This window comes from Rutilus rutilus, assembly GCF_951802725.1.
Source record: "Rutilus rutilus genome assembly, chromosome: 13".
In the NCBI taxonomy this organism is placed as follows: Eukaryota; Metazoa; Chordata; class Actinopteri; order Cypriniformes; family Leuciscidae; genus Rutilus; species Rutilus rutilus.
In genome coordinates, this window is record NC_140218.1 from 37,667,132 (window position 1) to 37,739,220 (window position 72,089).

At 41.5% G+C, this 72,089-nt stretch overlaps 3 protein-coding genes across 7 annotated transcripts in view; 1 reads left to right on the forward strand and 2 right to left on the reverse strand.

Annotated features, from left to right (window-relative positions):
* Window positions 1-22,348: 22,348 nt before the first annotated feature.
* Window positions 22,349-30,292, reverse strand: vgll4a (vestigial-like family member 4a). 4 transcript variants are annotated; one of them, XM_084429168.1, is made up of 5 exons: window positions 29,968-30,292; window positions 28,934-29,057; window positions 28,614-28,812; window positions 25,018-25,129; window positions 22,349-24,790 (listed from the first exon to the last, which is right to left on the reverse strand). In XM_084429168.1, exons 1-5 carry the CDS (start codon window positions 30,041-30,043, stop codon window positions 24,597-24,599), a joined length of 705 nt encoding a protein of 234 aa, XP_084285294.1. In that variant the 5' UTR covers window positions 30,044-30,292; the 3' UTR covers window positions 22,349-24,596. The 4 variants fall into 4 exon arrangements, with proteins under 4 accessions (XP_084285294.1, XP_084285293.1, XP_084285292.1 ...); XM_084429167.1 differs by having other exon boundaries at window positions 22,349-24,793; window positions 29,968-30,282; XM_084429166.1 differs by having other exon boundaries at window positions 24,994-25,129; window positions 29,968-30,282.
* A 4,057-nt stretch (window positions 30,293-34,349) lies between these two features.
* Window positions 34,350-57,323, forward strand: syn2a (synapsin IIa). Its single transcript, XM_084429159.1, has 11 exons — window positions 34,350-34,787; window positions 40,175-40,232; window positions 40,308-40,399; window positions 53,798-53,954; window positions 54,038-54,127; window positions 54,241-54,303; window positions 54,388-54,530; window positions 54,626-54,700; window positions 54,794-54,896; window positions 55,052-55,189; window positions 56,304-57,323. Exons 1-11 carry the CDS (start codon window positions 34,477-34,479, stop codon window positions 56,436-56,438), a joined length of 1,365 nt encoding a protein of 454 aa, XP_084285285.1. The 5' UTR covers window positions 34,350-34,476; the 3' UTR covers window positions 56,439-57,323.
* A 6,693-nt stretch (window positions 57,324-64,016) lies between these two features.
* raf1a (Raf-1 proto-oncogene, serine/threonine kinase a) overlaps window positions 64,017-72,089 on the reverse strand; it is a 41,659-nt gene continuing 33,586 nt past the window's right edge. For both annotated transcript variants that reach the window (XM_084429158.1, XM_084429157.1), the window contains 4 exons: window positions 70,864-70,982; window positions 70,636-70,767; window positions 68,965-69,099; window positions 64,017-64,628 (listed from right to left, as the gene is read on the reverse strand). In XM_084429158.1, coding sequence (XP_084285284.1) covers window positions 64,506-64,628; window positions 68,965-69,099; window positions 70,636-70,767; window positions 70,864-70,982 — 509 coding nt within the window. In that variant the 3' untranslated portion in view covers window positions 64,017-64,505. The remainder of the gene's footprint in view (window positions 64,629-68,964; window positions 69,100-70,635; window positions 70,768-70,863; window positions 70,983-72,089) is intronic.

Here is a 72,089-nt window from a genome sequence, read left to right on the forward strand (position 1 = left end):
ATCTCACTCACAAATCATTAGGAAGATAAGTTTTGTCACGCTAGTCACTGGATTGTGTAAGTTGTCAAGTACATACATACAAACGTAGATACATACAGTTTTGCAAACATCAGCACATGTGGATCCACAAAAAAACACTCACAACATTCATAGACTTTGAAAGATACATGCATCCTCACGCACCAAACACACACACACACACACACCACATATAAGGAGGAAGTTTAGGACAGGTCATCACTGGAGGCACAGTGAATCAGAGCTGTGATGTAGTGAGATGCATTCTCTTCTTGTCTGTCAGTGTGGTTTACATCTTCGCTCACTGATGGGGGATAACAGTGCTCGGACCACCCATCCTCCATCCCTGCTGACGTCGGCCCTCAACTGAGTCAGTCTCTCCTCATGGATGAAAGCTACACACATATGGAAATAAAATATTCTACAGCTATTAATTTGTATTGGTTTTGCTCTTATTGTTAATTATGATTTGAAATTATGTTTCTGCCTTAAATTAATACATTGTTTAAATGAATACATTATTAGCTAACTGTGTGATTTGAATATGTACATTTCTGAAATACATAACTTATACAGTTACCTCTGATAACAGATCACTCTAAATTGTAATGTAGACATGCATTTTCTGTAAAGCTGCTTTGAAACAATATGTATTGTGAAAAGCGCTTTACAAATAAATGTGAATTGAATTTAATTGAAACCTATTTTGTGTCTATACGACAATTCACCATGACGTCACAACAGTAATAGACGTTCTTCGGGGTGGCAAAAGTCGAAGTGTTCCTATGGCAACGCTAGTAAATTGCTTGGAAGGGAGGCCCACTGTCGACAGTGAAAATGTAATAAAAAAAAAAATTAATTAAATATAATGCATTTTTTTAATCATAATAACAACTGTGTTTAATGATATAAGTAAAAAATATAAAAAATATATGTAATATAGTAGGCCTACACATAATTAGCAAAATACTCTCTATAGCTCTTTTTTCTAGCCAAAATAACGTGCTATATAGCCTATCATAGTCATTAAATGGCTTTCCTGAGCTAAATGTTATGTGACAATTGTTCTCCAGCTGTTATATCGACCTCTTTGCGCGGTTGAAAAACACTGATTGGTCGATATTATGTATGAGGAATATACATTTCGGTAAGTTGCGTGAGAAAATGGATGTGTGGCGTGAGAGCGTGTGAAAAGTGACAATTGCAAATATTATTATTTGTCCAAAAGAGTCTAAATTTAAGACTAAATGACAAAGTTTCATTTTGGACATTCAGCTTGCCCTTTAAAGGGTTATGAAATTCTAAAGTACGTTTTCTGAAACTTTAACAAAGGTATTTATGTTGCACAAAATTAATGGTTTGGCACTATTTATGTCTTCTGGGTTTAAAATCTTTATTGTGCCAACATCAGATGTGACATTTTCTCACATAATATCCTACATGAATGACTCATCTGTGTCTCATAATTAATTATTCATGAGACTGTGTGTCCTTAGAGACAAGACACCTCTCTTAATTATTCAGGACTGCACGTGTTGCTTTATGACAGACGCTTCAAATTGTGAGATCATCACATACAGTAGCTGGAAAACAATTTCATGGATCGATATCTCTTTGTAAAAATTTGTGCATGAAATTATCTTCTGTAGACACAGAAGAAAAGAAACATGAGTGTATTTTCTTTGGGACTCCTTGATACAGCCGAACGGCTTATATAAATGCAGCAAAATAAGTTATTAAACAAAACTCACAAAAGTTATTAAATATGCTAATGTGCGTTCATACATATTTCCAATGCAGAGTATAAATCCAAATGCCTCTGCATTTATTTATGCATTAAACTACAGCTGTCACAGGAAAGTGTGTGTATTTGTGTAACGTACAATGAGGTAAAAAAAACATGCCTATAATATATTTGTTAATTTTTGATGCATGCAATGGTGAATTACAGTGTGCATTGGGAAACGCAGTTGCTTTTACACACTAGCACTAGTCACACTAGCAATGTGACTATCAAAAGACATTTTGGTATCAAGCATAACACACAGGTGTTTAACAGTAGAGGACGATGCAATGGTACAATCATCAAACAACCAATTATATTCTAGCATCTTTTGATCAGATGCATTCTTGAGGAAATATAAAGCTGGGTGTTGTAAGTAAGTAAAATTTATTTTTATAGCACATCTCGCACTGACCAAAGTGCTGTACATAGTGCAATTGCCACAGAATAATAAAATATAATAAAATAAAATAAAATGAAATAAATACACTTACAGATCAGTGACTATAAGCTAAGACGACATCAAGAGACAAACAGTTAATTACAGACATAACAGGGTAAGACAATTAAAACACAGGGAAGGTCAATTTAAATAGGTGAGTTTTGAGCCTGGTTTTGAATATTGTAATTGAAGAGGCATTTCTATGTCAGGTAGCAGTTGGTTCCACAGCTGAGGGCCAGCAATAGAAAAGGCTCTGTCACCTTTTTTCTTAAGCCGGGACCGTGGGACATGGAGGAGACCTTGGCTGGAAGATCTGAGGGACCTGGGGGCTAAATGGAGATGGATGATACCAGCTTTGTAGCTGGGGACCAGGGCGTGAAGAGCTTTAAAAACCATCAGCAGCATTCTAAATTGTATCCTGGACTGGAAGCCAGTGCAAGGAGGCTAGAACAGGTCTTTTTTGTGTTCTTGAGCAGCCTAGCCGCTGCATTTTGGACTATCTGAAGCCGTGCCATCAGTGTTAGAGGAAGACCAAAGTGGATAGAGTTACAATAGTCTTAGGCGGGAGGTTATGAAGGCATGGATGACTTTTTCCAGATCATTCTATGAGAAAACAGACTTGAGTTTGGAAATGATTCTTAATTGATAAAAAAACTAGTCTTTACAACAGATGATATTTGTTTGTCCAGGTTAAGATGGGAGTCTAAAATAACACCCAGGTTACGTGCATGGGATTTAACATAAGGGGAAAGGGGGCCGAGGTTGGCAGGGATGGAATTTTTTTATTTTGAAGGGCCAAAGACAATAACTTCAGTTTTGTTATCATTTAACTGAAGGAAATTGTTAGCCATCCAGATTTTAATTTCTTTCAAACAGTCTAAAAGAGGCTGCATGGAGTTGCCGGATTTAAGTGGGATGTACAGTTCATTTTCAGATGATGTTACCTAGGGGGAGCATGTAAAGGCAGAAAAGTACTGGACCCAGAATGGATCCCTGGGGGACGCCATAAGACACAGCGGCAGGGGCCTATGGATATTGAAAAAGATATTTGGTGGTGGTAGGAGTGAAACCAGTTAAGATCTGTACCCATTGTTCGAAATGCTCTAGTAATATACCATGGTCTACAGTGTCAAATGCAGCACTAAGATCCAACAGGACCAGAATGGCATTTTCACCTGAGTTAAGAATGAGCAGCAGGTCATTTGTCACCTGTAACAGGGCTGTCTCAGTGCTGGGACGGGCTTTGAACCCAGATTGAAATGGCTCTAGGATCTCTGTTGAGTTGAGGTATGGAAGCAGCTGCGTCAAAACCACCTTCTCCAATATTTTAGAGATAAATGGCAGTTTAGAGATAGGCCGGAAATTATTAGGACATTTTGGATCCAGATTGTGTTTCTTTAGCATAGGCTGTACAACCGCATGCTTGAAACATGTAGGAACGGTGCCGGTGGCAAGGGAAGAATAAATTGAATGGAGGGACCAATAGCGTCAAAAGCATCTTTGATAATCTGTGAAGGGATAGGATCATGTGTCCCATAGGTCAGTGTAGGACACTGCTTGGAATTGGTCAAAAGTAGCTGTAGCAATGGGGAAATGTGGTGCTGTGTCAGATACAACGGGAGTGAACTGTGTTCTGATGTGGTCAATTTTCTCAGTGAAAAACTTCAAGAACTCTTCACAGCTATTGGTGGATGCCTTGACCTCTGAAGAGACTTGGGGGTTAACAATTGAGTTTATGGTATTAAATAAAATTCTAGGGCGATGGGAATGTTTGCTTATAATGTCAGAGAAATACTTAGCCCTGGCTTTTTTAGCGGCAGCTTGGAGATTGGCCAGGGAATTTCTGAATATTTCTAGAGAGACTAGGAGGTGATCATTTTTCCACTTACGCTCAGCTCTTCCACAAACCTGCCTGAGATGGCGGGTGGAACCATCAAGCCACTGTTGAGATTTAAAATTAGGGCGTCTGAGTTTAAAGGAACACTCCACCGTTTTTTGAAATAGGGCTTATTCACCTTCTTTCCTACATTTAGATAGGTGGGCAAATGCATTTTTGTCTCAGTGCATGGATTGGTTTAGTTTGACAGGGTCGGCGCGAGCTTAGCTTAGCATAATTAATGGAGTCCTTTGTTGCCAGCTAGCATGTCCTGAGTCAAAGTGAAAAAAAACCAAAAACACCTAATTACCTCTTGTGGCCTGCGTATTCAAATAGTACAAGTACAAATAGCGAGGCAGATTAACACTAGGCGATTTCCTAGGCAGATATTGATTTAGGACTATATTAGGGGGAAGCACAGGCGAAGCACAGGCGAAGCACTGCTACTTGGGCGCAGAGATATCACGCAACACATGAAATCCCACGACTTCCGTCAACATACCGGCGTGAATAGTAGCTGGCTATTTTTCCTACAGTACATGAATGGCGATGAACATGGCTGATTTTGTGAGAGACGAAGAGGGTGACTTCTCAGACAGTCAAGATCCAGAACCATATACCTCTATGAACCAGAGTTTTCAGAAGATGAGCTGCGTGCTTTGGAAATAGAACGACAGGAGGAGGAGGAGGTTGCGATCGCTCAACAGCCTGAGGACGTGAGGATGAGAGTCAACACGAACTGGTGGTGTGAATGTGGGGGAATATGCCAATCTATGCCGACTGAAATAGAGTGTCTGTGCTGTGGCGAGTGGGACAAGTTACTGCCATCGATGACCAGGCTCAACGCGTCAGATCAAGATGAGCGTGCCCGCAGTTGAGTCACAGCTGGATTTCACGGTGTTGATCCATCCTGCAGTACTCTATTTTTTTTCCGGTGTGATAAAGTGAACTGGAAAAAACGCCCCACGACGAATGGACCAAATGGACAACTGTCCACAGAGTAAGTGATTATTTTAAACATGACGCATGTATAGATCGACCCATATTATACCTGTATTCACAAGTTGTGGGATTTCATGTGTTGCGTGATATCTCTGCGCCCAAGCAGCAGTGATTCGCCTGTGCTTCCCCCTAATATAGTCCCAAGTCAATATCTGCCTAAGAAATCGCCTAGTGTTAATCTGCATCGCTATTTGTACTCGTTGTGAATACGCAGGCCACAAGAAGTAATTAGGTGGGTTTTTTTTTTTTTTTTTTTATCACTTTTACTCAGGACATGCTAGCTGGCAACAAAGGATTCCATTCATTAAGCTAAGCTAAGCTCGCGCCGACCCTGTCAAACTAAAACAATGCATGCACTGAGACAAAAATGCATTTGCCCACCTATCTAAATGTAGGAAAGAAGGTGAATAAGCCCTATTTCAAAAAACGGTGGAGTGTTCCTTTAAGAGAGGCCACAGTTTCAAGGATAGCTGAGCAAGATGTGTTGAAGGAGGATATTAGCTCATCAGGGCTCAAGAGGTGATCATGGGCAGTGACAGAGGCAGTGATATCACTTCCCAAGTAACATTTAGATAACTTATTTGCAGTAAGGGTTAATATGGGTTAATATGACGAGAGTAGTGGCTAGAAGTTCTGGCTGTACAGTGAGTTAAATAGTTTAACATTGAACACAGCAGGCACATGGTCAGAGAAAAATGCATCCTCAATGCTTAAGTTATTAATGGAAAACCCATTAGATAAAATCAGATCAAGGGTGTGCCCATGCACATGGGTCGCCTGATTTATGTGAATATTAAAATCACCCAAAATCAACAAACGGTCATAGGATGTTGCACAATGAAACAGAAAGTCTGAGAATTCTTTTATGAAATGTTTATCTGGTTTGGGAGACCTGTAAACAAGTGCGCACATCACTGGTGTGGTAGCAGATTCTACTTTTATGCAGTGTACTTCAAAGGAAGAAAGCTCCCAGCAGAAAGTGTTTGTACCTTAAGCCGATTTTTAAAGATCAAAGCCACTCCGCCTCCTCTTCCCAAACTCCTCGGAATGCTTATGAATGAACAGTTTGTGGGGCAAAGTTTGCCAAAAACAGATGACTCACCACCACCAGAGCCAATCCATGTCTCCGTTAAAAACAACATGTCCAGATCTCACTGGGTAAAAAAGTCGTATAAAATGAAGGTCTTGCTTGACACGGACCTGCAGTTCAGTAGCGCCACCTTACCCGCAAGGTAATCCAAAGGCTGTGGAAGTTGAGAGCGTTGCAATGGGCGAATGTTCCGGAAGTTCACCCCGCCGCTTCGACGCGCAGTCTTGGTGGAGCTGCAGGGCAATCAGGCGTCGTTGACCGAGCTGGAAAAATGGAGAGATGACAGGAGTAATTCAGGTCCCATGATCGACGAGCCAGGTAGAGGCCTCTGCTTCCTGCAAAGTCGATAGAGGGCCGGCGAGGTGATGGTTGCACACGGGAGACACAAATCCCCTGATCTGCACTCGAACACCGCCGCGATTTCCTCGCTTCCTGAGCCGCTTCTTGCGGTGGAAAATGCAGCAGGAGAGCTGGCGAACGCAGTTGATGAACATCGGGTGGCATCTGGAGTGAGGGCCAAGGCGCTCAGTGGATTGTAGCTCTAAAGAGTTTTGGATATGTAGCAGTATAGAGCGATCATAAGTCCTTAGGGCATCGGCATAGTGCCAGAGCGACAACAGGAGGAACACAGACAAACACGACAACATGCGGACAGGTAGGAGCTGACGGCAAGCCGACCAAAACACTGGCGCCATCTTGACTTCCTTCCTTCCTGAAAAGTTGTCAGCATAGCCATGAAAATTGATTCCATGTTTCCTGATAATGTCCCCGAGGGGAAGCATACACAATGAAATAAGCAGACTCTGGCACTCCGTACCTAACTTGTGCTTGATCTGATATCTCTTCATTTATATAAACATATAGCAATCGGGTAGATATGATCTAAACCATGCTAATGTCAATATGACACTCAAGCCTTTCCAACAGAATGTCTTGGTCTATGGCATCAAAGACGGCGCCAAGGTCTTACAATACTAGATGGGAGATGCAGCCATGGTCAGATGATGTGAGCAGGTCGTTTGTAACTCTGACATGCACAATCACCTCGATTCACCCCAAATTAAGACTTTTGTTTAAATATGCTTCTCGCATATTTCTATTCTGTAAGAAAGAGATTTAGGTAATCTCAAAGAGTCCTCTCTAGAGTTCCTAAAAAGATACTAACATCTGAAACTATGTTCCCTATTTTCCCAAATACTTAAAGTCTTTAAGAGTTCTCAGTGTGAATTCTCAATATGAAACATTTCTCAGCAAATTCACCCAAAACCAAATGAATACAAGCTGTGCTATTCCCATTATTTTTATTATTATTATTATTTTTGTATTTCTACCAAAAAAAAAACAAGACAGTTAAGACAGTTAAATAGCAAGCACTTATCAATAAGATGTTACTTTCCTTTATAAAAATAGGATCAATATTTTTATATTTAAAAAAGGACTTATTTTTGATAAAGATTAAAATTTCTAAAAGGGCTTAAAAACAGGGAAAATTAATCGATTCACTCCGAACAGAATCATTATTTTAACGTTTCCGTTCTGCGCTTCTTCTGTAACATTACAGTGCTGAAAACGGTTTGATTACAAACGATACCGGTCAATAACGTTACTTGCGTTATTAACTGGTTAATTTCAAATAAGCTTTTCTGTTTAGAACGATTAAACTTGATTTCGTTTTTGTTTATGTTCCTGTTCAAATTTAGTTATTTACCTTTTTTTTTTTTCGTTCCTTGAACCAGTTCGGATCCCTGATTTCTAATAATTATTATTATTTTACTTTAATGTGTAGATTTCAAGTAATTCACAGTATTTAAGTTTTAGTGCAGTTGCAGGAATAACTTTTGATATCAGTTGAAATGAGTTATCTTATGCTTAAAAAGTTGACGTGTTCTGCCCTAATGGTCATTTATTAATTGTGCATTGCCTATACAGAAAGTCAATACTATTGCGGTTTCCTTTAACAGATCTGGCACTTATGCAGTGAATGAATGAAGCAGAAATGTCTTCTTTTTTTTTTCTTTTTTTTGTCCTGCATGCTTTTCAAAACTCTGCTGGGTTAATATAGCTGAAGGGGGCATCCACTGCCTCGACATGTCATTATTTCAACCCCCACATCCTTTAACTGGAAGGAAGCTCAGACAGCATCTCATACTAGCTTGCTCTGTTTAGCACTCATAGTTATCTCATTTAGTTAAGAGATAAAACCCTGTATCAGGAGAGAGGCTGTGACTCCTCAAACACTGAAGGTAAAAACATAATAGTTATAATAGTGAAAAATAAATGACAAACTCTTTGTCATCATTAATTAAGTATAATGTAATTTCATTACCTTACTGCACAACACTATATTAGATGACTCACACTTTGTCAAACTAGTTTGAGCACAAATTAAAGAAACAGTCAATTGTACTACACAAAAATCTTCCAAAATACATCTATATACTGAGTTTATCTTGTAGATCTGCATGCTTTCAGAGCACAGCTGGGTGTTTTTCGTGTATTGAGGTAAATGAATGCAGAAGAAGCTGACGAGAGCAGCGTGTTCCTGCCGTACAGCGAGTCTTTGATGAGTGAATGGGAGAGTTATGTAACATCTTTAGCACACATGCCTGAGTGTGTGACTGCCAGAAGACGATGCAAAGAGATGTGAGAGGAGAAACATTGCTGCTCAGATTGGCATTGGGTCACTTTCCTTATTAGAACTGTTCAGTAGAGCAGCACTAACTAGCCTGCTGAAAGAGAGCGTCTCTTAAAGCAGGGTCAGCATTTATCTACTGTTAAATGATCAGCTGTTATTCTGACATTAAACATCATGTACGTATTAATTAATGAATTCGTTGGTTTGAAAAAAAAAAAACTGAATTATTAGCAATAATATCAGAGAGACATGCTGCCATCTTTGCTCATGGGCACTGTGTTGATCACCTGAGCCATGTAACTTTTAACTCCAGAGCTACAGGAAAATGGCATCCTGACAATGGTGAACCCAGTGAAGATGCCTTGCTTTGTGCCCAGCTGGCTGATGATGCTAACCCTATTGTGACTATAGGCATAAATAAATCTCAATCAATACAGCTTGCATTTATCACATGACTAATGGAACCACAAGGTTGTGCACAGTTCCACTTGCACAAATCCTGTCAAATGCAGAAGAATCAGTGAAAAGGCAATACAATGCTTTTAAGAGCTTTTATTTGATTATATATATTGAAAAATATGTGACAATTTACTTACTATGTTACACTAAAGTGTATTCATGTGAGTTACTTTCTCTCAATTGAGTTGTGTTTTTGCTAAACATAGTATTTGAGTTGATTTTAAGGGGAAAGTTGTGTTGGTCTAATTGGTGTTATTGGTCTAATAGTCTAATTGGTCAAAAACAGTTCAAAATACTCAACATTCTGATGCAAATTACCTCCTCAATTACTGCCATTAACCAAGGCAATATTTAAAATGTAAAATGTTGTACAAATTTTACAGGGGAAACTGATTGCCTTAAATTTCTCAAGCATGATTTACTCAAAGTTGTAAGTTGTTAATACAAAGATATACAAAAGAGCGTTAGGACAACGATAGACCATTTCGCTTGAAGTTACCATTATGGTGATTAGTGTTTGCTTTAGTTGGGCTCTTGACGCTTGACTTTCTAACATTTGTTTACTCTGGCTGCTGTAACTGTGGGTTTAGGCACATTTGGCACATTTGCTGTGGCAAAGAAAGCCAAGGACATTTCTGGGGTTGATCTAATGGTTATTTAGCGATGATGACATCATCATGTACAGTCTAATTCACAGATCTCATCCCAAGTGTTATCACTGATCACCTTTAATCATTTAGCAGGAACTTTTTTTATCTATTTATGGATTATCTTTCATCATATATGTACTCTCTTTCTCTTTCACTATGTACTAATGCTTTTATGGAAATACTCATTAGCAGCTGTCTGTTTCGAACTTATGCTGTCATTCTCTATATCCTAGGTTTTTTTTCTACAATAATTATTCTCTACTTACTCCACTTTCAAACTTCCAACCACTGATGAAATAACCTTTATTATTTGAAAAGGATTGATGCAGCTCAGCTGCATGGTCATGTCTCGGAAAATAATCACTATGAACAATTTTTGCCTGGTTTCCATCCATATCATACTGAGACCGCCTTTAAGATTTCCAGTGATTTATAAATATTATTAAAGCAGCTGATTCTGGACTTTTATTTATACCTTTCTCGATCTAAGAGCAGCATTTGATACTGCCTCACAAAATATTTTCTTAGATAGTTATCTTGTCAGCACTCAGTTTAAGCCATTCCAAAAAAAGCTCTTCCAAGTTACTGCTGATGTCCCACAAGGCTCTGTCTTGGGCCCTCTTTTATTTATCATTTATCTTATACCTCCACTCCCCTTTCCAACTATAGTTCCCATTTATTCATACACGTTAGACGTTACGTCGATACTGACGTATTGGGGTCTCGCCTGGGAGCCCAGTCACCTCCAAGTGGTAACAAACCAATGAACATTAACCAGTGAGATTTGCATGCCGAGTCACACCTACCCGGACATAGGGGTATATAGGACCGACATTACTCACTTCATTCATGTTTTGCTGAGGAGCCGAGCGGTTGTCAATCGTCTTTTTCAAGATGTCTTTTCTTCCATGTGTTTCTGGATGTGGTCATTTCCTGACCTTATCTGACAGCCATGATCCACTATGATTGCTTGGGAAAACAGCATGCTGAGAGAGCGTTTGTGGATGGTGGATGCCCTCACTGCGAGGGCATGTCCATGTTGGCATTGGGGTCGCGACTCTCCTTCTTCACGGAGGCATGAGTCCCCTCTACTGCTACCCAGCCCCCCGCCGCTTCTCTCAGTAGTGCCGCGAGTCTTGTTAGGACTCTGGGAGAACTGAGGGTTACAGTGGGAGCTTCTTCATTGGGTCCGCCCCCACAGACCTCCCACTTCTCTAGCATGCCATGTGCTGTCGAGTTGCCGAATGTTGGTGTGTCCCCTCACGTGAGGCACCTCGTATCTCATTCGGTGCTCCGGATGAGGATCGGATGTTGATCACTGCATCGGGGATTGGGCTTTTGTCCCCTGGAGAGGATGAGGAAGCCGAGCTACCAAGGGTCATGTGGACGTTCCACAGGTGGAGCATGCAATTGCGGTGCACAAGTTACCTCCCTTTGGGCAGGGTTTGGTCTCCGTAGCGTTCCCCTCCTTTGGGAATGGGCACGCTTACCCAGCGTTTTGGTCATGGCTAAAAACAATGGGAATTGAGTTCTGAAGCATTCTTCCCTGGGGAGGAACAGCAGCTTCGACCGCCCCTAGATTAAATGTTGTCCTTCCATCCCGCCTAGTAGGAGGACTTCCCCTCAGGCTTATATGGGGCGCTGGGTTGGTTACGGCATTGTGGGAGCAGTAACTTGGCACGCGGCAGCTTGCCAGCATCTGCAGCTCCAACACTCGTAACACAGTTCAATGGCTTTGGCGTTTTCCAAAGGGACCCCAATACGTCAGTATCGACGTGAAGTTGAACATGACTGACTGAATGGGAATGTTTAGGTTACTAATGTAAGCCCCGTTCCCTGAAGAAGGGAACAGAGACATTACATCCCCCTGCCACAGTGTCACATGCCTGTCCTGTCTTGTGTAGCACATGTGGTGTTTGTGTTCCTGTCTCTGTTTCGATCCCACCCTCCTTGTTATCTCATTATTGGTTTTATTTGCCCCACCTGTTGTTCCCTCATTACCTGCCTGATTTGTCCCTTTTATAAGTTAATTAATATAGTTGAATATTAAATTAAATGTCCCCAACTAAGCAAGCCAAAAGCCACTGGCAACAAAGGTGAAAAAAGGCGACAAAGGCGAAAAGGCGACAATGGCAAGAAACCAAAACTCCATCAGGAGACAGAATGGAGAAAAAAAAACCTTGGGAGAAACCAGGCTCAGTCGGGGGCCAGTTCTTCTCTGGCCAACAAACAAACAGTGTATGATTATGATTCAAGGCAGCATTATAAGTCAGAAGTCAGATTGGATTGGAACAATCATAATATTATCCAGTTCCATCTGGTTGAAGATCGGAGTCACGCCGGTATGGAGAAGAGTTTGTTGAGGATCAGTGCCGATGGCTGTCGTGTCGATGAGGCCTTCATAGGGGAGAGTCTAGTTGACACAATCTCTGCTGACACTTCAGGGATGCGTTGTGGTTGTGTATAGGCGCAGGTCCACCATCTGATCTGGATACGGCCCGGATCCAGCTGATTACAGTAAACCTCGGAATAAGCAGAAAGACTAACATTAGCGTAGATGCCATTCTTCTTATGATGTAACGATTACATCGGGTGTTATAGGAAGTGATTCCCGGTTCCGGCTGACCTAATTTATGCAGCCTAATAATCATTTAACTCAAATCATTTAACTTTTCTATGTGAATGCCAGGTTAAAGAGATGCATTTTTAGTCTAGATTTAAACTGACCGAGTGTGTCTGCTTCCCGGACAATGGAAAACTGTTCCAGAGCTTAGGTGCTAAAAAGGAAAAGGATCTACCGCCAGCAGTCGATTTTGATATTCTAGTTATTATCAACTGGCCAGCATTTTTAGATCGCAATAGACGTGAAGGACTATAATGCGTTAAGAGCTCGCTCAAGTACTGCGGAGCTTTACCATTTAGTGCTTTGTAAGTAATCAACAATATTTTAAAATGTATACAATGTTTAATAGGGAGCCAATGCAGTGTTGACAGAACCGGGCTAATATGGTCATACTTCCTGGTTCTAGTAAGAACTCGAGCTGCTGCGTTTTGGACCAGCTGTAATTTGTTTATTAAGCATGCAGGGCAACCACCCATAATAGCATTACAATAATCTAGCCTAAACTAACTGTCCTGCATTTTTCATTGAAAGCATATGTCGTAATTTAGATATATTTTTAAGATGGAAGAATGCAGTTTTACAGATACTAGACACTTGACTTTCAAATGAAAGATTGGTATCAAAGAGCACACCCAGGTTCCTAACCGACGATGAAGACTTGACAGAGCAGCCATCAATTGTTAGACAGTTTTCTAGGGTAGTACGTGCGGAGGTTTTTGGTCCAATCATTAGAAACTCTGTTTTTTTCAGAAATAAATTGTAGGAAATTACTAGTCTAAATTTTTATATCAGCTATGCATTCCGTTAATTTCTTGAATTGGTAGGTTTTGTCAGGGCGCGAAGAAATATAGAGCTGAGTCTCATCAGTATAACAGTGAAAACTAATCCCATGCTTCCTAATGATATCTTCCAATGGTAGCATGTACAGAGTGAAAAGCAATGGTCCTAGTACTGAGCCTTGTGGTACGCCATACTGAACTTGTGATCGATGAGACATCTCTTCATTTACTGCTACAAACTGATAACGGTCAGATAAGTATGATTTAAACCATGCTAATGCAATTCTACTAATGCCAACATAATTTTCTAGTCTATTTAAAGAATGTTGTGGTCAATGGTGTCAAATGCAGCACTAAGATCGAGTAACACTAATAGAGAGATACAACCACGATCGGATGATAAGAGCAAATCATTTGTAACTCTAATGAGAGCAGTATCAGTACTATGGTACGGTCTAAATCCTGACTGGAAATCCTCGCAGATATCATTTCTTTCTAAAAAGGAACATAGTTGTGAGGATACCGCCTTTTCTAGTATCTTTGACAGAAAAGGTAGATTCGAGATCGGCCTGTAATTGACTAATTCTGTAGGATCAAGTGGCGTTTTTTTAACAAGCGGTTTAATCATAGCCAGCTTAAAAGTTGTTGGTATGTATCCTAGAGACAAAGATGAATTAATGATATTAGGAAGAGGATCTGTGACCTCTGGGAGCATCTCTTTCAGTAGCTTAGTCGGAATAGGGTCTAGCATAGTCAACATTGTCGATTTAGATGATTTGACGAGTTTAGAAAATTCTTTCTCTCCTATAGCAATTAATTAATCAATGATGATTGCGATACTGTAGTAGACGGTTGCATAGTTATAATTTCCTCCCTGATATTATCAATCTTATAAGTGAAGAAGATCATAATGTCATTACTGCTGTGCTGCTTGGAAACTTCTGGGCTTGAAGCTTTATTTTTCGTTAGTTTAGCCACTGTTTCAAATAAATACCTAGGGTTTTGTTTTTCTTCTAATAGGGTTGAAAAATAAGCAGATCTAGCAGTTTTTAAGGCCTCTCTGTATGCAATCGAGCTCTCTTTCCATGAAATGCAAAAATACCTCTATGCAGTATACACGAGATGTCATCGCTCTGCTGCAGAATTTCAACGACATCAACATTTGATTACACATTAGACAATATTAGATCTAAAGTATGATTATGAAAATGAGTAGGTCCTGACACCTGTTGTCTAACTCCAATGGAGAGAATGTCTCTAAATGCCAATCCCAGTGCGTCTTATTCGTTATCTACATTTATTATAACAATTATGACTTCATCTGCAGCCAGTACTAACTCTGATAGAAAATCAGCAAATTCTTTGATAAAGTCTGTATGTTGTGGCCTGTATACAGTAGCCAGCACAAATCTCAAACGTGATTTATCATTTACACTATAGTGTTACATTAAGCACCAACACTTCAAAATAATTATATTTGAAACTAGACAAGGCTCATGTTTATAACCATAATCTTGGGGGGCTGGACTTATTTAAAGTAACGTAATCGTTTGGTTTTAGCCAGGTTTCTGTCAAACACAGCACATCTAGGTTATTATCTGTAATCATATCATTAACAATAAGTGCTTTTGGAGTAAGGGATCGAATATTCAGCAACCAGAGCTTTATCATTTGTTTATCTGTATTATATCTATTTTTTATTTGTTGAACATCAATTACATTTTTACCCTTAGATGGGTTTGGGAGGTTTTTTTTTTGTATTTCCTAGTTCGGGGAACAGACACAGTCTCTATATGATGATAGCTAGGTGAAAGAGGCTCTATGATTGGATTTATCTGACCTCTGTGACGTGAGACAGCTCTTGTCTCAGCTCCTCAGCAAAATATGAATGAAGTGTGTAATGCCTGTCCTATTTAGGTGTGACTCGGCATGCAAATCTCACTGGCCAATGTTCATTGGTTCGTTACCACTTGGAGCTGATTGGGCTCCCAGGCGAGACCCCAATACGTCAGTATCGACGTAACAAGTTAAATTAGTAACCTAGACATTGTTAATAGTAGTGAAATAGAAATCCTTCTTGCAGGTTCCAAAACCAATTTGGTAATGTCTAATTGCTTCTCTGTGACTATTGACAATTCTCCAGTTTCTCTTCCGAAACAGGTGAAGAGTGTCATCTTTGATAGCACTTTATCATTTGAAGCAGACATTAATAATGTTAAGGCCATTTCACACCAAGAACGATAACTAGATAACTATAACAATAATTATATTTGCGTCCACACCAACGATAGCGGTCTTTTTATTCTAAGCACAACATCAAAAGAAAAATGTGCGCTTTTGGGAACACGATATCCTTAAAAGACGAGAGGAGTTGGGAGAATCCGTCACTCTGATTAGAGAGTTGTCATCTTTTGAAGACAAATTTTATTCATACTTTCGAATGAATCAATATCAGTTTGTTGCATTTACACGTCTTTTACCAGCAGAGGTCCTCAGCATGCTATGTATTGAGCGCATCGAAACAGTGAATCTAGCTAGTCTAGTGTAATCGATCAAATCTAACAGTGCATTTAGCTGATGAAGTCATTATAGTGGAATAAAAATAACGTCTAGTCAACACCTTTATATATACAACACCCTTTTCACTGCAACTTCAAACGAAGCAATACAAAGTTGTCGAAACTAGCGCTGGATACCTGAGGTAATTTTGTTACACTATTTGCTAATTATCTCATCGTTAACTTCTCACCATTTATTCCAAGGGTACGACCGATTGCTTTCCATATCCATTTTTTAACGTGTCCTTGAATAGGGGTTTTTTGACTTGTCAAACAGTGGTGAATTTTTCTGGACCTCGGCGATTAACTTCTCCACAATGTCGTCTTAGACATTTTAAATGCACAAGCCCTTTAATTCGAGTGGATTCTGATTGGCTGTCAGTGTTTTATTGTTAAAATGTGTTAAAACTCAGCTGCATTATATCCTGAACTCCTTCAACTGAACACATCTCCACTCTTCTTTCACATCTGCATTCTGGCTAAATACCGATTTGATTTTAAGATTTTGCTATTAAGGACTCAATAATATCGCTCCTTCATATTTATCTGATCACCTCCACAAATACATATTTGTGCGCTTAGCTCTTCTTCAGCACTCACTCTTGTTCTGCTTCATCTATTCTGCGTGTCTTCCATGGGATCTCAAGCTTTTATGCAACTCCCCATTTCTGGAAGTCGCTTCCACAGGACATTCGAAATAGTGATAGTTTTCCGTCTTTAGTCTTATAAATATAATTGTTTAAAAGCCCTTCTGAAAAGGTGGGTTTTATGTTCCCAGCTGTATGTTGTACTGTATTATGTGTTTTATTATGTTTGTAAGGAGTCCTTGAGTGTCATGCCTATAAATAAAATATATAATTATTTATTATAAATATGAGGGGTTTTTTTTAATGAATTTCAAAAAATGACATTTACTCACCCTTGTGTTGTATGCACACACATACACACACACACACACACACACACAGAAGAAAGGCAGGCTGGGTCACTCAAGGACATTCTCAGAGTCGTCCCTAAACCCCTCCTCCTGCACTGCATTGCTCTGCGCTGCTGAGGGTCGTTGTCCTGTGGAAGATGAGCCTTCAGGCCAGTCTGAGGTCCTGAGCACTTCATTAAGAATATCTCTTTATTTAGCCGTTCAGCTTTTTATTCTTTTTGTAGCCTCTCCCAGATCTATTCTGCCCCTGTCTCTCAGCTCTGTTTGCACTTCTGTTCAACTTATGGTTTAGTTTCTACTCTGATTGGACATGATTTGGAAAGGCACATACCTGTCCATATAAGGTCTATTAGATGAAAATGCACATAAATTGAATTTCATCCAGATTTGCCTTTTCTTTTTGCTGTGTCATTATAGGGTATGACTTGTAGAATGATGTGAAAAACAAAATAATTGAATGCATTTTACCACAAGGCTACAACATAAAATGTGAAAAACTGAAGTAAATCATTTCTGAATGCATTGTGAATAAATGCATATCAAATTGAAAGGGAGAATTATGAATCAATATATAGTCCAAACCAATCCAATCGCTGCATCTATAGATCAATGACTGCACAATATTGTAGTGTGAGCCCGCAGCGTGTGTGAGGATGAGCGATAGGCAGAGACGCCTGCTGAAACCAAGCCTGACGCTGAGACGGCCTGACAGGTTCTGTTTGTGTGCTTGCTCAGACTGTGATCTGGACTGACCGTGTTGTCTCGTAGAGGTCATGCCATTGCCAGCAGTGCCGCTGACACAATGAATGAAGCTCCGGTTCCTCATCAGGTCAGTCTTCTGCGAGAACCTCTCGACGCTTCCCTGCACACACCAATGCATAAGGTTTGTGAACCTTTAGTCTTCAGCGATGGTGGCCAGCGCTAGATGTGGAGATGATGTGTTCAGTAATAGGGCATGCAGTGCTGTCAGCCGTAGGAGTCGGATCTTGCCAGCATGACTCAAGTTTTCCTGCAGGCCACAATCCCACATTTGTGCATGTACTGCACTTCCTTATAGGATCTATTTTAGATGTGCTTTCCCTTAGGATGCGGACACATCCTCTTCAGAACGCTGGATAATGCTGAAATAATCTACAAGCAATTATGCAAATCCAGTGGCGGTCTCACCCTAGAAACGATGAGGAGATGGTAAAGCTGTACATTCACAACCATACATGATGCATCATTCTTTTACAGAAATCAGTGTGCTCTCCTCTCATCACACACAGGAATAAAGTGGGGTTTTTTTTCATTGTTTTGCCACCCTGTATGTGCTCATTTTCTGCATTCTCTCTCTCTCTCTACATGACCTGAATATTAAATGTATTGTCTTGATATTACACCGTATAAAGGCATGGGCCTGAATTTCCACTTGAAGCGTGTCTCTCCATGCCCTTGACAGATATGTGCCAAAGCCTGTCCTCTGCACGCCTGTAAAGAATCCTGAGGAAGTGAGAAACCAGCTCGTCTGCTGGGAAATCAGCTCTGATCAGTCCTGATGCTGGAGAGCCTGAGCTCATTTGCTCCTTTGAGTTTTGGGGAAGAAAACAAAGTGGTGGATGGGAAGGTTAGATTATTATTATTTTTATATATATATATTCAAAAATATATTAATATTGCAATGTTTTAATTTTTAGAATATTTAATAGTAACGGTGACAACACTTTTCTTATATAGCTAAGAATTGTGATAATGAATGAGAATACATCTGTTTAATGTTGCAGACTCAATGCTAGGTCTACACTGCCCTCTGCTGGCTCATTCAGACACTAGACTGAATTGCGTAATCTAGTGAAATCTCATTTCTTGTTTGTCCTGTAACCCCTGTATGGCTAGATGGCGCCTTTCTGTCATTTTGACAAATACAAAATCATCTAGTCAACTGTGCCTCCTTACAATATATAATATTACTGTTTTTTTCCTTCTTGCAACTGTATTGTTTTCGTTTGTTCGAAAAGGGTTTACTTGCTTCTTAGTTACTGAAACCAGATCACCCAGATAATATATATTTGAAAGCTAAACATTAAATGTATCAGAAAGTATAAAATAAGCCATACTTGAAAACATCAATGCATTAGGCTACTTACTTCTACTCGCCTGTCAACAATGCTTTGCTGATCATGATGGTCTTCTAGTCGAGTCACTCACACACTCACACTGTGTGGATTTTGCTCTCGGCCTGGTTAGTTTTGTTGTGACCTAAATTATGAAATGTTCCTAAGATCGCTTCTAGCTCTTTCTTTCTGTTCTCAGTTTGTGGTCTTGCAACCTTTTTCTCCGCCTCTTCAGTCCCAGGAGGATGAGAATTGTTTCCACAAAAAAAGCAGAAAAAACATAACATTAATAACATGAAATGTATCTTGAGCAGCAAATCAGCACATTAAAATGATTTCTGAAGGATCATGAGACATCAACAGATTAAAGACTAAAAAAAAATCTGCTTTTCCATCACAGGATAAATTACATTTTAAAATAAAGTCAAATAGAAAACAGTTCTTTAAAATATTACTGTTTTTACTGTAATTGTAATAATGCCATGCCGCACCCATGTTTGCTCAGCACTACCAGGTACAGACGAGACGAGAGACAGTTTTACATAATCTTCCATTTAAAAACAAAATGACAGTGAATAATTGATCTGCACATTGACCTGAACATGAACATCCAGATTAAATAATAGCTAGAGTAATAAAACAGCTCAATATAGTTGCAGCTAAGAATTAATTCACTGAACTCATTAAATCTGTATCATCACAAATCCAGTATAAAAGTTTAAAGGTCTCATATGTCATAAATGTGCTTATTCCACATATCTCACCCGTTTAACGAAGCACAGCTGGCACATAAGAAGCTTCATTCATAATTTATTCATAATCATTCTAATCAGTGATGCCCTTGAATGTAAACTTGACTAAATTTAAAATGTTATTACAATACAAAATGCAATTATTATATGAATGATATCTCCATGAGAGGCCAATGAAACAGAGGTCATTATCCTGTAAGAGGGTTTTGATGGGATTGACTGAAAATGTTCAAGACAAATGATTGTTTGCTTTGAGTTGATTTTATTCATATATAATACATATACAAATATTTTTTTAAGAAAAAAGAAAGTTACAAACTTATAAATCAATCTCACATTCACAGTTATTTTACTAATTTTTTGGCAAAGCCATTCTGTCATTTCAAAATCAGTTATATATTCCATATTAATGTAGATCTACCCATGTCAAACAGGCAATTTATGAGACTTTGTTCAATCCAACACTAAAGAACCAGTTTAGCAAAGTAGGATGGCTCAACATGTTTACACTTATTACATCTGTTTTATATAACATTTAAATGAACAACTGACGGTTACATTACAAGGAAAAAAAGATGAGCATACACAACAGTTAATGACAGACTATTTGCTATGAGAAACTATATATTTATTCATCACACACAGTGTAATGATCGTCATATTTTACATTATTTGTATTCTTTTTTATACATTAAAAAAAAAATGTTCACAAAAGGAAAAAAGAAAGATATCCTGCATGGACACCACACACACACACACTCTCTCACACACATTCTCTCTCTCACACACACACACACACACACCTTTTTTTGAAAATAGCTCTGGTTACTAAAAGTCAACAAATAATAATAGAAAAAGTCAAAATTAAAATGCTCAAACAGAAGAAGGAAATAGTCCACTATTGTGTTTCCAAAAGAGCAGGATTAGAGAGTTTACAGTAACTCTCACAGCAGCTGGATTAATAACCCAGTACTATCAGCAGCTGGATTAATAACCCAGTACTCTCAGCAGCTGGATTAATAACTCACAGCAGCTGGATTAATAACTCAGTACTCTCAGCAGCTGGATTAATAACCCAGTACTATCAGCAGCTGGATTAATAACCCAGTACTCTCAGCAGCTGGATTAATAACCCAGTACTCACAGCAGCTGGATTAATAACCCAGTACTATCAGCAGCTGGATTAATAACCCATTACTCTCAGCAGCTGGATTAATAACCCAGTACTCACAGCAGCTGGATTAATAACCCAGTACTCACAGCAGCTGGATTAATAACCCAGTACTCTCAGCAGCTGGATTAATAACTCACAGCAGCTGGATTAATAACCCAGTACTCACAGCAGCTGGATTAATAACCCAGTACTCACAGCAGCTGGATTAATAACCCAGTACTCTCAGCAGCTGGATTAATAACCCAGTACTCTCAGCAGCTGGATTAATAACCCAGTACTCACAGCAGCTGGATTAATAACCCAGTACTCACAGCAGCTGGATTAATAACCCAGTGCTCTCAGCAGCTGGATTAATAACCCAGTACTCTCAGCAGCTGGATTAATAACCCAGTACTCTCAGCAGCTGGATTAATAACCCAGTACTCACAGCAGCTGGATTAATAACCCAGTACTATCAGCAGCTGGATTAATAACCCAGTACTCTCAGCAGCTGGATTAATAACCCAGTACTCTCAGCAGCTGAATTAATAACCCAGTACTCACAGCAGCTGGATTAATAACCCAGTACTCTCAGCAGCTGAATTAATAACCCAGTACTCACAGCAGCTGGATTAATAACCCAGTGCTCTCAGCAGCTGGATTAATAAACCAGTACTCACAGCAGCTGGATTAATAACCCAGTACTCACAGCAGCTGGATTAATGACCCAGTACTCTCAGCAGCTGGATAATAACCCAGTACTCACAGCAGTGTTGACTAGAGTTTATGTCATTTAATGCCAGCATGATAAAACATAACGTATACAGTATACACTTTTAATTCAAATATAAAATAAAAAAACACTTTGCTAGTTTAATTTAGTTGATCATTGCAGGAATGTGTCATGGGAGTGAAACTCGATCAAGCCAGCCGCAGACACACTCCTGACACTTTAAAAATACAGAAAACACTGTCCCAGCAGTTGCTTAGTGAAGAGTGTAAAGAAAATGCAAAAGCCATCCGATACCAACTATTTGAGTTTTAAAGTCATGCATTAAAGAAAGGTGAGAGCCAGAAAAAACATGCTCATTGCCATTTGATTGGAACCATTTAGATTTTTTTTTTACATTATTTTATGACAATTGATCAGATCTTAATCCAACTGTAAGCATTTATCGTGGTAGCATTTGTTGTAATTTTTGAGAATTTTGGGAGAATTTCATGAAAATAATGTTCCACTTCTGGTCTTGGGTTCATTTTGTTAATGCAAAACAAATAAAATAAAATAAAAATCTTTTTTTTTTATTGATTTTGGAGTTTCCAAACTAGTTAAAATTAGTTAAAAGCCCTTGAACGTTTGTTCAATAGACCACAAATTCAGCTCAACAACTCAGATATTGAAATACCTCAACAAATGACGCTTCCTGAAAACCCAAAGACACTCTAATGTTAATAAAATTAGAATTAAGCGTTTCTTTGGTTGGCCATCATCTTCAAAGTTTACATTTATAGTAGAGGTGTAGTCAAGACCAGACCATCCAAGACCCAGACCAAGACTAGACCCTTCAAGACCAGATCCAGAACAGAGATCTATCCTCGAGACCAAGACTAGACCCTTCAAGATCAGATCCAGAACAAGACCTATCCTCGAGACCAAGACTAGACCCTTCAAGACCAGACCCTTCAAGACCAGATCCAGAACAAGACCTATCCTTGAGACCCAGACCAAGACTAGACCCTTCAAGACCAGATCCAGAACAGAGACCTATCCTCGAGACCCAGACCAAGACTAGACCCTACAAGACCAGATCCAGAACAAGACCTATCCTCGAGACCCAGACCAAGACTAGACCCTTCAAGACCAGATCCAGAACAAGACCTATCCTCGAGACCCAGACCAAGACTAGACCCTTCAAGACCAGATCCAGAACAGAGACCTATCCTCGAGACCCAGACCAAGACTAGACCCTTCAAGACCAGATCCAGAACAAGACCTATCCTCGAGACCCAGAGCAAGACTAGACCCTACAAGACCAGATCTAGAACAGAGACCTATCCTCGAGACCCAGACAAGACTAGACCCTTCAAGACCAGATCCAGGACAAGACCTATCCTCGAGACCCAGACCAAGACTAGACCCTTCAAGACCAGATCCAGAACAAGACCTACCCTCGAGACCCAGACCAAGACTAGACCCTTCAAGACCAGATCCAGAACAAGACCTATCCTCGAGACCCAGACCAAGACTAGACCCTTCAAGACCAGATCCAGAACAGAGACCTATCCTCGAGACCCAGACCAAGACTAGACCCTTCAAGACCAGATCCAGAACAAGACCTATCCTCGAGACCCAGAGCAAGACTAGACCCTACAAGACCAGATCTAGAACAGAGACCTATCCTCGAGACCCAGACAAGACTAGACCCTTCAAGACCAGATCCAGGACAAGACCTATCCTCGAGACCCAGACCAAGACTAGACCCTTCAAGACCAGATCCAGAACAAGACCTATCCTCGAGACCCAGACCAAGACTAGACCCTTCAAGACCAGATCCAGAACAAGACCTATCCTCGAGACCCAGACCAAGACTAGACCCTTCAAGACCAGATCCAGGACAAGACCTATCCTCGAGACCCAGACCAAGACTAGACCCTACAAGACCAGATCCAGAACAAGACCTATCCTCGAGACCCAGACCAAGACTAGACCCTTCAAGACCAGATCCAGAACAGAGACCTATCCTCGAGACCCAGACCAAGACTAGACCCTTCAAGACCAGATCCAGGACAAGACCTATCCTCGAGACCCAGACCAAGACTAGACCCTACAAGACCAGATCCAGAACAAGACCTATCCTCGAGACCCAGACCAAGACTAGACCCTTCAAGACCAGATCCAGAACAGAGACCTATCCTCGAGACCCAGACCAAGACTAGACCCTTCAAGACCAGATCCAGAACAAGACCTATCCTCGAGACCCAGACCAAGACTAGACCCTTCAGGACCAGATCCAGAACAAGACCTATCCTCGAGACCCAGACCAAGACCAGACCCTTCAGGACCAGATCCAGAACAAGACCTATCCTCGAGACCCAGACCAAGACTAGACCCTTCAAGACCAGATCCAGAACAAGACCTATCCTCGAGACCCAGACCAAGACTAGACCCTTCAGGACCAGATCCAGAACAAGACCTATCCTCGAGACCCAGACCAAGACTAGACCCTTCAGGACCAGATCCAGATCAAGACCTATCCTCGAGACCCAGACCAAGACTAGACCCTTCAAGACCAGATCCAGAACATGACCTATCCTCGAGACCCAGACCAAGACTAGACCCTTCAGGACCAGATCCAGAACAATACCTCATTTCAGTAATATTTAACAGTTGTTTTAACGCTTTTTCATTTATTTGACTTTATTGAACAAGTGATAAGTCAATGATCAAACGATACCATTTTTTTCATGTCAGGTTTCCTCTGACACAACACAATCTCAGTCCATAGAGATTTTGCGATATTGTTTACATCCTCATGGCTTTCAGATGGCAGTTCTGCTTAAAGTTATTCACACATTAGATAAAGAAACATGGAAAATATAAAGAGCATGACATGTTTTATATTAAAAAGAGTAATTTATTGCTCAATAAGCCGTATTGAAATGAATGCTGCAATGGTGTGGGTCTTGCCTACACCTCTGAAGTGATCAGACCGGAGCAGTGTTCGTGTGAGTGAGCTTGAGTTAGTTTAACAGCGCCCCTCGTGGTTTGGTGCAGTCCCGTCGTGGCCCCTGGCTTTGATCCGTGTCCAGGCGTCCCCCAGTGCTTTAGTGAAGTGGTCATCGACGGAGCCTGTGATGGACAGGTTAGAGACAGGCTCCTCGTAGATCTTGCCCAGACTGCGCCGGAAATGCTCCTCAATCACAGGGTCACACTCAGAGTCTGCTGAGGAACAGACAGATCACGTGATCAGAGGAACAAAAACACTGAATACATTGGGGATTTTCATGGGAGCCATTTCAAGAATCAATCATTCGTTTATCACCTACAAATGAATAAAGAGAAGCAGTTCTAATTTTATTGTAAGATTTATAACCACACCAGCTGGTAATGATGTGCTGCTCACTCAGACTCAGAACACACACTTGTGATCACGCATTCATTGCTACCGTTGGTCTTGCTGGTGGATCCAGATGTGCAGGCATTAGGACACATGTGGCAGCTGGGCAGACTGCAGGGCCGGTTGCCGGCAGGGGCACAGGTGATTACAGATGGACGATTCTGTTTGGAAATATGTGGGAAATATGACAATTCTACATGCTAATGCATATGCACACATTCAACAACACATCCTCTAACAGTGGAGTCACTTTTGTAGAGTCAACAGCCTTTCCACCGTCGGGCCAAACGGTTCCGGTTATATTTACACTTGAGCCTGGCTCCGGTTTCTCTGTATCTGGCCTAGTTAATAATACAATTAAAATAAATATCTGATCATCCTCCATAACGCGGTCGCTATTTACATCTCATACTCATTTGTATTAGATTGCAAAGAGCTCTGTTCTCAGTCCCACAGTGAACCATATCCGTAGCGGCTGGGCCGTATCGGCACAGAATGGAACAATTACGGGTCAATGACACGACGTGCATATTTCTGTGTCCAACTGCATTATTTCCTTTTAAAATTATTTGATAAATTCATGACATCCATCACTTTATTCTATAAAAACTTATCTGACCGTTATCAGTTTGTAGCAGTAAATGAAGAGATGTCTTATCAATCACAAGTTCAGTATGGCGTACCACAGGGCTCAGTACTAGGACCGCTGCTGTTCACTCTGTACATGCTACCATTAGGAGATATCATTAGGAAACATGGAATTAGTTTTCACTGTTATGCTGATGATACTCAGCTCTATATTTCTTCAAAACCTAACGAAACTTGGCAATTCACCAAATTAACGGAATGCATAGCTGATATAAAAAATTGGATGACTAGTAATTTGCTACTACTTAATTCTGAAAAAAAACAGAGATTCTAATTACTGGACAAAAAACTTCCTCACGTAATAACCTAGAATACTGTCTAACACTTGATGGCTGCTCTGTTAAGTCTTCGTCGTCGGTTAGGAACCTGGGTGTGCTCTTTGATACCAATCTTTCATTTGAAAGTCACGTGTCTAGTATCTGTAAAACCGCATTTTTCCATCTTAAAAATATATCTTCATGTGCTCAAATTACGTCATATGCTCTCATTGACAAATGCGGAACAATTAGTTAATGCATTCATGACCTCAAGGCTAGATTATTGTAATGCTCTAATGGGTGGTTGCCCTGCACGCTTAATAAACAAAATACAGCTGGTTCAAAACGCAGCAGCTCGAGTTCTTACCAGAACCAGGAAGTATGACCATATTAGCCCGGTTCTGTCAACACTGCATTGGCTCCCTATTAAACATCGTATAAATTTACGAAAAAAACAGTCTTCCTAACATCGTCCGGGAAGCAGACACACTCTGTCAGTTCAAAGCTAGACTAAAAACACATCTCTTTGACCTAGCCTACACATAACACATTATAGACTTCAAAAAAAAACAATCTCTGTTACTTTAATTTCCTATTATCACTGTAAAGCTGCTTTGGAACAATCGACATTGTTAAAAGTGCCATATAAATGAAGATGACTTGACTTAAAACCTATTTAGTTTGAATTCATTTTCAGTACATTCAAATAATTGATTTCTTTGTATTTATTTTTAATCTTAAACCCCCAAATGTCAGGTGGCAAAACCGTCCGCACACATGAACAGACTAAGAAAGTAGTGTTTTAATAATAATAAATTCAAAATAAAATACTATGGCATATATTATTTTTTTTAACCTTTTATTTAAACAAATTGTATAAATATAATATATAATTAATATATATAATATATAATATAAATACCAGTAGTTTTAAAGCTGTTGAGATCATTTGAAAACTTTTGTCAAGTCACCTTTATTTCTATAGCGCTTTATATAATACAAATTGTTTCAAAGCAGCTTTACAGAGATAACATGAAAATGATGATAAACGATGCAAACAGTGTTCACTTCGGCTGTACAGCAGCTCTAAAAGAAAATAGTGTCATTGTTCAGCCGAAGTCTGTTGATTCAGTTCTGTTGTAAAGATCATCAATTAATAAATTACTTAATTTCATCTATAAAGCAGTTCTGCAGAAAATGGTGATGTCATCCAATAGTATCAGTGCAGTCAAATCAATAATACTGTTGAATATTAAGTGTAACCTAACTTGGGTGAAAAAAACCTTGGGAGAAACTCAGGCTTTTGTCTGAGAATGTGTATATTGTCAAATGTCAGGGTGGCACAACTGCAAACATGGGTCTTTTATTATGAAGTGACAAGGTAATAATAGTAAGCATGATAACGCATCATCCAGAGGAGCCCAACTGATCTCTGTGCCAGAGAGAAAAGGCTTGTAGATCTCTCACAAATACTGATAAAAACAGCTACGTTCAAGTACGGGTAGGTTTGTACACTTTCCATGTCAGGTGGTACAACAAATATAAAATGAGGGAAATGCTATTTTATCATAAATTTCTTTATTGCATTAACAAAGTCTGTGTATGATCTTGGTAGCATAGGCATCTGAGTAGAAGCCTGTTCAGTGTAAAAATAGCTGCAAAAGTCAGGTGGTGCAACTGCAACGAATGGCCCTATATGAAATAAAAACATAATTTAAGCTAAATAAATGATACATTTATATATGAAGAGTTCAGATGCAAAAGCCTCTAAGAGCCATCTGAAATTTTCTTCTAGAATGATCATTTTTATCAAGCTCGTATATTTAAGTTCAATAATTTCACTTTAATGGCAATGCAAATTACCTATTAATTGTCATTTAAGTGAAATTACTGAACTTAAATATACAAGCTTGATAAAAATTATCAGATGGCACTCTTCATATACACATCAAGCTTTGTCTATTACTGTTCTTTTTTTTTTTTTTTTTTTTTATTCTAAAATGTAATTTTTCAGGTAAAGATGTTTTCAAATATTTTCATGATGATATATTTTTTAAAATTTTAGATGCCACTATCATATCAACTAAAGAAACATCGGTCACACTTTATATTAGGTGTCTTTAACTACTATTGGTGATGTCACTTTGTTATGGAAGACTACGAGTCTGCGCTCATACGCATTCGTTTACTACAGTGAACTCGAGCCGAACGCAACATGCCTGTAAAGCACATAATCTATCATGTTTTTTGTCCGATTTTCATTCATTTTAGTATGTTCTCCTCTGATATAAAGTCCCGTTTTACTAAATGTCAAAACCTTTGAACACAAACGCTTCAAAAACATATATCATCCTTGAGTCTGTTGTAAGGAACCTTTCATTTTTCATGATGACAAAATGTTTGTTGTGTTGATTTGTGTAACTCTTATAACCACTTGTGATGATGTCTGTATGTCCCTCTTATTTCTTACTGTTAATATCTGTATCCTTTCATTTGCAAAAAAAAAAAGAAAGAAAGAAAAGCCTATAGACGTGCATGACTTCACCGCTTTCACAGATTGGCGTTTTTGTAGTTTACAGAGATGACAAGGATGTCGTTTTGAAAAACTTGCTCTTTGAAACCCGTTTTCAAAAGTTCGCGTTTTCAGGCCCCCACAGGTTTACAGCGCTGTTGCTGTGTAAATGAACGCCTAAACCGCATAAAGGTGTGTTTTCAGTTGAAAGCGGCCGCTGAGTCTGACCTGCTGGGGTTTAGTGCTGGATCCAGGACTGAGGAGCGTAGGATCTGAGCTGTGTTTGTTCTTCTCCATGGGTGGATCAACCGCAAGAATGGGGAACGCTGGGAAAACACGACGGCTATGGAGAGCGCTCACAGACACGCGTCCAAATGAACCGTAGTTCCACGACTCCGGATTCACAGCATCTCCATTTGGATTTCTCCTAAAAAAAAAAAAAAATCACAAGAAAAAAAAACATGCTGTGCAAAAAATGTCAAATTATTTAACAATTCTATAGCAAAAAACTGTCTGCGTTGTCAATAACGGAACTGCAGCAGACGTACAGATGCGACCTCATTTTGTTCATGTGTTCTTCCTCAGAGTCTTCGTTTTCATGGTGTTTTCTCTTGGTCGGGCTCACGGGTTGACAGCCTGAGTTCAGCAAAACCCTCGATGCCCCTGAATCATCTGTCAATAAATCAGATTCAAATCCATATCAAACACCGTAAAGGCACAATCATTACTGACAGTCATATTAATCACAAGTTTGTCTAATGTTTTGTGATTAGCCACTTGCCAATAATACTAATAATGCTTAAAATCAACCACAAAACATTAGATCATCATCATCATGTTCTAATATGTAAGTCAGACAAAAAAAGTCAATGAGCTTTAATTGTTCATATGCAAATATTTTATTTTTCAGTATACAGTAGGGTCAAGAGTTCAGCAGTAAAAATATTTACTATCAACAACATATTCATTTATTCTTAATTAAAACAGTTTAGAATAATAAAATAGAGTACAGTACATGCAATGATATTTCTTTTCTTTCTGCAAGTCACAAATCAACTGTCCTGATTTAATAATGAAGAAAACTTTGATAAAAGGTTGAGATCCTTGGAAAGAAAACCTTCAAATGTCAGATAACTTGACTTTATGGCACAGTAAGGTTTAGCTCAGTGAAGGCTGAACAATATAGAGATTCATTTATGAATTATTAATGTATTATTTGTAAATAATAATAATAATAATAATTAAAAATAAATCGAATAAAAAAAGTTTTAGCCGGAAACATAATTTTCAAAACATTTTTAAAATAAGATATTAAGATATGTACACTGACTTGTACTCGTTGTGTATGGAAAATATGTTATTAGGCTACTTTTACTTGACTTTTTACTAGTCATGAAATTTAAATGTTTCTGAAAATGGCATTTATTTTTGCATATGAAACCAACATGAACACAAGATTACATTTCTAAGAAACTGACATATTTTACTAACAGATGTATTTTCCTTAGTGCCTCCGGTGATATTATTGCATAATCAAGTATTAAATATGTATTGTTTAGGAGTTGTGAATGTTGTTACTCACCCTCATATGGATTATAATGCAGCCTGCTGATGTTATTGTTCATTTTATTGACGAATCGATTAATCAAAATATGCATTTTACCACAAACATGCACATTTAAAGCAGAATTATGATCGGTTACTCCAGCTCAGATAGAGCTGAATGTATCGGTCTTTCAGAAGGGGAAACATGAGCAATCTTACAATCACTGATAGTAAGATGTGGAAAAAAATATATATATATACTGAAAAGTTTACGTTGTTTTTAGCATTCTGAGCTAGCTATGAGTTGTGACACCAATCTCAATGAACTGTTTATGATAGTTTTGCAGTCATCAAAGACGCCTGCTATTGGCCCGTCCTGACCAGCGCTGAGAAAAGCATCACGTGTCAGGTGACCACACCGTCTCTCTGCTCCTGCTGAAAGGGTAACCGTCTCGTGCCAAACTCTCGCGATAGTATGCATTGACGTCACTTTCCCGCCGGAACACGCCCCCCCAGCAGGACTGAGTGGCAAAACATTCTGCTGCAAGCTGCGAAAACGGGATTAAAACAAACGATTATAAAGTAAAGGCAGTTGGACTCGATGTTTCTTACAACTCACAAAAGAAACAGTGGTCCATGGTCATTGACATCGGGTTTCCTGACATATGTACCAGATTTACACGCCTGGGAAATACTTAAAGCAAAGACTGAACACTTTATGCTAGATAATATTGTGCATTCAAGTTATGACGAAAAGATCGTATTTATGAGCTAAATGCACATAATAACATAAATACGAGTGGGAAGTTCTGGATTTTCTGTAAGCCTCCATGTTAACGAGTTGGGGGGGGGCGTGTCAGTGAAAAACATTATAGTAGGTATAATAATGTATATAACAATATAGGTATAGACCTTATGTAGCCCCGCCCTTTTACAGCGCTGCACTCGTTGTCTTTTGTCTTCCGGTTTGTTTTTTCACTGCGATCTAACGTATAATGAATGGCTTGTTTCAAAATCTTCCTGGTCTACTGACATTTGTTAAAACATCTGCTTTACATTACAATGCTCATGATAACTTTCGTTAACTTTACAATAAGTAAATCCACTTCACCAGTTAATTACTCCTCGACAGCGATGCCATATACAGAGCGACCGCGTAAACAGAAGTTCAAAGACAATATTTTAAAGATGGCTGCGCACTTCTGGCGCATAAGGTCTAGAGAGTGGTGCAGGTATGACATCACTTTGTAGGCCATAAAGCAGAAGCGAGTTTAGCATTTTAGCCCTTCCGTTTCCAACATCCCGAAGTCACTTTCACGTTTTATTCTATGACATAAAATACATCAATATTACCCCACTTGTGATTTTTTTAAGCTGTTACGTGTCTTAGGCTAAATGGCTAAATGGCTAAATGGCTAAAAGGCTAAATGGGACTACAGAGGCTGTCGAGGAGATTAAACATCATCACGCCGAACAGGTAAACTCAGTCCGCTTTTACAGCATCGTTACGTTTATAATTGTGCTCTTCTAAACAATTCTAACACAAACTTTATGGGAAAATGTTTTAAATAAAAACTGAAAGAGTTGTCGGAAGCTAGTGGTGGTGACGTTGAAGTCGTGGGACCGTGGTGTAGTTCGCTTGTAGCCTACCTTTAGCTTTTTAATTCTGGCGACTGCATTTAGGCTTCAAAATTCACAAAAGTTGTGTTCATCTGTGATAATTATCTTGATGGACAAAATGTGTGCAAGTATCACAGAGCTTGTTTTTAGCGATAATCCAAAAGCCTATGGGAAAATCCTATTGGGTTTTTGTCGAGGGAACCAGGGTGAACCACACTGTCAAGCTTTTTACAACAAAATAAGCTAATAAGCCTGGGACCTGTCCACATTACTGAGACTCCCCGTTTAAGCAGCTCACAACGGCTGACCTTCGGCTTCTCTCGCTAAAAACCGCCTTCTGCTAGCTTTGGCATCAGTCAAGCGAGTTGGCGACTTGCATGCTCTCTCAGTGGATGCATCTTGCCTCGAGTTTGGGCCTAGTGACAGAAAAGTTATCCTTAGACCAAGAAGAGGCTATGTGCCCAAGTTGATCTCCACGCACTTCAGAGCACTGGCGCCGCATGCACTCTGCCCAGTCCGGGCCATTAGGCTGTACATTGTGCGCTCTAGCCAGTTCTGGCAGTCAGAGCAGCTATTTGTGTGCTTCAAAGGGGCTGCCAGTTACAAAGCAGAGACTTTCTCAGTGAATAGTGGATGCTATAGCGCTGATCAGTCCTTGGGCTTGCAATGTCCTATAGGGGTGAGGGCCCACTCCACCAGGGGAATGGCCTTCTCTTGGGCTTGGTCTAGCGGGGTGTCCATCGCTGACATCTGTGTGGCGGCCGGCTGGTCCTCGCCATCCACCTTTGCCAGGTTTTATAACTTGGACGTCCCTACTCTTCAGGCACGGATATTGTCTTAGCCAGTCCCCAACTTCTGGGTTTCTTTTCTTGAGGCTTCATGCCCCACGGGCTCCGGCTCCTAGACCCAAGCCTGTCTTGCGGGATAAACCTTTAAAGTTGCTGTCTCTCATTTAGCCTGCTATGGGGCCCTTGTAACCAAACACCCCGGGCTATGCGCTCGCAGGACGGCCTTCCGTTCTGCATTAGAAGCATGGCGCTAATTTAATATATGGCGCTATAGAAATCAGGTAGAGTTTTCCCCATAAGTGTGAGTAACTGGTTATCTCAGGGAACCGAGGTCATGTTAGTACATGAAACGTTTTCAAAGTGTGGAGCATGAGAGCATGTCAGGAGCCGCATTTATGTGTCAAACTGCACGTCTTGGTGAGTATTCATGTAAACACACTCAGTTATGTCTAAAGTGAAAGTAAACAGTTGAGCGAAATTATCCTTACACTGGATGCATGCACGAGGTCTTAAAGTGACAGCAGCCTGACGTTAATGTTAGTCAAACAAACAAAAAGGAGGGGAAAATCATTCACTGCTCTTGACTAAATATATCTTTCATAGCTTTATTAAGAATCTGTGCATACGTAATTCATACAGGGGGGTGTCATCGTGTATATTGTGTTAGAAGGGAGGTCCACTGTCTTTGACGTTGAAAACACCTGCTTTATATTATGTTGCTTGCCAGTTATCTTGTGCTTTACCTTCTTTCTCCTTTTGCTCATGATAAACTTATGATGAAAATTTGTTTAATCAGTTTCAGTTCAGTAGTAGTTAAGCTGCTTTACTGGTAACTGTGTACACTGTGTATATTCATAGGTGAAATGGATAAAGTTATGTAATGGGATAATGTGAAGGTAATGGGATAATGCTTATGACGATAAAGTTGGACATAATGTAAAAAGAAAATACTACAAGATATAAGAAGATACTACAAAAATCTCTATCTCTTTTTTTTTCCTTTTTTTTTTTTACAAAATGTAAATCTGCAACATGCCTTAATTTATATGTACATAAAGTAACTCCACAAATTAATAAACAATTTTGATTTAAAAAAACACAAAAAAACATGTGATGCAAATCATTTCTGATTGGTTTATAGTTTTCAGTGCATTCTTAGTGATTCTTACTGACTTCCACATTCATCTTAAAAGCAGCACAACAAAACTGTCCTCTTATTGCACCTCTCATTAAGACCAGCACAAGCCCAGCTCTAACCAGAAGAAACCAGCCTGGACCAACGCAACTGATATATTGTGGTGTGGAAAAACATGCCAAAAACATGTAGCATCTGTAGCATTGTATAATTGTGAGACTATAGACATGTGTGTAGCAGCCTCTGCTTCTCCTGCTGATGTAGAGACTCAATCACACACCCAGCCTTCAAAGAGATCCAGTCACGAGTGAACACTGACAGGCATTTAAACACCACGTATACATGGTCATTTATCTGTCTTGACTTGACCACATGTGATCGGATTGACCAAAACACCAAATTTGCATGCATTACACAGAAGGATAATGATGAATAATGACACGATAAATTGAAAATACACAATGAAGCATTAAAACAGGAGCATTTTTATTTGTCTGTCAAGATTGCTTATCGGTTAATAACAAATGAATGTCATCCTGCATGTTCATAAGAAGATAAATACATAGTTCAAAGATACTGCAATGTCTTATATTTTTACATTCTAACAAGAATGAAGGTTAAGCTGCTATAAAGCATGCAGTAAATCAGAAAGAGCTGACAGCTCATGAAACATGACTATCTCTTCAGGTGAACCTTCGAGTAAAACAGCACTGCGATGAGGGGAAGCTCGGTGCCAGTGTGACTGTACTGCAGGAAACCTTCTGTGGTGGAGATGCGATCAGGCGTGGGGGAGGGGAGGGAGGCCGAGCATCTCATGCAGGGATGCAGCAAGCGTCTGATTGGCTGCTTGCGTGTGTGACATCAGAGGTGGGTAAAGCAGAGAGGGGAGGAAACACTGCGACTCGAGGAGCATCCCAGCATCCCAGCTCTGAGCCGTCTCTCTCCTGTGGGATAAACCCTGTGAATCTATTCCTGGACCAGCACTGCTCCTCTAGCCTCAGTCATGAACTACCTGCGCCGGCGTCTGTCGGACAGCACCTTCATCTCCAACCTGCCGAATGGCTACATGTCCGACCTGCAGAAACCAGACCCTCCTCAGCCCCCCCCGCCGGGACCAGCCTCAGCCCCCGCTCCGGGGTCCCCGGGCCCGGACAGGAGAGCCGTCCCAGCGCAGGCGTCGGGCTTCTTCAGCTCCATCAGCAGTGTGGTGAAGCAGACGGCCGCCTCGGCAGGGCTGGTGGAGCAGACACCCGTGTCCACGCCGGCCAGGAGCCTCAGGATCCTGCTGGTCATCGATGGAGCCCAGCACGACTGGTAGGAGGTTTTGCTCGTTATTTATTTAGTGCTGAGCTCAATCATTATTTTGATTGGTGGGGAATATAGTAAATGCACGTTTCATTGCTGGTATTGACTGGGAAAAAGGCAACGCCGTCACTGCATAAATCCTCTGATAAACGTGCCTAAAGTGTGTTTGATTCTGTTCAACTTAATCTCTAGTGTGAGCATGGGGTTAACACTGAGACAAGACGACATGTCTAAAACAATGTGATTATATATTATTATTAAATAGGCTACACATATATTTATTATTAAATACACATGCTTTTTCTATTGTTGGTCCAAAATTGTCTTCCACTATCCATAAGAGACTTTCCTCTTTTCATAGGCTTACAACCTGTCCTTGATTTTTAATGTTGAATATTTCTGATTTTGAGGTAAACCCCCTTTATCATTTGTGTTGTGGTCTTTTTATATTTTATATTTATCCTCTTGTACAGCACAATGGCCGACTACTGTTGCTTTTATTGTGCTATTTAAATAAAAGTTGACTGGTTTATTGATTGGCATGTAAACGAGTATGGGTGAATCTGAGGAGCTGGACATATCTGGAGCATTTCCAGCGTTTAGAGAAATCAGGCGACACTCATGCTTACTCTTTCATATCTTATTCATCCACAATTCCCTGCCATTTCTTCAAACGATTAATGTGAATCTGAGTGAATTCATGCTAATTATTCAGTTCTGTATTCGTACACATGCAGAGGCAATGGTCAGATGCTGTTCAGTCCAGCAGAAAAGGCTAGGCTGGTGATTGGTGTGGTTGGATGATGATTTCTGTGTCAAAGCTTCAGAGAAGGTGTTCAGTGACTAACAAACACACCACATATACTCTTGTCATGGGTGGTGTGAAGAATCACATGACCATGTGTTTACATGACCAATTTACATGACCACATGTTTAATTCCTGTTTGTGTCAAAGCTCAAAAAAAAAGAAAAAAAGAAAAGACACATGTAATAACCTATAATACATGTCATGTTTAAAGGGTTTGTCATTAATCAGGGTTTTTCCTACATTGAAAATTTTTGGGCGGCCGCCAAAACGATTTTTTGTCCCGCCAAAGCCTTATTTGATCAGTAATTGGGTTTTGTGAGTGAAGCAGGCTACTGACGGAGTGACGGAGAGAACGATCACAGCGCCCCACCCCCGCGCGCGCACTCTCCGTCTTCAGTTCTGTCTTTGCTCTCTCCCTCGCATCAAAATCAACTGATCAGAAAGATCAGAAGACCGAATTCATGTTTCACGTGGTGCATTCGGAGAATATTTTTGCTGAATTAGCGCTGGGTGTGAATTGCAGTCAAAAAAAGTTGCCTTATCTTCTCTTACAGCTTGTGACAAGCATTCCGCACATGCAGCTGACATAACTTTAAATAAACGCAAAAAAAAAATCTATCCAGTTTGAAGTGGTTTTTTAGGGATGTGCGATATGACGATTTTTGATCGTGGACGATTAAAATGTCTCCACTATCTGCTTTTGAAGAAATATTGTAGAATCGTGCATTATATCTGTTCTGGCGCCTCCCAACATACTAAACAACGCGCCATATGTTCACATAAATGTTAACGCAGCGGAACGGGACACTGCAGTTCATAATTTGCATGTGCTTTAATGCCTTGTCGGTTAAACATTTAATTCGCGTGCTGTTGCGCTGTTCTGACGTGTGCTGTGAAGCTCACATGCACTAAAAGCCTGTCTACCAGCGCCTGGATACTGGACTAAGTTATCTTTCGAGTCTTATTGTGCTTATACTGTTAAATACACACAAGGTTTATATAAACAAAGTCGGTTATGTCTAAAGTGAAAGAAAACTTGAGAAAATTGAGAGAAAATCTGCTTGTCAAATGCGTGTATATTAGACGCGTCGCGCGCAACTCTTAAAGAGACAGTAGTTATAGTAAACACGCTGCCGCTTGTCCTTAAAGGGATAGTTCACCCAAAAATAAAAATGATCTCATCATTAATGCACTCTAATGTTGTTCCAATCCTCTATTAATTTCCTTCTAATATTTTCTAATATTTTTCTAATATTAATATTTTGAAGAATGTGGCTACCCAAACAGTAGCTGATCCCCATTGACTTTCATAGGAGAATATACTATGGAAGTCACTGGGGTTCATCAGCTGTTTGGTTACCCACAATCTTCCAAATAACTTTTATTTTCAACAGAAGAAAGAAACTTATTCGAGTTTAAAACAACTTGAGAGAGTAAATTATGATAATTTGAATTTTTAGGAGAACTATCCCTAATAAGACAACAAAATGCAAAGAGAAAATCACTCACTGCTCTTCACTGATAACTTTAGCTTTAATGAGTATCAATGTATAATTTATACAGTTAAGTCTATGTTTTGTTTTATTTTCATATTTGTTCATTTAATTACTTTCTTTTCTTTAAGAAAAAAATCACAAACTGTTTCTTTGTATTTATTTTAAATTTAACATTTATTGTCAATATTGGGCTTGCGGATCATGTGGATACTAGAGTACTCTTTGCTGTGTGTGGATGACCATGTCGGTCAGCCACCACCGAAGACCAATTTTGACCCAGGAAAAACCCTGTTAATATATTGATAATATGGCTCTTGCTCATTTAAATCATGCATTCATGTAGTGGCCACAAGTGGAAAAACACAGCCTTTCCACTTAGATAATAGATATTAAGGTAACTAATTAATTGTTGTTACATTAAGTGAAAAAAGTGTTTGCTTCTCCTTTTTACTTTTTTTTCTTTTCAGGGAATGACCTGCTAATTTCATTTCATAATTTCATTTAATTTCATTGAGCAAAATACATGTGCTTTAGTTGGGATTGGGAATAATGTGAGATGAAATGGGTCAGTGATACCCGGAGTGACCACAGGTGTAAATGTGTGTCAGTGAACAGCGATAACCCTGCCTGACGGCTCAGGACTGACGGAGGTCTGCTGTGATTGGACTACAGTTTTAATTTAAAGACCATAATACGCTGAAATCTTCACTATAACTGTATACGGTTTATTGTGTCCTTAATGCTTGTTAAATGTTTTCTGGAGCATATGAAGTATGTCATCCACTGTACCTATGTTTTAGTACAGTACCTTTATCTATAAGAGCTGATTCATCGGTCATTTCCCAATGTAAAGATCATGCTCTCCACAGATGAAGACACACACTCAGTGTTGGATCTATTATAGGACTAATATTCTGGAGCCGTCCGCAGCCAAGGGAAATGCAGTCCTCTCACACACTGCCCATCATCTGACGTTCCCCAGCTCTAGTGCTGTAGTGCTGTAGTGCTCTTTAAGGCCTCCGGTGATTTATCTTCTAGAGCAGAGTGTTCTCGGAAGAAATTCAATGTTTAAGAAATTAAAATCTTCCACTGGTTGTTATTTATTTGTCTAGGGTTCCTTGGCTCAGTTTACCCTTACACAAGTGCTGTAAGTGAACAAATTGTGTTTGACATCTGACACATCATAGCCTTTGACTGCAATACATTAAAATAATTAGATTCAACATTAAAATGCTTTCTTTTGTATTGGGATATGGCCCAAACCTTTCAGCTTTCAGACTACCTATACTAGCCCTATGAAACTATGGTGTTGTATACTGTATAACTATACTTCTGCTTTTACTCAACTGCACCAGCTTACCTTTTACTGCGCATAAATAGCATTTTTGACTTCATATGAGGTACTGAGTGTTTAGTTTAAAGGTGTATCAGCAGTGAAGATCTGCGTGGGGTTTCAGCCTGGCTCTGCCTCAGTGTCCGTCAGGAGAAGCAGTCTGCAGTTAGTGCTCTTCATGACACGTGTGTAATTACTAGCGAGAGGTTGAAACTGCTCTGAATTATAGCGTTGTGTTACTGAGATGCCAGTAGATCAGCAGTCTACATCCAGTTTGGCTGCAATGTTGGCACTGTAAAACAGAGACACTGACCTGTTTTATAATTGACATTTCAACATATTTAACATATACAGTGACTTATTTTGTCACTGAAAATAAATGGAGTGATCATGTAGATTGTGTGTGTGCATCATCTTAAGATGAAGTGAAAACAGTTGATTCATGTCGTAACGAGGCAATGTAATCGAGGAATTCCTGGATTATCGCAGGTGGAATATTATAGGTGAAAAATATAGCACAAATGTTGGTCCCCATGATAACTAGCCCACCGCACAACATGCCATCATCCTCATGCCAACATGCAGGGCAAAAATACTACCGTCACACACTCCGCCATATGCTCTGAACGCAACACTTCAACTACATATGCTTTCTGAGGTGTACCAGTGAGTCACTTTTATATTTTGTGCTGTGTTGACCAATGATTGATTTTATGATAACTACATCATATACATTTATTATGTAGCCGGTCCTGCATCAATTACAGCAAAGAGAAGTGGCATACATCGTGTACAAACAAATGTGTCTTGTCCGCTGTATGAAGTTTTGACTATGAGCCTGATTCAGTACAGGGTACAAACGGGGTAAAAGACGCCTTTGATTCTATTTTCCTCTAAACCACAAGATGGCACACAAACTTTCCGAAACATCTGCTTTTCAAGATGCACGTGGAAATTAGTCTGATCCGTGACGCGATTTCAGATAGCAGCGCAAAGTATGATCTGTGCTAATTTGATCAAATATTTAATGCTTTTTAAAATGTTGTAGATTTACAGTACTGTGCAAAAGTCTTAGGCATGTTAATATTACAATAATTAACGTGATGAGAAACAGACAGATGGTAAATATCATATATTAAGTTGGGTGTCCACCTTAATAATCACCGATAATCCCCATATTTATAATGTTGTTATATTCATATTTAAAAAATCATATTTAAAAAATATCATATTAATCATAACATATAATAAAATGTCATGTTTATTGTTACTACTGTGAATCTATATTAAATTATTAGGTTACCTCCTTTCAGAATCTGTACTTTGTTTAAATAATTTTGTTTCTATGTATTTTTAAAAATATTTTATTAACATTTTAATGACAGTATAAAATGACATTTTAATGAAAAATGAATTATTTTATCAAAGTAAACAGAAATAGTACAAACTTTGCTAAAGTGATTATTTTGATCAAGTATTAACTTAGACATTATTAAAAACATATTATTTCAGCTGAAGTATTTGTATCAGTACTGAGTGTCTTTTGCTCCGTGTTCATTTTTCTTATTTGCTTGTGAAATGCCAATAACTCCTGCGATTTTTTGCATGATACAATTTACTTTGACCTGAGCTTCTCCTTTTAGATAATTCTCTGAACAGAACAATCAAATCAGACACAATGGAAACATATTTTAAGTGCATATTTTATCACTTTTTAAATCCTCTTTTTTTCCCTTTTCTTTTTTTCCTTTTCTCCAGGGCCAAACTCTTTAGAGGAAAAAAACTGAATGGAGATTATGACATTAAAGTTGAACAGGTGAGTTTATAAAAGTCAAAAGACAAATCAGATCAAAGTATTCTCATTTATTCCTTCCTTTCCTTTGTTTTCCAGGCTGAGTTTGGTGACATCAGTGTTGTGGCTCATGCTAATGGATCATGTAACGTGGCTGTGCAGGTTTGGCAGAATGAAAACAAGATTGTCAGGTAAACTTGTTTATAAATCACCTCAAGCTGTTCATATTGTACTGCAATAACTGAGATAATGTGCAATAACTGTTGAATATTATCTAAAAACATCAGTTTCTATAATCTAATGTGCTACTGTGTGTACAATAACAGTCATCAACATTTCTTAACCTTCAATCAGTTTGAAAGCTAAATGAACCCGCTCAGAGAGAACTGGTTTGATGTGTCACACATGAAAGCTGTATCATTATCCTGGGATGTAATAAAGGACAATTATAATAAAAGGCCATTCATATTTATTTGAGTGGCTTGTTTGTCACCAAGACAATGCTTCTGTTTACACAAACGGCTCATGAATTCACACAAGTCTTCAGACACATATCCAAAACACTGTCTAAAATTCATTATATGAGTATGAATTATATGAGTATAGATTATCATACATATTTAATGAAAACATGAAAATGAGCTGTGTTAGAGACGTGTGTAATGTGCCCTATCATGCACCGCTCCCACACAGACCACTGAAAGAGCAGGGAGTGGTTTCGTTACGTCTCCAGTCTGTAATGTGATGGCCAGCTGACATCTTTCTCAAAACTGTGAGGTATAAACGTCTAATTCTAAAATGGCCCAATTCTTCAATTCCAAAAGTCCAATTCTAAGGAAAAAATATCTGTGGGTTATTTTGAGCTAATATACACACTCTGGGGACATCAGAGACTTATTTTACATCTTGTGAAAAGGGCATTATAGGACCCCTTTAACAAGCACATGGTGGGAATATGGTTTGTCCCAGTGCCTTTTCATCTCCACAAAACATGACAGGACTGCTGGAGGGAATTGTCTATCCAGTATGAGGCGTGATGCAGGCACTTACCATCACAGAGATCCCTGTCCACCCCTTGGCCCACCTGTTGAGAGGGCTAGACAATGGAAAGTTTTGCGGCAGACTTCCCTGAGATCCAGGGGAAGATCTCCACTCTGGTAGCTTGGTGGATGAGATGAAGTAGATGGGAGGATGGCTTCCTCCTCATCAAGAAGCCAGGAGGACATCTTCGTCCTCCAGCCCTGTGTGGGTATCTCCCCCCAATCGTCCATGATGTCTCCCCAGCTGCTCAGCCGCCTCCTCTCTGTGCTGAGGCGAGAAGCACGAGTCCTTGTTTCCTGACACCACGAGTAGGGGAAAAACAAATACAATGTTGGATAGTTTTCTCTATGCAAATAACTCTTATTGTTCTGTTTATGATACAAATCGAGTCGTAGTTGTGATTGATGATCAGTTAAACTTCACAGACCACATTGCTAGAACTGCCTGGTCCTGCAGATTTGCCTTATACAACATTAGGAAGATCAGGCCCTTCCTATCAGAGCTACACAACTCCTCGTTCAAGCGCTAGTTCTATCCAGACTGGACTATTGTAATGCTCTCTTGGCAGGCCTTCCAGCATCACTGTCAAACCTCTGCAACTGATCCAGATGCTGCAGCAAGAGTGTCTTTATCGAGCCGAAGAGAGCACACGTCACACCTCTCCTAAACCTGCACTGGTTGCCAGTTGCCGCTCACATCAAATTCAAGGCATTGATGCTTTCCTACAGAACAACCACTGGCTTCGCTCCCTTTGATACCTATATACCTTTATTAGGGATGGGAACGACACGGGATTTGGGAAATCGACTGTCGAGGCCCATGTGTCGACTTTTTGTCGGATTGTCTGCCTTTTTTTCCTTTTTTTTTTAAAGAGCAGCAGCAATGCGGAGGGTGGAAAATATTCTACATTGTTGTACTAGTTTATTCTAGTCTCAAAAACATGACTCTAGTGTCAAATTTTGACCATTGAAGCGGTAATAATAAAAACGAGAGAGAGAGTAGGCTAATTTAAAATGTTTATTCAACAGCCTTACAAACACATAAGACGTAGGCTTATTGCCGTTCGGAATTTACAGAAATAAAACGGCCTGTCCATTAGTTAATTAGCTCTGTGCATGTAGCCTAAACAAGATAGTTTTCAGAATGATAAATAACACTCTATATTATCATTATATAACATTAACATGCTTATCAAACGTGAAAATAAGCAACAATTAAAATTGAAAACAGCGTGCCCATTTTTTTTTAAACCACAGAAAAGGAGGCAGCATAATACCATCAACTCAACATAACAAATCAGCAGTGAAAATAAAATATACCAATAGGTATCTTACCATTTAGGCCTAATTTTTGTTTAAGAACAGAAGCATATCCACATGTTTGGGTAGAAGGCGACTGCGGAGTCTACTCACGACCAGTCCCGCGGCTGAAAACACTCTTTCCGCTGGCACAGATGTGGCGGGGATGCAGAGGTAGGCTTTCGCTAGACGGCTCAGGTTTTTGAATCTGTACTCATTGAGAGACCACCAGAGCGCAGGATCCTGACTGGATGATATTCCTTCTTCGTTTGTGTAACGTTCTATTTCAGAATGGTCAGATGTGACCGTGTCCCCCATGAAATAGTCTTCTCCGAAGAATGAAACCATTGCATCCACCGGTTTTGCCCTTTTTGCGGGCCCGGACTCGTCACCTGAGACCACACGGAGCCCGGACAACAGATCTCTAACCTTTTCGTGCACAGCTTCCTTAACCTCGTTGGTCGTGAACTTTAGGTGTTTGTGACGCGGATCCAAAAAGGATGCGACGATGGCTGCCTTCTGTGCGGTGCCGGTATTTTCAGGTTCCATTCGAGAGGTGAGAGACTCTGACACTCTTCTCTTAAATTCTGAGACTTTTGGAGACTCCCCCTCGTCCCGCTGCAGGTGCCTGACAAGGAAGGCAATTATATTTTAATAGAATAATTCTCCCCATATAGACACAGAATCATACAATCAAAAAAAAACAAAAAAAAAACACACACACACACACAAACTAACCTGGAAAGCAGAGCAGCTGTAATCGGGTAAACAACTGACACCGACACTTCTTTTTCACTGCACAGTGCGGTTGTGGCCAACTTCAGGGCACGTAAAACTGGCAGCAGTTCTTCCATGGTGTGCCAGTTGGCATCGGTGAGATCCAGGGTCCTGGCATCCGACACTTTGGTCACCTCTCGGTCTGACAGAACTGCTGCTATGGTCCAACGTTGCTCGAGCAGGCGTTCAAACATATCATGGATAGAGTTACATCTTGTCTTTATGTACTGGATGAGACGGTGAGGCTCCTTAAGTTGTATCGCCTGCTTCTTCTTGAGCGCCTCAGACGCAACCGTGCTGTGATGAAAGTGTGAGACAAGACGACTTGCCCCACCGACCACATTGGCTATGGAGTTCAGTTTGAAGCCATCATTGATGGCTAGCTGCAACGTGTGTGCAAAGCATCGGTGTGACTCCCATTCCAGGTGGCGAGAGGTTGCCACAGTTATATTAGTAGCATTGTCGTGAACGCATGCTACAATTTTGTCGGCTATGCCCCAGTCCTCAGCTGCTGCTCTCAGAACATTAGCAAGATTTTCGGCGGTATGCCTCTCTGGCATGGCGCGTGTCTGCAGGATAGCAGTTTTCATTTTCCAGTCCTCAAAATAGTGAGCCGTAACAGTCACGTAAGACTCTGTAGTGAAAGCCGTCCATGTGGTGATGGCCAGGTGTTCTGCTGCACAGAGCAATTTACGGAGAGACGCAGCCTTACCCTCGTACATTTTTTCCAAACGCAGAGTCGTCGTTTTGCGACATGGCACTAGATAATCAGGCTCAAGAAAAGCCATTAATTAGCGAAAACCTGCCCCCTCGACAAAGCTGACAGGCAGGACATCTTTAGCTACCATGCTAGTCATTAAACCAGTGATCTTCTCTGCGCGGCGACTGTCCAGCTTTCGCACTCTGAAGGCATCCATGCTGCTCTGTGTCGCTGACGGCATCGGGTGTTTTCTGTCGAGGTGAGCCTGCATCCCTGACGTGGATGTGTGGAACGCATAATCTTTGCCGCACAATTTGCACCTCACTATCTTATCATTAATTTAGCTAAAACTCCCCCACACCTTGCTCCTGTTATTTGCCGCTGCCGCCATGTTGACTCTGTCGCCTGTCACACACACACACACACACAGGGTCAAGTGGGGTCAACGGTCAAGTGGCGATCCCATTTAGAAAAAATGGATTGTTTTATTTAAAATGCTTTATTTCATTATGGGAAAAGTGGCACTTTATGATGTGTATTTGAATAGGAAATGTAATAAATTAAAAGCCAAAAAAAAAAAAATGCAATTTGGAAATCCCACAAGCCCCGCCCCCCTCGACATGTCGACACTCTTGTCGAGTGGAGCATGTGTCGAATGTCGGTCGTTTTGTCGAGAAAAAGTCCCATCCCTAACCTTTATATTCCAGACTTACGTGCCATCCAGAAGCTTGCATTCTGCAAGTGAAAGTTGTCTCATGGTGCCATCATCTCAAAGAGGCACAAAATCTCTTTCTCGGACCTTCACCTGGACTGTTCCCTGCTGGTGGAGCTCAACCCGAGCTGCTGAGTCTGTAGCCATTTTCAAGAAACAGCTGAAGATGCATCTCTTTCGACAACACATGATCCATTTATACTAACACTTTCGTTTCTCTCTCTACTATTCTATATCTATTTTCTTTTTTAAATTTCATATACTGCATTAGACTAAACTGGGAAGGGTCACAGCACTTGCATACTGTTGTCCTATTGTTAGTTTAACTGCTTCAATTGCTCTCCTCATTTGTAAGTCGCTTTGGATAAAATAATGAAATGATGAAATCTGAAAATTAGGATGCTTATTCATAAGAATGGACAAACTCGCCTTGGCACGGCTGTTTTCCACTCTTGCAAAAAAAGCAAAACAGGATTTACAGCACCAGCTGTTACAGGACCAGCTCAGTCTGTAAACGGCAAAACGGTGAATACAATAATGCCCTGTGAGTGCAGCTTCCAAAACCTTCACGGGGAAGAGTGTGAGGATAGTGCAGCGGGGACACCCTGATCACGGTCATGATTGACCTGTCAGTCTGACAGATGGGGCACTGAACGGATGTTAGGAGAACTGACATACTATAAATGTCAAGTGTTGGATTGTGATGGATCTGCCATGAGCCTTAGCAAATCCCAACAAAAAAATGAGTCCATCGTCACAAACAGGGAGCAAAGTGGTCTTCAATTGTGACAGTTTATTAAATCTTGCTCATGCAAAATAAAAAGTGATCAAGCCTCAAAAATTGTATTGCATTAGGATTACATCACAGGAAATATCCAGTATTCAAAAAGGACATAATTGGGCTTGAGCCTCAAAGGACAAAATTCAACACCACCGTTCACAAGGTAAAATAAGTAACAACTTTCTCTAGATAAAACATACACTGGATTAATAGGAGGTGGCAGCACCTTGAAAACGTTCAAATGTTCACAACAATAACAACACAAACCCTGGAATGAACACAATACATTTAACTAAATTTAGAGCCATGGATAAATTTTAGTTAATGCAAAATAATTATATTAAACAAAAATCACATTGATCAAGACATCACATTTCCCTATGTCCCCTCTAATACATCAGAGTTGGTACAGTCTTATTTCCTTTAGAATTCCCATAAAACAGATCAACTTACTGTCTGAATCTCGTTGTCACTAGGCTGGTCCATTCCCACAACACACCAGGTACTAAACATTTCAAGTCATCTTAATTACAAAATGAACTTTAACAATTTGAGCTATGTTTTTATAAATCACATTTTAGCCGAAGAGGAATTTTAACTGGTTTTAATGTTTTAACCTTAATGGGTTAGTTCACCCAAAAATGAAAATTCTGTCAGTAATTACTCACCCTCATGTTGTTCCAACCGCATAAGACTTTCGTTCATCTTCGGAACACAAATTAAGATATTTTTGATTAAATCTGAGAGCTGGATCACTCCTCCATAGGCTTCTAAGGGAATGAAACTTGCTGACCCAGAAAAGTTATTAAAGAGATCGTTAATATAGTCCAAGTGACTCCAGTGGCTCAATCTTAAGTTTATAAAGCAATGAGAATACTTTTTGTGCACAAAAAAAACACAAAAATAACAACTTTATTCCACTATCTCTTTAATACATTTTCTGGGCCAGCAAGTTTAAGGGCCCTATTTTAACGATCTGAAACGCAAGTGTCAAAGCGCAAAGCGCAAGTAACTTTGTGGGCGGGTCTCGGCGCTGTTGCTATTTTCCCGGCGGGATAAATGACTCTTGCGCCGGGCGCAAATCTAAAAGGGGTTGGTCTGAAGTAGCTTCATTATTCATAGGTGTGGTTTGGGCGTAACGTGAAATAAACCAATCAGAGCATCATCTCACATTCCCTTTAAGAGCAGACGCACTTTTTCCTTGGCGTATTGCTATTATAACGGCGGATTTGCCAGGCGCGCGTCAAGAGCGGTTCACAGCCGAGGAGAGCAACGCTCTCGTCACGGCCGTAAAAGAGAGAGAAGTGACATTGGGGATGGGAGAAACACACCCTAATTAGCTTCGGCTAAACAGGCATATAATAATGTGGGTAAATGTGTAAGCTAGATGTATGCTTTTATAATAAATTATTATATTTATAATAAATTATCTATCTATCTATCTATCTATCTATCTATCTATCTATCTATCTATCTATCTATCTATCTATCTATCTATCTATCTATCTATCCCCTCAATATGATTTGCAAAAATGAAAACTGCTGCTTCTGTGTAGATTAGAGAATCACAGTGTATGAGCGTTTGTGCACTCTATACATTATGGTCAAGCATGCGCCCTTAAAATAGCATAATGAACAACGCGCAACGCGCCACTGACTTTAGACTAGGTTTTTTCTGGCCAGTGGCGCAATTGTTTTATGGAACAGTAAAATAGCACCAGAGAACGTTTGCGCCAAAACACGCCTCCTTTTTTGCGCTGAACCGCCCAGAGAGCGCAAGTTCATTCCCTAGTTTAGCGACGTGCTTCTGTGGAGGGAAAAGCGCGCTTTGCGCGGGTGCAAAATAGGAATGAAACATGCGTCGGTGTACAAAGTCAATTGCGCTGGGTGCAAGATAGGGCCCATAGTGTCTTAGAAGCCTATGGAGGAGTGATCCAGCTCTCAGATTTATCAAAAATATCTTAATTTGTGTCCCGAAGATGAACAAAGGTCTTACGGGGTTGAACAAGGGAGGGAGAGTGATTACTGACAGAATTTTAATTTTTGGGTGAACTAACCCTTTAAGCCAAATAACTAAGCCCGTGCACTGACTCAGTACAACGACAAATAAAGATCTTAAACCAAACCAATATAGTAATGTCCTTTTATTTATTGATCAAATGCAAAGATGAATATATAAGAATTGTGTGGTTTTGGCCATCACATGCATGTATAACGTCTCGGTTACGTATGTAACCCTCGTTCCCTGAGTAGGGAACGGAGACGTTACGTCGGATGACGACGAATGGGGTTTCGCTTAGAAATCCTATCATCTTCGAGTATTAAAACACGAGCCAATGGCAAGGAAATGCCATGGGTCTGCGGAATTTGCATAGCGTAACTCCGCCCCACCCTGGGGGTATAAAGGAAGTCGCGAGCAACATGCAGATATGTCTTCGCTGAGGAGCCGAGACTGAACTCAGGCGTTCCAGCGGTACAGCGGAAGTGGCAGGGAGACGTAACGTCTCCGTTCCCTACTCAGGGAACGAGGGTTACATACGTAACCGAGACGTTCCCTTTCGTTGTCACTCCGAGTTACGTCGGATGACGACGAATGGGGTTCCCGTATAATCACGCCACCTCTCGACTGTCTTCCAGTGCCCTGCGTAAGTCTGAGCTCCCTGTCGTGAGACTGGCACGGACGAAGGACTCCTACTTAACACAGGAATACCAAGGTACACTGGGAAGCATATCTCAGTGGAAATATGCAATCATGCCCAACCCGAAGGGGGGGACTTGGAAAACACATATGACCCCGAAGGGCTGCATGCGGAGTCACTGGGGTGTCCAGCCGCAGGTGGAATATTTCAACCCCAGGGGTGGCAAGGTGGCTTGCCAAGGGAAAAGACACATGCTCAAAGAGGCTTACAGTGGAATACACATGTGGGGGTCGCCCGGAGGGGGAACCATGCACATGGAGGCACCTAGCCAAGCGCAAAAGCTGCCGGAGGCATAACTCTGGCGTTGACGTCAACAGTGCTGGAGGAGACTCAGGGCTTATGAGGCTCACCTGAGGAAATATCGCACGTATCCCGTCCGTGGAGAGGAATGGCGAGCAAGCGAAGACACCTGAGCAGAATCTAGCACCGGCTAGTTGAAGCGAGTACATGAGAAGAAACTGGCTCAACTCGGAGATTGTAGAATCTCGCGAAAGTATTAGGTGTCGCCCAGCCTGCAGCTCTGCAGATGTCTGTTAGCGAGGCGCCATGCGCTAGAACCCAAGAGGATGCCACACTCCGGGTGGAGTGGGCCGTCACACCAAGGGGGCACGGTCGACCTTGCTGCTGGTAAGCCAAAGCAATGGCGTCCACTATCCAGTGAGACAACCTTTGCTTCGAGAGAGCCTTTCCCTTCAGCTTCCCACCATGACAGACAAAGAGCTGGTCTGAGGTCCTGAAACACTGCGTTCTGTCTACGTAAGCACGGAGGGCGCGTACTGGACAGAGCAGTGCCAAGGCTGGGTCTGCCTCCTCCAAGGGCAGCGCTTGCAGGTTCACCACCTGGTCTCGAAAGGGTGTGGTGGGAACCTTGGGCACATATCCAGGCCGGGGTCTCAGGATCACGTGAGAGATAGCCGGCCCGAATTCCAGGCACGCTTCGTCAACCGAGAATGCCTGCAGGTCCCCTACCCTCTTGATGGAGGCCAATGCAACCAGGAGCGCTGTCTTCATAGACAGGAACTTAAGCTCCACTGATTGCAGAGGCTCAAAGGGAGCACTCTGCAGGGCAGTTAGAACCACTGAGAGGTCCCAAGAGGGAACGAGAGGAGAGCGAGGAGGATTTAGTCTCCTCGCTCCTCTCAGGAACCTGATGATCAGGTCGTGCTTCCCCAGAGACTTACCTTCAACTGCATCGTGATGTGCGGCAATAGCGGCAACATACACTTTCAGGGTGGAGGGAGACAGCCTTCGCTCCAACCCTTCTTGCAGGAAGGAAAGCACGACACTGATCGGGCATTTCGTGGGTTCTTGCTGTTTAGAAGAACACCAGTTGACGAAGAGGTTCCACTTCAACGCATAGGCATGTCTCGTGGACGATGCTCTAGCGGAAGTGATGGTAGCCACCACCGCTGGTGGTAGGGTACTCAAACCTACCTCCTCCCGTCCAGGAGCCACACGTGGAGGTTCCAAAGATCGGGACGAGGGTGCCAAAGGGTGCCCCGTCCCTGAGAAAGCAGGTCCTTCCTCAGAGGAATTGGCCAGGGAGGTGCTGTCGAGAGGAGAACTAGTTCTGGGAACCAGGTGCGGTTGTGCCAATACGGGGCAACCAATATTACCTGCTCCTCGTCCTCCCTGATCTTGCGCAAAGTCTGCGCAAGGAGGCTCACTGGGGGAAACGCATACTTGCGTAGGCCCCGCGGCCAGCTGTGCGCCAGTGCATCCGTGCCGAGTGTGCCCTCGGACAGGGAATAAAACAGGTCGCAGTGGGACGAGTCGTGGGAGGCAAACAGATCTACCTGTGCGTCTCCGAACTGATCCCAAATCAGCTGGACCGACTGGGGATGGAGTCGCCATTCTCCAGCGAGAGGCCGAACTCGAGACAGCTCGTCGGCCGCCTGGTTCAGGTGTCCCGGGATATAAATGGCTCGAAGCGACCTCAGATGCTTCTGACTCCATATAAGGAGGTGGCGGGCGAGTTGCGACATACGGCGGGAGCGTAGACCACCTTGATGGTTGATGTACGCTACTGTGGCGGTATTGTCTGATCGGACTAGTACGTGTTGACCCTTGAGCAACGCTCGGAAGCGGTGCAGGGCAAGGCGTACGGCCAGCAACTCGAGGCAATTGACATGCAAAAGGCGCTGAGGACCTGTCCAGGAACCTGCAGCAGCATGTCCATTGCACATGGCACCCCAGCCCGTGGTGGAGGCATCTGTGGAGACAACAACATGCCTGGAAGCTCGTTCTAAGGGCACTCTAGCCCGTAGAAAATTGAGGTTCGACCACGGGGTGAAGGTCTGACGGCAGGTCGGAGTCACTGGGACTCGGAGCGTGCCGTGTTGCCATGCCCACCTCGGGACTCGATCGTGAAGCCAAAGCTGAAGCGGTCTCATATGAAGCAATCCGAGCGGCGTTACTGCGGCTGCGGATGCCATATGCCCCAGGAGCCTCTGAAATAGTTTCAGTGGAACCGCATTCTTGCCCTTGAATTGGTGAAGACAAGTCAGCAGTGACTACGCGCTCGCTCGTAAGCTGCGCGCACATGGCGACCGAGTCGATCTCCATACCGAGAAAAGAGATCCTCTGCACGGGGCAGAGTTTGCTCTTCTCCCAGTTGACCCGAAGGCCCAGACGAGCTAGGTGCCGGAGCACAAGGTCCCTGTGTTCGCAAACCTGGTCTCGAGAGTGAGCTAGGATCAGCCAGTCGTCGAGATAGTTCAGGATGCGAACCCCGTGTTCGCGTAGGGGAACAAGGGCTGCCTCGACAACCTTCGTGAAGACGCGAGGAGACAGGGCTAACCCGAAAGGGAGAACCGCGTACTGTATGCCTGTCCCTCGAAAGCAAACCGTAGAAACGGTCTGTGTCGAGGAAAAATGGAGACATGGGAGTAGGCGTCCTTCAGGTCGATCGCTGCAAACCAATCCTGCGGCCGCACGCATTCGAAAATGCGTTTGGCCGTGAGCATCTTGAACGGCTTTTTTGAAGGGAGCGGTTCAAGACGCGCAGGTCCAGGATTGGTCGTAACCCACCGGATTCTTCGGTACAATAAAGTAGGGGCTGTAAAACCCAGACTTCATTTCGGCTGGAGGGACAGTCTCGATCGCACCCTTCGCCAGTAGGGTAGCGACCTCCGCTCTCATGACAGGGGCATTGCCACCGGCCATAGTGAGCGGATTCCCCTGAGGCGGGGAGGAGACCACGCGAACTGAATCACGTAGCCGAGCCTGATGGTTCTCCGACCCGGCGGGACAGTCCGGAAAGCTCTAGCCAGGCCTCCAGAAACTGCGCCAGCGGGGTTATTCGAACCACAGACGTACTGTCGGGGGTGCAGCGAGGCGGAATGACCGGCCCAGGCGTGGGTGGCATAGCGGCCCGGTGCGGGGGCACGGCCATAAACCGCGTCCTGCCAGAGGAGGCCAGGGGAGGACCAGCGTCCCACGGGGGCGTGCTCTGGCAGGGGTCTGGCGACAGAGGTGGATGAGAGGAGCGTGGCCCGTGGGCGGCGCGTGCTGTCATCCACAGCCTCTTGGGGCTCAGAGAAAGAGCATTAGTTCTTTTGTAGAGATCTTCACCCAGCCCTCAAGCGGGGGAAGGAGTGGTCCTGCTACCAGCTCCTGAAGAACTGAGCCCTAACTCCAAGCTGCCTGTCTCAGGTTTGTGCTGCTCAGCCAGGTGTTAGCCGGCTAAGGGGCAGAGACAGGCGGTGCCAGCCTCCAGCGACCCCCTTGTGCTCAGGCCAGTGAAGGCTCGAGGGGAGGAGCCGCAAGGAGGCGGCGTCGGTGGGAAGCAGACTAAGCAGACCACACCGACGGATGACCGTCAGTGCAGAAGCCTCAGTCTGCTTGTGGATTGATCGAAGACTGTTGGGCGCAGTCCTCAACCACCCCGCCGACCAGGCTGCCCGCCTCAAGGTGCTGCTTAGGCTGGTGTGGCAGTCTAAGGGGCGGAGACGGGCAGCGCCGCCCTCCTGCGGCTTCCTCCTGCTCAGGTCCGTTTGCAGGCCAGAGGGGAGCAGCCGCATGGAGGGGGGCTTGGCGGGAAGCAGACTGAGGAGGCCGCACGGATGGATGACCATCGGTGCCGGACCCGAGTCTGCTTCAGGTGGTCGAAGCCACACCGCCAAAGAGCTCAGCCTGGGACATGGGGGAGCTGAGAAAATGAATTCTCAGACCCTGCCACATCAACCTGGCTAAGCCCATGTCTGGACCACATAGTGGACATCACCTGACCCAGGATCACGCAGGTACCGATGTCGCCCGAGAGCGAGGTCAGTAGTGTGCGTGGCGGAACAACCAGGCCGGGCATGGGAGGCATAGCGTCCCAGCGTAGGGGCTGGTTAGAATTTCCGCGTTCTGCCAGGGTTGGCCAGGGAAGGACTAGCGTTCCACTGCGGCCGGTTCGACAGAACTCCCGGGACAGCACTGCATCGAAGGCGCAGGCGACACACAGCACTGCATGACCGTGCCACTGTAGTGACAGGGAACATACAGACCATGATCGCCGTGCGATCGAAAGCAGCGAAGGCGGAGGACACCCGCGGGCCGCGAAAGTCACGTGGAGTCTCGCGCAGCGCAGGCGTCCTGATGCACGTCCGGGAGAAGCTTACAGCGCTCGGGGGGAGGGCGGGGCCACTCCAGCCGATGCTTTCAGCTGCCCGGGAAAGCATGGCTGACAGCTCTGGATCGGTCCCGGCAACGATGGCACTCCCGTGGGAGGCAACGCAGTCGAAACTTCATTTCCAGAGGAATCAAGCCCGCCTTGTGATGCTGTGAGTGCATGGTCTGCGATGTGGAGGGGGGTGTGGCCCGAGGAATTGAATCGTCGGTTGTTGTGCCACACCAAACCCTCAGATCACCCTGGCCACCAGCCAAAGTATCCCTTCTCGAGGAAGAGATAAATTGGGGTGTGGCAGAGGGGACTCTACTCACATGGAGATCATTGAGTCTTGATCTATAAACATCGCGATGGTCATGTTCCCGCAATGAAAACATGACTCATCAACGAGCGCTGCCAAGCGTGATAAAGCCCAACACGCAAAACAGCGCTCGCGACCGTTAGGCAGATGACTGACGCACACACATCCAGAAAATACACGGGCGAACCGTCTTGAAAAAGACGTGCCGCGTGCAGCTCTTTTTAGAGAGTGGAAAAGCTCAGCAGAGTGCTGAAGCACCCAGGGAGAAACACACTCACTGTCGGCAGATTACTGCACAAACCAGCAGCAGGAAATGCGATCTCGCTGGAAGCGCCGTCACACCAACACACTGAAGAGCCGCTCGTCTCGAAGAGATTTGAGATGACACTCAAAAGGCTTGTGGAGTGAAGTACTGAACTTGGCTCCGAAGCGAAAACATATCTGCATGTTGCTCGCGACTTCCTTTATACCCCCAGGGTGGGGCGGAGTTACGCTATGCAAATTCCGCAGACCCATGGCATTTCCTTGCCATTGGCTCGTGTTTTAATACTCGAAGATGATAGGATTTCTAAGCGAAACCCCATTCGTCGTCATCCGACGTAACTCGGAGTGACAACGAAAGGGAACTACAGTTACTTGTGTCTGTGTACTGTGTGTCCCCACAGGTCATTTAAGCCCGACTTTGTCCTGATCCGACAACATGCTTTCAGCATGACGGAGAACGAGGACTTCCGTAACTTGATCATCGGACTGCAGTACGCTGGCATTCCCAGCATCAACTCCCTGGAGTCCATCTACAACCTCTGTGACAAACCCTGGGCCGTAAGTTTGAGGACGTTCAATCTGACATGGCGTTTGATAGATATCTGATATCTCCAACCTCATCTCTCTAAACTTATCTGCAGTTTGCATGTCTGATCAGCACATACAAGAAACTCGGACAGGAGAAATTTCCATTAATTGAACAGACGTTCTACCCCAACTATAAAGAAATGGTAAGAGATTGTTTCATTAACAGGTTTTATTTTATTTTTTTAGCAATGTGATCAATTACTATTATCTGCATAATTAAATGAATAAATCATCTGTTTGTGCGAAAACAAACCAGGTGACCATGCCGGCATTTCCCGTGGTGGTGAAAATCGGGCACGCTCACTCTGGTGTGGGGAAGGTAACGTTGAAACTCAATGACTGTAGAAGAAGAGCTTTGAGATTATGTAGTTAAACATCTAATCTAATCGTATGTGTTGTTAAGGTGAAAGTGGAGAACCACACCAAGTTTCAGGACATAGCGAGTGTGGTGGCCGTCACTCAGACGTACAGCACGTGTGAACCGTTCATCGAACCCAAGTATGACATCAGGATCCAGAAAATTGGAAATGATTACAAAGCTTACATGTGAGTAAAGATGCTATTCTGTAGAGTTTCTGAACACATCTCAGATTCAGCTAAATGCTGTTCTTGACAGATGAAGAATGCTCCTCGTTTCATAGGAGGACGTCGGTGTCAGGTAACTGGAAGTCCAACACTGGCACTGCCATGGTGGAACAGGTGGCTATGACAGACAGGTAACACACACAACAACGGCAAGCTTTACAGCATCTGCTACAGGTAAGCAAATGTGCTTGAAACATGACTAAGCGTGTTGCGTTGTCTTGCAGGTATAAGCTTTGGGTAGACACTTGCTGCGAAATATTTGGAGGCCTTGAAATTTGTGCTGTAAAAGCCATTCATGGAAAAGATGGAAAAGATTACATTACTGAGGTATGTGCTGCACTTAAAATGGCTTGGAGGAGTTGCACACTAGTTGTATAGATGTGATATACAAAGACATTGTAGAGCGTTTATGCGGGTTTGTATCTTCAACCATTGTGTTTTACTCTTCATGTAATATCACTAATACCTGTGTTTTTGGGTAGGTAATGGGTTCGTCTATGCCTTTAGAGGGGGACCATCAGGCCGAGGACCAGCAGCTTATAGCAGACATGGTCATTGCCAAAATGAATCATGTTATGTCACAAAATCCCAAAAGACCAACTGCTGTTCAACCAAAACAGGTGCATGATGAAACAACACACTGCAAAGACAGAACAACACAAAGCTGACTTACAAAAAAAAAACCTTTGTATTTTTCCAACTCAAATTGCGGTTTCTGACAACTAAAATATTTTGTTCATATAATAGGTAACTGACTAATACTTAATTCAATATGCCTAAGCAACTTAATGTTGTTTAGAATTTAGCAATGCAAGGAACAATATGTTGGGTTTTCCACAATTGTTTTTCAAAGCCTGAGTCAAATATATTAAATCTAAAAGGTGCGATGAGAGGCACATTAACCTAGTCTGGAAATCCAGACCTAAATCTGAAAGATTAATGGACTATTGCATCGACTAATGAAACTCGGCCAGCTCGAGGGGCGGCACCAAGCATGCGTTTGAAAATCTCACTGCACGCAATTGGATAACACTACGACCAATCACAACAAGTTATCGTTTAGCTACTAGCGGAGCTAACTGGTAGATTAGACTCTACCGTATCCGGTCGGCTAAACAGCAAAAACGCCCTTCTTGCAAAGCAACGATTCGAGCGCCGTCTTCTGTTCCTCTTTTAGAGAAAAGGCCAAGTCTAACTCGTTCATTGTAGCGGCCAAAGCCGTTTCAAACAACTGGTGTTCATCCATAGCCATCTTGCAATGTTTACTAATGACCTCGACGTCACAGCGCTGTCGTCATCTCGCCTCTGGCCCGCCTATATCAGATCACCCGATGTGATTGGTGCAGTTCAGATCGAGGGGCATATTTAATGAGCATCATTACTCGACGCCAGAGTAACTCGCTGAGCAAATTCAACTTGTGCTCTCATGAGAACTCTGGATTTCCAGAGTAACATTTACCTCAAATTTACCTTACAAATCTCAGAAACGTTAATGAATGATGATTAGTGAAGAAGAAATTTGAACTCTGAACTGTGTGTTAACAAACATGTTTGAGTATTCTAGTTCTGTTTATATAAAAAAATAAATGACTCAAAAACTATGTTCAAGCTTCTTCACATTTTGCAAGTTGAATGTTTTCTATAGTGCAGAACAAGTGTGTCGACAGCTCGGATGCTCTGTTGTGAAGGACACATGTATGAGCAGCTGTGTGTGTGTGTGTGTGTGTGTTTCAGGTTACTGTTGAAAAGGACGCTCTGGTTGAAGTGAAGAACGGCCCGCCGCAGAAAGCTCCTCCACAAGGCTGTTTGCAGTACATTCTGGACTGTAATGGTGTTGCTGTGGGACCGAAGTTAGTGCAGGCCAACTAACACAACCATGAAGAACTCCTGACAGGTTGTGTTCGAACATTCAGACAGTGGCCTGAGAAGCAAGAGAACAAATAATGGGTAAGAAAGAGTTAGTTTGGGCCTGATCTGTATTTCAGTCTGTACTGTGTAACTCTCACTGTTGTGCGCTTGTGACGGTTGCTTTTGTTTCTGTGTGAAGCGGTTTTCTCTTCAGGGTTGTTGTGTGTGGTGATACAGCAGATTGTGCCTAGTGCTCTTTCAATTGTACTTTATATATATCATTTTTCTTGTCTTATGTCTATGTTTCAGTAAATTGTGGACAAAGGGTGTGTGTGTGTGTACGTGAAAGAAAGGAGACTATAAAACGTAAATGAATACTTTAATTGCATGATCGAAATCGTGTGTCATTGTGTGTTGAACGGTGAGGTGTGTGTTTTTCTTTTGTGATCACTGTTGAAATAATAGGTATCATTCTTGCACTCTAGTATTGTAAATGTGTTATAAGATATGGTGAAATATATTTCCTACATTGTATGAAAGCTATATTACTGGACATCTGTCCTTTTTGGGTTTGTTTCTGGTTAACAATATTATTGCAGAATAGCAAATTAAATAAGCAATAAAAATAATAATTTGAACAACCACTGATCACTCTGTAATTTTTAATAGTTATTCAGTTCATATGAGATACACAAACCCTGTCACCAAAATGTGTGATCTAAACCCCTGATTTGTCAACGAAAACACTAACATTAAAGTAACAAAATGATCACATTTTGAGAAGTTTTGATGAATTTACGAAAAGAAGTTAACACTTTATTTTCAAATATCCTTGTTGCAAGTTACATGTTCTTATCATAGTAATAAGTGTATTCTACATAATTACATGCAACTAAGCCAAACCTTGATCATATTGTCAGTCTGACTCTGTTCTCGCTCATCATCTTCATCACAGTCATCACTCTGCTCTAAATTATTAATTAGTATTTAAATGTATAATTAAACTGTAACAAAGACACCTTAAAATAAAGTGTAACGAAGAAAAATGTAAGTGTTTTTTATTACAGTAACTTGGGTTGAATGGCTGACTTTGACAAATGCATTAATCTACAATTTTTGTGAAAATACAACCATAGGGTCGAAATAATGGTGTTTGGATTCTAGTATGTCCAGTCAATGTTAAAACTGATCAACCCATGGGTGATAATCTAATAGTTCTCATATGTAGTAGAACACACTCATAAAAACATGGATTACGGGTTTGCGGGGCGGTCAAAGAAAGTAGTCTACGTGTAATAAGAAGCTGACTGATGAAATGGGTCATATGATTAACTTTACCTGAGCTGTTGAATTAAAGGACGAAGAACATGATGTGTTTAAAAGGCATATACACAGTTCAGATGAATGATAATAGACCGTCCCGTTTAACAACGCTCAGTCCGAGCTTCATGGCCTTGGAAGGATGCCGCCTCTGAACCGGGACACGGCCACTGTCTGCCTCGTAACTTCTCGAAGGACTTTCGCTCTCCTCATGAACTCGCCTTTATGTCACTTACCTGTTGGACTGCTGCTATCTCATGGATTCTTGGAACTCTGCTTGTAACCTTTATTTGTGGATTCACCCATCTATGGACCCGTGTGGAGAAAGATTGTGACTGTGACTTTAAGTTAAGTGACTGTTTGATGTTAACCCCGCTTCAAGGAAATGTGAAGAATGTTTCTGTTTTCTCCCATTGAGAAAGGTAATTCTGTGTACAATGTGTTACTAACCTGAAGCCCTGAACAAACTGATTGTCCTTTGTTGAGATGTTTTCCTGGAAGCTTGCATGACTGCGATCCTTCTGTTGATGTACATCCCAGTGTTTTTGCTCTATGTATGGTCAGCAGTTTACCTTGTGGTACTCCTGTATCTTTCCTGTGTTTGCTTTAATAAACACACCTGGGTCCTGACAGTATCTCTCAGTGTGGAGTTACGTTACAGCTACAGTCAGTTATTCCACTGGGAACTGTGATTTCCGTGTGGGAACGTGTGTTTTAGTTGTGGTCTGTGTGACTCCGCCCAGTGCCAGTATTCCCACACCTGGGTCGCCAGTTGGAGGAAAACACAGAGTATTGCAGCCATGGAAGCCAGCAAACAAACTGGGTCAGAGATCGCAGATTATACCCGACTAAAAGCCCCAGAATGCATCTGAAAAACTCTATGACCAGAGGCATATTAAACCGCAGATAAATCAAGGCTCGTCACCTTCCATTGTCAATTGCGCTTGTTCCTGTTGCATGTTGTCAGTCATTTCCTGTCAAACATACATATTCTGCTTTTAAATAAATAAATAAATAAAAATGTTAGCTTTAAGCATTATTTTTAAATCAACACTTGAATGTGGAATGTTCATCAAGAAACATTTTGAACAAAGCCTTTTTGAGAAAATCACGTTTTTGTCAAAGACTTCGTACGGATGGGAATCAGAATGATGATCAAAACACAGAAGGAGTAGATCGGGTCCATCAACACCCACAAAGCTTCACAGTTGTTTCCTCTTCATTGGTTCCACATTTCATATGGTAATGAATTTTGATCAATATGCGGTCACCTCTCGACCTTTATAGCACTTTATACAATGGGTCAGTGACAAATAAGGTTTGTCAAGATGAGAAATTCAAAAATCTTGTAAAAAGCATGCATCAGGTATGTTAAAATGTACATAGTGTATTTATGTTGATTTTATGTAATTAAAAATTACATTTGCACCATTTTTTACAAAAGTTAAGACTGAATGTACCTGAATGTGTCAAATGGTGTAACTGCTAGTTACGCAGCACGTTTGATCTTCAGCGAGAACCAATGAGGTTCATTCTCGTGTTACGCAGCACGTTTGAGCTTCAGCGAGAACCAATGAGGTTCATTCTCGTGTTACGCAGCACGTTTGATCTTCAGCGAGAACCAATGAGGTTCATTCTCGTGTTACGCAGCACGTTTGAGCTTCAGCAAGAACCAATGAGGTTCATTCTCGCACATTTGATCTTCAGCGAGAACCAATGAGGTTCATTCTCGTGTTACGCAGCACGTTTGAGCTTCAGCGAGAACCAATGAGGTTCATTCTCGTGTTACGCAGCACGTTTGATCTTCAGCGAGAACCAATGAGGTTCATTCTCGTGTTACGCAGCACGTTTGAGCTTCAGCAAGAACCAATGAGGTTCATTCTCGCACATTTGATCTTCAGCGAGAACCAATGAGGTTCATTCTCGTGTTACGCAGCACGTTTGAGCTTCAGCGAGAACCAATGAGGTTCATTCTCGTGTTACGCAGCACGTTTGAGCTTCAGCAAGAACCAATGAGGTTCATTCTCGTGTTACGCAGCACGTTTGATCTTCAGCGAGAACCAATGAGGTTCATTCTCGTGTTACGCAGCACGTTTGATCTTCAGCGAGAACCAATGAGGTTCATTCTCCTGTTACGCAGCACGTTTGAGCTTCAGCAAGAACCAATGAGGTTCATTCTCGTGTTACGCAGCACGTTTGATCTTCAGCGAGAACCAATGAGGTTCATTCTCGTGTTACGCAGCACGTTTGAGCTTCAGCGAGAACCAATGAGGTTCATTCTCGTGTTACGCAGCACGTTTGATCTTCAGCGAGAACCAATGAGGTTCATTCTCGTGTTACGCAGCACGTTTGATCTTCAGCGAGAACCAATGAGGTTCATTCTCGTGTTACGCAGCACGTTTGATCTTCAGCGAGAACCAATGAGGTTCATTCTCGTGTTACGCAGCACGTTTGAGCTTCAGCGAGAACCAATGAGGTTCATTCTCGTGTTACGCAGCACGTTTGAGCTTCAGCAAGAACCAATGAGGTTCATTCTCGTGTTACGCAGCACGTTTGAGCTTCAGCGAGAACCAATGAGGTTCATTCTCGTGTTACGCAGCACGTTTGAGCTTCAGCGAGAACCAATGAGGTTCATTCTCGTGTTACGCAGCACGTTTGATCTTCAGCGAGAACCAATGAGGTTCATTCTCGTGTTACGCAGCACGTTTGATCTTCAGCGAGAACCAATGAGGTTCATTCTCGTGTTACGCAGCACGTTTGAGCTTCAGCGAGAACCAATGAGGTTCATTCTCGTGTTACGCAGCACGTTTGAGCTTCAGCAAGAACCAATGAGGTTCATTCTCGTGTTACGCAGCACGTTTGAGCTTCAGCAAGAACCAATGAGGTTCATTCTCGTGTTACGCAGCACGTTTGATCTTCAGCGAGAACCAATGAGGTTCATTCTCGTGTTACGCAGCACGTTTGAGCTTCAGCGAGAACCAATGAGGTTCATTCTCGTGTTACGCAGCACGTTTGAGCTTCAGCAAGAACCAATGAGGTTCATTCTCGTGTTACGCAGCACGTTTGAGCTTCAGCGAGAACCAATGAGGTTCATTCTCGTGTTACGCAGCACGTTTGATCTTCAGCGAGAACCAATGAGGTTCATTCTCGTGTTACGCAGCACGTTTGATCTTCAGCGAGAACCAATGAGGTTCATTCTCGTGTTACGCAGCACGTTTGATCTTCAGCGAGAACCAATGAGGTTCATTCTCGTGTTACGCAGCACGTTTGATCTTCAGCGAGAACCAATGAGGTTCATTCTCCTGTTACGCAGCACGTTTGATCTTCAGCGAGAACCAATGAGGTTCATTCTCGTGTTACGCAGCACGTTTGAGCATCAGCGAGAACCAATGAGGTTCATTCTTGTGTTACGCAGCACGTTTGAGCTTCCGCAAGAACCAATGAGGTTCATTCTCGTGTTACGCATCACATTTGAGCTTCTGTAATAACCAACAAAGTTCATTCTCGCACGTTTGAGCTTCCACAAGAACCAATGAGGTTACATTGGTTACACTGAACACTTGAAAAGAGTTCCAAATAGTAGGTTAGTTTATATTACATTGTTAATCAGCATCATAAACTAGTGATATTTTACTAAATTGGCCTCAAACAGAAAGGCTTGTAGTAAGAGTCAATAGGTGTAATAGGTTACACCATTTGACATTTCAGTTTAAAATCAAATTTGACAGGCATTATCATGGACACCTATGCAATTGTGGCCTTGGTGGTAATATTTAAAATGTAATTTTTAAAGTTAATAATCATTTTTATAATAATGATGAACTATCAGTGTATTCCCCCAGGGTCATACCATTTGACATATACTTAAGAATACCTGACCATACCATAAAATTGTCAAATTATCTCACATTTTAAAGAGAGTTAATAACATTTGCATGCAGCAGTTAGTTTCACCGGGGGTCCGTCTCTGGGATATAATTTCCTGTAACATGGTCTTCTTACACAGTATTAACAAAATGACTCCTTGAATGGTGGTTACACCACCTTGACACTTCAGGAATTTGACTTGACTCACATAGTTCCCCAAATTAATTATAATATTCAGAACAATGGTGTTCCATTTACTTTTATTTACTGTTAAATAGTTTTAATGTAAGATTATGCCAAACTAGCTGCTATGGTGTTTAACCATTTGCACTGCCTGCTTTAAAACCGACTTCCAGAGACTTTGTGCAAAGTGCAATTTCTTTGATGCGAGAGATTTGTGGTGAATCATACAGTGGGTCCACTTGGCTAAAGGGGCTGAATGCTGGACACGAGTGACCAGACCGATAACCCTCCCAGTCACTGAACAGGCCCTGTCCAGCATTCATCCCATGACATGCCTGCATCCCGTATAAACCCATCCAGAACTTCAAACAATGCCTCGCCAGGGGTGTGCGCTGGAAGAATGTCTTCCTCAATATTGCCATTTTTGATATATCTGACATGTAAGCAAACTGTGCCAGTCCTGCACCATCTGTTGTCTCATCAAGCTTCAGGGCACAGTACTGGCTTTTGCATGATGTTAAGCTAGCAATCACTCCTTAACGTTGCTTGCCATGTCAGATATGCGGTGGCAAACGGTGTCGTTAGAAAGAGGGATGTCACTAATCTGTGCTGAGACATTCTCTCCAAGCAGAACTTGACAGACATCTTTGGCAGCAGGTAAGATTAGCGCCTCTGCAATTGTGTGAGGTTTTCCTGATTTGGCAACTCGTTGCGAGACGAGGAAGGAGACCTGACAGCTTCTCGACACCTGTTAGACACTGATGTGCGTTTCTGTTGTGCAAGGCAAGATCTAAAAATCCTAAAATCCTAAAACCCTCAAAATCGAAGGGTTTGTCTTTGAGTGTAGGGTGTTTGGTTTCTAAATGGCGCTTCAGCTTGCATGGCTTCATGCTATCATCTACGCATATAATACACTGGGGTAGCGGTTCAGCGTCTGTCCCAGCCACCGTACAGCCAGACTGAAGATAGCCAATATCATACTTTCATGTTATAAAACGGATAGTTCCGGTCCTTGATTCTGATTGGTTGAGCCGCGTTCGAAACCGTTGTAAATTACTCAACACACACACACACACACCTGTGACCGCATTACATTAGTGTTACTGCGCAACTGACGTTTGTGATGCTTTGTTGCTGCATGTGTTGCTTGGCAACCTCTTTGGAACTACATTGCTTGGCGGAGGAATAAATGTGTTAACGTTATATTTTTTGTTGCTGGTGTTTATTTTATGAATAAAATAAATATTAAAATGAATATAAGTAACCATTTTATAAAAGCAATAAGCCCCTTGAAGACGTGTTTTACAGTGGATTTAGAACAGCTCAGGGGGTTTTACTCCGCTCCGTGTCGAGCCTAACAACGCCCTCAGCTGTTCTACATCCACTGTAAAACACATCTTCAAGGGGCTTACTGCTTACTTTTACACTTCTTAAGGGTGATGCTGATGATGCATTGTTGCCACAATGTGATGAATGTATCCATGTTTTACCAATATGGACTCATACTTCGTACTGGACTTCGGCTGGAAGTCACTGACGTCCTGAAACGTGTCTGCAGTGTGAGCGAGTAATGTAAGCGCATGACAAGAATGAAGGGTCAAATTAAATTGTTTGCATTAAATTGTTCAACAGAATGTGCTGCTCCTCTCAGTCAGGCAGAGAGAGGGAAAGCAAGACCTCGCGCTGGCAGGACAGTTCTGGCCACATCTGGAAAGTTGCTAAGGTTTGTCCAGAAACTCGCTAGATTTGTCGCTAGGCGCTTTATTGCATAAAAAGTCGCTAAAGAAGTCTGAAAATTCCCTAAGTTGGCCACACTGGTCTGCACTGACAGCTGGATAAAAGGCAAGCTAAGCTCCGCCTCTCCCCAGCAAAAAGAAAGTGCAGAGGGAAAGAGTAGTAGAGCAGATCTTTTGCCACACAAAAGACAATTGAGGGATTCACACGCAACTCACTAAAGCCAACAGCAGTCAGGAGATGCTCAAGGAGGACACGCATGCTGACACATCAACCCACAGTACCAGAACCTATCAGAGAGATCATCTGTGTAAGACTCATTATTTTGTATTGTGGAATACATTTAAATATCTGTTGTGTTTCTTCAAAGCAGCTAAAAAAACAACTTAATCTTAATTTAACAGGGTATATTAATCCATGATCATAATTGTGTAAAGCCTGTAATGGTTAAAAAAAAAAGCATTAACCCAGCATAAGACGACATACAATGATAGAAAAGGGTATTTAACTTAATTTTATTAAAATAATTGATTAACAGTATGTACTCTATACATATCAAGAACACCTTCAAAATACTTGACATCACAAAACTGATCTCAAATTGCGTAAGACTAAGTCGCATCTTGAACACCACTCAATGGCAACTCAATACTGACTAAATTATGAAGCTCTTTTTGTGTGTATAATATATAAACATCATCACTCTGAGCATTAGGGCAACATCTTTTCAGACGCATACAAATGAGGGATTGTAGCAACTTTCTTATCATCTAAAAGTCCCAGCATCCGTCCCAGGCTTGCCAACAGAAGACAGCCTTGGTTTCTGAGAGCGTCAGAGGTCTTCAAGCCACTGGACAAGCGGCTGATCGAGCTCTTCAGGGTCACACCGGCCGTAGAGCGGAGGTCAAGGAAATAACCTCGGCAGGACAGCAGGGTTGATGACCTCTGAGCGACCTCTGAGTGGGCTTCAGAAGGCCGGCAGCTTCATGGCGGCGAGTGTGCCGGAGCTGATGTCTTCGCCCTGGACGCTCTGTGCAGAGAGGGCTCAGACGTGCTGCGGTTGATCTTGGGCAGCGAGTGTTGCAGAAGCTCAATGGAGGACAGAATCTGTGGACACGGATCACAGAAGGCCATCAAGAGTGTGTTATTTCCTGACACCGCCACAGCTCTCAGAAAAACTGTTCATCTACATGTTTCAGTTACCAACCAGAATCAAGCCTTCAACACTGCTGTGATACCAGCCAGGCTCGGGATGCGTGAAGTAAGGGATGATGCACATCCAGCCGGTGTTACCTCAGAATAAACCCGACGGGGTGATCAGGATCAGGTCTTCATCAGGGGTTCATTCTGAGCGAACCACCGGCTGGATGTACATCATCCCGGTTATTACACAGATACTTGCGTAGAGAGCAATTTCAGCGGCAAGGTCAAACCAGACGGACATTTAAAGGGATACTCATCTTCAATAATCAAGAAACTTTGCTGCCGTACCATGAGTTCAGCAGGCGTAATTATGAGACGCAGCGCCTGAAAATAGTCCCCAGCTCTGTAACTTCCAACGTGACCGGGACTAAGTTTGTCTAACCTATTAGACCTATTTTCAGGCGCTGATCATATCATTACGCCTGCTGCACTCATGGTACGGCAGCAAAGTTTCTTGATTATTACGCAGGAATGAGAGTATAGTTCCTAGCCATATCAGCCTAGAAAATCGCAACTTTACATTTTCCGTCGATCTTAGTACACGATGTAACTACAGAAGAGTCAAGTTTAAAATAGGAAAAATATCGAAACTCTTTGGTCATTTTTTTGAGAGAGATGCTAATGGTCCTGTCCGATTCAATGATCTATGCTAAGCTATGCTAAAAGTGGTACCGGCAGACCCGGAGATCGGCTGAATGGATTTCGAAAACGGTAAAACTCAACAGTTTAACTCTGGGGGAGCTGTAAAATGAGCCTATTTCCAAAAAAAGTGGAGTATCCCTTTAAGAGATACGGTTTACAGTCGTAACACTTATTACACAGCATTATTTTTAGCTGTCAGTAACGATAAAAACGCAAGGATGTTTTATTAATCTGTCTGTTTGTTTTTCAGTTCTATAGTTTAAGTTCAATTGTGGCCATATTTAATTTATTTGTAGTTATGTAATGGAAACAAATGATACCAATGTGCTCATGTTTTAACTAAAATAAAGGTAAGAATTAAAGTGCTCGATGATTTCTTCATTCATGGAGAGAGATATAGGCCTATTTTATTCTGCATGTCATGAACAATAGTTATCTCTGTCCTGTTAATAAAGCACAGTTAAGTAATAACAGAGTAAGCTCTGTGCGTGACCTGTTGAGAAACACGGTGTTTTATTAGAGCGAATTATTAAATGCAAGTTTTAAATAATTGTATTTGTGACGGCATATTAAATAATGTGGTGGTAATGTTAGGCTTCCACTTTGAATGTTCCCATGCAAAACCACTTTCTGTAGCCTTGAGTAAATCATGAGCATAGGCTCACAGTCTTGATATTTACTATGTTGCTTCAATTTGTTCTAAATAAAAATGCATACAAATAATAAATTCAAAAGTGCTATATTTGCACCTGTGAATATAAATAGTTTTAAAGTCCCCCTGTGTGAAAATCCAGCTTTTAATGTAGTTTATGTGTCTATGTGGTGTTTTTAATACGCTTTAAGACAAAGCATGTGTAAATTCATAAGTCGACACCATTGCTGAGTATTTCCTCCTTAAAACTGCAGTGAACCAAAGACAGTCTCAAACACACGCTTTGAAATCGCTGGTGTTTCTGACGTCACAAACTACCTTGTAACCAATCAGATCAACGTGCCGGCGGGCTTTAGCAAATCATTAACTATAACTCTGAAGCAGGGGAGTCTCGAGATATTTTTCTCATTTGATATGAAAAATCATGTACATTTAGCAATATATGTGTGATGTATATTACGATGTTATGATGAACTCTATGTCTTTCTCCACTGACGTTCTGAGTCGTTCAAAGCGTTTCTGATGGTTGTTAGAAGGTTGTCTGACTCTGAGATGCGAACAGGAACATGGTTTGTGTAACATTAGCAACACATTATTAGCTGTTTGATAACGTATTCAAGCTAAAGGCTAATCATATTAATTACCGTTATGTGTCCGACGTTGTAAAGAGCGATACATACATTCTGATACATCGACTAATTCACTCTTTACTTCTTCTTCTGAAACAGTTTCTGGTTCAAACATATATGGCTGAATTAAACCAGTATTTGTAAAGTTGAGCGAGTGAGCTTGTGTGATTGGGTGAAGAGGCGGCTAATTTGCATATTCATGTAAATTAAGATCTGACAGGATCTGGCTCAAATGAAGCACTGTATAGTACAGGCCAAAAGTTTGGAAACATTACTATTTTTAATGTTTTTGAAATAAGTTTCTTCTGCTCATCAAGCCTGCATTTATTTGATCAAAAATACAGAAAAAAAAATGTAATATTGTGATATATTATTACAATGTAAAATAATTGGTTTTCAATGTAATATACTTTAAATTATCATTTATTTCTGTGATGCAAAGCTGAATTTTCAGTATCATTACTCTATCACATGATCCTTTAGAAATCATTCTGATATGATGATTCATTATCAAAGTTGGAAACAGTTCTGCTGCTTAATATTTTTTCATAACCTGTGATACTTTTTTGGGATACTTGGATGAAAAAAAAGTAAAAAAAGAAAAAAGAAATCTTCTGTAACAGCGATATACACCACTGGTCAGTCATTTGGGGTCAGTATTTCTTTTTTCTTTCTTTTTTTGAAATAAATCAATACTTTTATCCAGCAAGGATGTGTTAAATTGATAAAAAGTGATAGTAAAGAAGATTTATATTATTAGATTTTTTTTTTTTTTTTTTATAAATGCAGTTTTTTTTAACCTTTTATTCATCAAATATATTAAGCAGCAGAACTGTTTCCAACTTTAATAATGAATCATCATATTAGAATGATTTCTGAAGGATCATGTGATAGAGTAATGATGCTGAAAATTCAGCTTTGCATCACAGAAATAAATGATAATTTAAAGTATAATAAATTGAAAACCAATTATTTTAAATTGTAATAATATATCACAATATATAAAAAAAAAAATCTGTATTTTTGATCAAATAAATGCAGGCTTGATGAGCAGAAGAAACTTCTTTCACAAATATTAAAAATAGTAATGTTTCCAAACTTTTGCCAACACTTGAGGAAAGAGTATGTGTTTTTGTCTGGTTGGTAATGTATTTGCAGACCGTGTGTTTCAACACAAATACATTTTGTGTAAAGAATTCATCAAGTGCATCATCGCAAGGAGAGAAAGAGGCTACTCTCTTGAAAAACTAAAACCAGCTATAATTAATCACTGTTTAGGTTAACGAGCATCTTAAAATGCTTTAAGGGGCATTTGTAGCGTATGGGTATGATCATACCCACTGAAGCCCACTGATCATTTGCTCATGGAAACAGAGCTGAACAAAGATGTGTTTGAAATAATTCTCAGTGTGTGAAGATGGGGGTGGTGCTGGTGGGTGCTGGTGGGGGCGTTAACCCAAATTAAAAATAAAATGAAAGGAAATATCTGATCATCCTCCATAACATGGTCACAATTCACATCTCACACCTCTGTAAACACTTGCGTTACCACGGAAACGACTGACACATTTGTGTGAGATTGGAGAGAGCTCCATTATCAGTGGAAAACAAAAGCATATCTGCAGCGGCTGGGCCGGATCAGCGCCATATGGGCCGGATCAATCTGTTCTCGTTGCTTAAGCGCTCCATCCGGCGCTGATCCGGCCCAGCCGCTGCAGATATGCTTTTGCTTTCCACTGATAATGGAGCTCTCTCCAATCTCACGTAATTGTGACGTCGGCGCAAAGGGGGTCTATAGGTAGATGTGGATCAGATGATGCGAGCTCGACTGACGTGACCCGCTAGATCTAACGCTTCGCTTCATTTCTCTTCAGCTGAAGAAAGTCAGTCATTACATCTAGAATGGCCTTGGGGTGGGTAAATAATCAGGAAATTTACATGTTTTCATGTTTTTCTAAGATTATCCACTGACTGCAACATCTAGCCCACTGGCACGGCAAAGTTGACAGCTACTCGCGGAAATGCACTTGAAACGTTTGCTGTATAATCTACGCTTGAAGCGTCACTTAGCAGTGAAAGCTGCACACGTGTCGGCCACAGAAACAGCTGCGGTTCCAGCGGCGGCTAAAACATGATTCTGGTTGGCTGCCATCTCTACTTGTTCTGATGTAATCATATATATATATATATATATTTTTTTTTTTATACTCATCTTGGTCATTCTTATATATGCTAAGTATACTGGAAAACAAGCAGCAACTCTATGTCGTCACTGATTTAGTGTCATGTATGTTTAGTTAGAGTTCAGCAAACACACCTGAGGGAAGAGAGGCCTCTCGTCCTTGGACTTCTTGATGCAGTCAGCCACCAGTCTCTTCATGGCTTTAGGACATCTCTTGTACAGCTTACTGAGGTCTGGGGACAGATAGCCCCGACCTACCATGAAAATGATCTGCATGAAACAGTAAATACAGAGCTTGAAGCACGGGAAAACAGGAAAACACTGATTCAGCGATCCACTTCTGAAACACAACAGCACAGCATTACATGGCACAGTATTTACTGCAGGACTTCATTAAATAATAGTTTAAGAGGTCTTATTATGCCCTTTTACCAAGTCTTGATTTTGTTTTTGGGGTGTACTAGAATATGTTTTCATGCTTGATTGTTCAAAAAACTAATGATTTTTCAAATATTTTACATTATTACAGCTTTTTTGTTTGTTTCTGATAGATTACAGATACGATGTTATCCATCATTTAATCATATTTGTCGGAAAACTAAGGTAATACAACAGTAATCGATCACAAAATCATGGATAATTTTCCTAAGGGGCGGTGAACCGTCTTACAAAAGCAAGAGCTTACAAAAGCTCCAGTAAACACTACATCAATACTGTGATGTTAGCTAGCAGGCTAGCGGAGGCAAAGCTTTTCTTTTACATCATAGCAACTACATAAAACTTATAGTTGGAACTGTTAATAGAAAACACAAGGCATACTTTCAAGTTGTGATCCACAAACAACAGATTGTCTCGACAAAAGGTGGTCCTTTAGCCTTTGGACAAACTTTTTTTATTCCATGGGTGGAGATTATTTAAATGATTATTTCAATTATTTCAATTTAAATTATGACTTCATAAGATCCGGGAAAAACGCGTAGTAACCTCGCAGATCTTTTCTATGCTCAAACAGCAACATTACACACTGACTAAAGCGGACCAAGGGAAAAAGCATGATAGGACCCCTTTAATTGTCTGTAATAGATTGAACTTTCTCATAATCTTAACACGATACTGATAAATCTCACAAAAAATGGTCAAAAAGTCAAAAAATGTTCAGGTCACATTTAAAAATGTTTTTGTATAATTAGATTTTGCATAAAGACAAGTCTATATTTGAAATCATTGTTGATGCTTTTCACTGTGACATGATTTTTATGACAATTAAGCACACACACATTTATTAATACATAAAATGGTCATGTACAGGTAAGTATGCCTCGTGGCAGAATACATTTCTACTGATTAAAAAGAAAAAGTATTATTTTAATTACTGTAATGGGAACAAGGACTGTTCTAAACTGTTAAGAAAACACACACACTCGCACTCGCGCACACACACACACACACACACACACAGGACAGGGGTTCGGGAGTGAGCCCAGTGCGTGCTCTTCAGTCTCTGGAGCCCTGATTAGTTTACATGTCTAAATTTATCCCAGAGGCTGAGCTGAACACGCCTGGGGTCAGACTGAGAGAGATCCTGTGTGCATGTTCACAGACGCATGCACAGTCATGCTGGACAAACCATTAGCTGCACAAGAGCTTCATGCTTGTAAGTGCTGTTGCATATAAATGTAATATAGTCATTCTTTCATGACTGCCCTTTCAAATGAACTATTGAAAAACATAATGCAACATTAATAAAATGGGTAAACCATGTGCCTTGGCCAAGAAAAAAGCCAAGCGTGACCAAGCGTGTGTTACCTGATCTCGGTTTGCTATCTGCGAGTAGGGCAGCTCTCCCGTCATTAACTCAAACAGCACCATGCCGTAAGAATACACATCCGACTGGAAACTGTAAGGGTTGTTGTCCTGCATTCGGATCACCTCGGGGGCCTGATGGGTAAACAGCATAAATGTAGGTAAAGGGTCAATGACAGATCAAAATGTATTAAAGCCAGCAGAAGCGGAGAACTTGAGCACAGCACTGACCATCCATAAAATGGATCCCGAAGGTTGTTCCACCTGTTGAGAACCAGTCCACCTGGCCTTCACCGTGGCCAGGCCAAAATCCCCAATCTTCACCGCCAGCCCTTCGTGCAAGAAGATGTCTGAGCTCGAGTTAAAGTCAGAGTCTAGCATCTACTGGCAATCCGCATACAGGCTAGTCCACTCCGCTGCTCGTACGGGCGAGAACAGCTCGCTCTCTGACAGGGGCAAAGAGCAGCCATGCTTCTTCATGCAGAAAGACACATTTATGAATCTATTTTCCCTATGTGCCATTAGAATCATTTTAGAGATATAAAGCTGAAGAAAAGTACGGGTTGAGGTCAGGGCTTTCTGGGGGTCAGTGATGTTCATCTGAGTGAGTCTTGTATATATGGACCTTGCTGTGTCCACATGGGGCCTGTCATTTAGGAACAGATTTTGCCATTACACGCATTTATGCTCACTGAAATTACTGCATGATGTCACGATTTCCTCTACACACCCTTTAATATAACTATATAAATCAAGTGTGCTCTTGAGAATGCATGTCTGTCCATCAGCAACACTGCTGTGAGGGTAACATGAGGCCCTGGATGTAGAAAACCCCTTCGTAAAAGATCAAACTATTAGAAATGCATGGCTGAAGTTTATTTGTAAAGCAAGTAAGTGGCATAAAAAACATCAAAACACAATTTGACATTTATTAATTCGCCTGTCTAATAATGCATATGCAAATAGTTTTCTGTTCAAAATGAACAAAATTTAAGTAATGAGTAAATGCATCATCAATCCCTTCTCTAAAACATGTTTTTGTCTTACCCTGATTCACTACGGTACGCCTATTAAAAGTATTTTGTTTTCTTACTGCCAGAGGGCCAAAACTTACATAGTGTACAATATTAACAGGGTTAAAAATGAACATCCGACCACGAGTTAAGCGCGAGTGAAAATCAACCATAGTGGGTAACAGGCAGCTTTCATTTCACTACTACATATTTCACCATCAAACTGCATAATATACCTAGATATATTAAAGGGGTGGTATAATGCTCTTTTCACAAGATGTAAAATAAGTCTCTGATGTCCCCAGAGTGTGTGTGAAGTTTTAGCTCAAATACCCCACAGATATTTTTATATAGCATGTTAAAATTGTCCCTTTTTAAGGGTGAGCAAAAATGCACCGTTTTTATGTCTGCCCCTTTAAATGCAAATGAGCTGCTGCTCCCGGC

What these genes read in the sequence shown, in the direction of transcription:
- vgll4a (XM_084429165.1), bottom strand. Translation starts at nt 30,043, where the DNA reads ATGCATATTTTGATTAATCGATTCGTCAATAAAATGAACAATAACATC. An exon ending in GCATTATAATCCATATGAGG is followed by an intron (nt 29,058 to 29,967) that starts GTGAGTAACAAC and finishes ATTTATTGACAG; the next exon opens with ATGATTCAGGGGCATCGAGG. An exon ending in CCAGCACTAAACCCCAGCAG is followed by an intron (nt 25,130 to 28,613) that starts GTCAGACTCAGC and finishes ATTTCCAAACAG; the next exon opens with AATCGTCCATCTGTAATCAC.
- syn2a (XM_084429159.1), top strand. Translation starts at nt 34,477, where the DNA reads ATGAACTACCTGCGCCGGCGTCTGTCGGACAGCACCTTCATCTCCAAC. An exon ending in ATGACATTAAAGTTGAACAG is followed by an intron (nt 40,233 to 40,307) that starts GTGAGTTTATAA and finishes TTTGTTTTCCAG; the next exon opens with GCTGAGTTTGGTGACATCAG. An exon ending in TCTGTGACAAACCCTGGGCC is followed by an intron (nt 53,955 to 54,037) that starts GTAAGTTTGAGG and finishes ACTTATCTGCAG; the next exon opens with TTTGCATGTCTGATCAGCAC.